General features: G+C 41.1%; 1 pseudogene, besides 4 other annotated features; it reads left to right on the top strand.

Annotated features, from left to right (window-relative positions):
- Window positions 25894-26400: an enhancer, noted in NCBI's record as "H3K4me1 hESC enhancer chr8:49112067-49112573 (GRCh37/hg19 assembly coordinates)". NCBI's record gives its function as "activates a minimal SCP1, AML or CMV promoter by ChIP-STARR-seq in naive H9 embryonic stem cells {active_cell/tissue: H9 hESC(naive)}" and the evidence as "EXISTENCE:reporter gene assay evidence [ECO:0000049][PMID:30033119]".
- Window positions 26401-26908: an enhancer, noted in NCBI's record as "H3K4me1 hESC enhancer chr8:49111559-49112066 (GRCh37/hg19 assembly coordinates)". NCBI's record gives its function as "activates a minimal SCP1, AML or CMV promoter by ChIP-STARR-seq in naive H9 embryonic stem cells {active_cell/tissue: H9 hESC(naive)}" and the evidence as "EXISTENCE:reporter gene assay evidence [ECO:0000049][PMID:30033119]".
- LOC100287157 (cell division cycle associated 8 pseudogene) lies at window positions 31313-33948 on the top strand (annotated as a pseudogene).
- Window positions 46065-46564: an enhancer, noted in NCBI's record as "H3K4me1 hESC enhancer chr8:49091903-49092402 (GRCh37/hg19 assembly coordinates)". NCBI's record gives its function as "activates a minimal SCP1, AML or CMV promoter by ChIP-STARR-seq in primed H9 embryonic stem cells {active_cell/tissue: H9 hESC(primed)}" and the evidence as "EXISTENCE:reporter gene assay evidence [ECO:0000049][PMID:30033119]".
- Window positions 46565-47066: an enhancer, noted in NCBI's record as "H3K4me1 hESC enhancer chr8:49091401-49091902 (GRCh37/hg19 assembly coordinates)". NCBI's record gives its function as "activates a minimal SCP1, AML or CMV promoter by ChIP-STARR-seq in primed H9 embryonic stem cells {active_cell/tissue: H9 hESC(primed)}" and the evidence as "EXISTENCE:reporter gene assay evidence [ECO:0000049][PMID:30033119]".

The raw sequence follows: 72089 nt of genomic DNA, 5'->3' as shown, positions 1-72089 counted from the left end.
TACTTCCCTGAACTGTAAAACTTCCCACACATTGCATACACAAAAAGGATAAGAGATATGATGGTCATGGACAGGAAAGGAGGAAGTTATTATAGGAAAGTTGGAGATCTTGTTGCCAACACCCCATCGGGGCAGTTGGAGGCTGGGGTCAGTCTAGAAACCTTTGGATAACACCAGAAGGTAGCCCTAGCCAGAAATCCTCAGTTGCCCCAGGACTTCTTCCAGCCCCATGTGATGGCTAAGCCCTCTGTGAAAGGTCTAAAATGGAGGCTGAGAGCCCCAGAATGAAAGGACAGAGTTGGAGTCTGCTACTCTACTCACCATTTTGATGAATGTTGTACCTTGGTATCCCAGCCAAGCTTCCATTATGAAGCAGCTACACTGTCTGGAGTATATTCCCTGGGGTTTATTGTTATGCACTGAGAAAGAATTCAGGACACAGACACATGTGGGTAAGTTAAGGAGTGGAAAGTTTAATAGACAGAAGAAAGGAGAGAGGAGGGCAGCTCCTTGCAAAAGGGAGACAGGCATCTGAAAAATGGGGAAGGTGGTGGACTGTAGCAGATTTTATAGGTAGGCTGGAGAAGACAGTGTCTGGTTTACATAGGGCTCACAGATTGGTTTGATTAGGTATGATATCTACATAGTGTGTGGGGAAGGCTGGCCACCCACCCTAATCTTATGCAAATGGGCTTTCCAGTTGATTGGTACCACCTTCTCTGCTCCTTTACAGTACACAGGCCTTACAGAGAAGGGAAGACTGAGCTGTCATTTTGAAAATGTCTAGTCCTTAGTTCCTGCCAGCATTCACCCATGCAAGCTCCCAGCTTGCAGGCTGCTCTTTGTTGGAAAATGATTTGGGGCTGTTTTTCATTAAAAAGAAAAACCTTAATGAGGACTCCCATGCCCTTGCTATCTGCCTAGGTAATTCCTTCTTAACTCCTATATCAGTATCACCCTAATACCAAAACAAGGAAAAGACATAAAAAAAAGAAAACTACAGACTAACATCACTGATTAATATAGATGCAAAAATCATCAACAAAATGATAGCTAACCAAATCCAACAGCATATCAAAAATATAATCCACCATGATCAAGTGGGTTTCATACCAGGAATGCAGGGATGGTTCAACACACCCAAGTCAATAAATGTGACATACCACATAAACAGAATTAAAAACAAAAATCACATGACCATCTCAATAGATGTAGAAAAAGCATTTGACAAAATCCAGCATCCCTTTATGATTAAAATCCTCAGCAAAATCAGCATAGAAGGAACATACCTTAAGGTAATAAAAGCCATCTATGTCAAACTCATAGCCAACATTATACCAAATGGAGAAAAGTTAAAAGCATTCCCCCTGAGAACTGGAAGAAAACAAGGATGCCCACTTTCACCACTTCTATTCAACACAGTACTGGAAGTCCTAGCCAGAGCAATCAGACAAGAGAAAGAAATAAAGGGCATCCAAACTGGTAAAGAGAAAGTCAAACAGTCACTGTTCACCAATGATATGATCATATACCTAGAAAACCCTAAAGACTCATCCAAGAAACTCCTACATCTGATAAATGAAATCAGTAAAGTTTCAGGATACAAAATCAGTGTACACAAATCAGTAGCCTTGTTATACACCAACAATGACCAAGCAGAAAATCAAATCAAGAACTCAACCCCTTTTACAATAGCTGCAAAAAAAAATAATAAGAATAAGAATATACCTAACCAAGGAGGTGAAAGACCTCTACAAGAAGAACTACAAAACACTGCTGAAAGAAATCATAGATGACACAAACAAATGAAAACACATCCCATGCTCATGATGGGTAGAATCAATAATGTGAAAATGACCATACTGCCAAAAGCAATATAAAAATTCTACGCAACTGCTATCAAAACACCATCACTATTCTTCACAGAACTAGAGAAAACAATCCTAAAATTCATACGGAACTAAAATAGATCCCACATAGCCAAAGCAAGACTAAGCAAAAAGAACAAATCTGGAGGCATCACATTACCTGACTTCAAACTATACAAGGCTATAGTCACCAAAACAGCATGGTACTGGTATAAAAATAGGCACACAGACTAATGGAACAGAACAGAAAATGCAGAAATAAACCCAGGTACTTACAGCCAATGGATTTTTGACAAAGCAAACAAAAACATAAAGTGGGGAAAGGATGCCCTATTCAACAAATGGTGCTGGGATCATTGGCTAGCCACATGTAGAAGAATAAAACTGGATCCTGATTTCTCACCTTACACAAAAATCAACTCCAGATGGATAAAGGACTTAAGTCTAAGACCTGAAACTTTCAACAAGATAACATTGGAAAAACTCTTCTGGACTGGCTTAGGGAAATACTTTATGACTAAGAACCCAAAAGTAAATGCAACAAAAACAAAAATAAATAAATGAGACCTAATCAAACTAAAAAGCTTCTGCACAGCAAAAGAAATAGTCAGCAGAGTGAACAGGCAACCCACAGGATAGGAGAAAATTTTTGCAAACTATGCATCTGACAAAGGACTAATATCCAGAATCTACAAGGAAATCAAACAAATCAGCAAAAGAAAAACAAATAATCCCATCAAAAAGTGGGCCAAGGACATGAATAGACAATTCTCAAAAGAATATACAAATGGCCAATAAACATATGAAACACTTGTTCAACCTCACTAATTATCAGGGAAATGCAAATCAAAACCACAATGCACTATCACCTTACTCCAACAAGAATAGCCATAATTTAAAAATCAAAAAAATAATAGATGTTGGCAGGGATGTGGTGAAAAGGGAACACTTTTACACGGCAGGTGGGAATGTAAACTAGTACAACCACTATGGAAAACAGTATAAAGATTCCTTAAAGAACTAAAAGTAGTAGAACTACCATTTGATCCAACAATCCCACTACTGGGTATCTACCCAGAGGAAGAGAAGTCATTACACAAAACAGATACATACACAAGCATGTTTATAGCAGCACAATTTGCTATTGCAAAAATATGGAACCAGACCAAATGCCTGTCAACCAACGAGTGGATAAAGAAATTGTGATTTTATATATATACATACACACACACACACACACACACACACACACACACACACACACCATGGAATACTACTCAGGCATAAAAAGAAATGAAATAATGGCATTCACAGTGACCTGGATGGAATGGAGACTATTATTCTAAGTGAAGTAACTCAGGAATGGAAAACCAAACATCATATGCTCTCACTCATAAGTGGGAGCTAAGCTATGAGTATCCATAAGAATCATACAATGGACTCTGGGGACTTAGGGGAAAGTGTAGGATGGGGATAAGAGATAAAAGACTACACCTCAGGTACAGTGTACACTGCTTGGGAGATGGGTACACCAAAATCTCAGAAATCACCACTAAAGAACTTATCTATGTAACCAAACACCACCTGTTCCCCAAAAACTATTGAAATAAAATATAATTTTAAAAGAACATATGTTGTAGAAATGTGAGGAATATAGAACATATCAAAAATGACCAAGACAAAGTAAAACAAACAAAAAAAAGTCTGGTACCTCCCTCCCCTCCCTCATGCCTCCTCTCCCCTCAACATCATCTGCACATGCTAGCTCCCCTTCCCCTTCCACCATGAGTGGAAGCTTCCTGAGGCCCTTACAGAAGCAGATGATGGTGCCGTGCTTCCTGTGCAGCCTGCAGAACCATGAGCCAAATAAATCTCTTTTCTTTACAAATTTCTCAGCCACAAGTATTCCTTTATAGCAACACAAATGGACTGAGACAGGCACCAAGCCACAGATCCATGAATCTCAGTGAACTCCAAGCAGGATAAAGAACAAAACATCTATATCTAGGCATATCATACTCAAACTGCAAAAAATTAAAGGTAGATAATCTTGAAAGAAGCCAAAGGAAAATATACCCTTCTATACAGAAGCAAGAATAAGAGTTATATTGGATTTCTATTCAAAAACCATGCAAGCAAGAAGAGAGTGGAGTGAAATATTTAGCATTGAAAGAAAAAAAAACACCAACCTAAAATTTTGTATTCAGGAAAATTATACTTCAAAACTGAAGGAGAAATAAAGCTTTCTCCAACAAGAATTGAAGGAATTTGTCACCAGTAGAAATGCCATTCAAGAAATGTTGAAAGAAATTCTTCAGAAAGAAAAAAAGTGCTGTATGTCAGACACCTGCATCTATGTAAAGAAAGGGAAAGTATCATGAAAGGATCAAATAAACATTATTTTTAAAAAACAAAGTTGTTATGAACATTTGTATAGAAGTCTTTGTATGAACATATGCTTTTATTTTTCTTGGGTAAATTTCTAGGAGTGGAATGGCTAGGTGTATCTTTAACTTTTTAAGAAACTGCCGAACTTTCTTCAAAATGGTTATGCCATTTTACATCCAACCAGCAGTGTATCAGGAATCCAGTTGCTCCATCTCATCACCAACCCTTGGTTTAGTCATTTTCATGTTAGTCATTCAAGTAGGTAAGTAGTGGCATCTCACTGTAGTTTTAATTTCTATTTCCCTAATGACTAATGATGTTAAGCATCTTTTCATGTCCTTGTTATCCATATGCCTTCTCCAGAGAAGTGTCTGTTCATGTTTTGCCTATTTTTACTGGGTTGTTTGTTTTCTTATAAGATTCTGTCCCAGTCTGTGCCTTATCATTTCATTCTCCTAATAGTGTCTTTCAGAAGGCAACATTCTTAATTTCAATGAAGTTAAATTTAATAATTTTGTTTTATTTTATGAACCACGCTTTTGGTGTTGTGTATTTCTGTATATCCTCACCTGATCCAAGGTCAGATAGGAATAGCAAATTGTTTCAGGACCATTTGTTGGGAGAAAAAAACGTATGCTGTGTCCACTAAATTGCCTCTGTGCCTTTCTCAAAAATCAGTTGGCCATCTATATATATGGCTTTTTCTGGATTCTTTGTCGTGTTTCATCAAACAATATGTCTATCTTGACGCCAGTACCACTCTGTTTTGATTACTGTAGCTTTATAAGTTTTAGGTCAGATGGTATAAGTCCTCCAATGTTCTTTTTTAAAGACATTTTAGCTATTCTAAGTGCTTTGCATTTCCTTATGGCTTTTAGAATCAGTATATCAATTTCTTTTTTAAAAAAATGGAGATGGGGGTCTCACTATGTTGCCCAGGCTGGTCTTGAACTCCTGGGCTCAAACGATCCTCCTGCCTTGGCCTCCCAAAGTGCTAGGATGACAGATGTGAGCCACCATGCCTGGTAATGTGTCCATTTCTACAAAAAAAAAAAAGAAGTTTGCAGGAATTTTGACAGGGGTTGCATTTGAATCTACAGGTCAATTTCGGGAGAAGTGACATCTTAACAATTTCGAGTCTTCCAATTCATGTTTCTCTTATTTATGTACTCCTTAATTTTTCTCAGCAATACTTTGTAGTTTTCAGTAATATTCTTATACAACTTTTCTCATGCTAATATCTAAATATTTTCTATTTTATGCTATTTTAAGTGGCATTTTAATAACCATTTTTGCTAACTTTTATACAACTGGATTTCTGTATATTGATCTTGTATCCTGCAGTTATTAAACTCACTCTTTAACATTTTTTGTCAATTTCCTAAGCTTTTCTATGTAGATGACCATGTTGTCTGTGAATAAAGAGTTTTTCTTCCTTCCCTATCCAATGATGGCTTTTTTTTTCTTGTCTGACTGTACTGGTTCCAGTTCAATGTTGAATAGAAATGGTAAAGTGAAAATCCTTACCTTATTCTTTATTTTAGGGGACAAGTATTCACTTTCAGAATTAAGTGAAATAAGTGTGGTGCTAGCTGTTAGTTTTTTGCAGACCTTAATCTAGTTAAGGAAGTTTCCTTCTATTCCAGTTTACTAAGAGTTTTTTTCCCTGCATCCACTGAGATTAAAATACACGTGGGTTTTTTTCACTGTTGATATGATGAACTGATATTGATTAATTTTCCAACATTAACACAAACTTGCAGTTCAAGAAAAAACTGCTCTTTTTATTGTCATTTTAATTTATTACTGGATTCAATTTGTTAACATGTTCTTAAGGATTTTTGCATCTATGTTCATGAGAAATATTGGCATAATGTTTTCTTGTAATATTTTTCTCTAGTTTTAGTATCAGAGCCATTCTGAATAATACAAAGTAGTACATAGAGTAGTACATAGAATGAGTTAGAAATTTTCTGAAGGATTTTTATGAAATTAATATGGTTTTTTTTTGTGTGTGTGACAGAGTCTCACTCTGTCACCCAGGCTGCAGTGAAGTGGTGTGATCTCAGCTCACTGCAACCTCTGCCTCCTGGGTTCAAGTGATTCTCCTACCTCAGCCTCCTGAGTAGCTGGGATTACAGGCACGCACCATCACACCTGGCTAATTTTTGTATTTTTAGTAGAAACAGGGTTTTACCATGTTGGCCAGGCTGGTCTCAAACTCCTGACCTCAGGTGATCCACCCACCTCAGCCTCCCAAAGTGCTGGGATTACAGGAGTTAGCCCTGGTGCCCAGCAGGTTTCTTCTTTAAATATTTTGAAGGATTCACCATTGTAGCCATCTGGACCTAAAGTTTTCTTTGTAGGAAGTTCTTTATTTAATAGATACAGGACTATTCATGTTATATTTTACATAAAAATTAGCTATTTTTCACTAACTTTTCAAATTCTTTGGCATAATCATCTTCAGAGAATTTGTGTCTGATTTTTGCACTTGTGCTGTATTTATAGTAATAGCCTTTAGTTCATTCCTAATATTATTCACTTAATTTTTCTCTCTTCCTTTTCCTGATCAATCAAGGCAAAAGTTTGTCAATGTTTTAGTCTTCTAAATTATCAGATTATGATTTTGTCAATCACCTATTTTTATTGCTTCATAATGCATTAGTCTATAATTTTGTCCCTATTTCTTTTTCTCTGATTTGAGTTTACAGTGCTGCTCTCTTGTAGCTGCTTCAGCTAAAGACTTAGCTAATTTATCTTTACCTTGATTTTGTCTAATAAATGCACTCAAGGATGTAAATTTTCTTTAAGTACTCCTTTAGTTTTAAAATGTAATGCTTTTGTTGTTGCTGATTTCTAAATATTTTTATAATTTCCATTGTTATTTTCTCTTGAACACATGAATTATTTAGATTTATCACAATTTTCTAAACCTAAAAAGGGTGGCTATATTTTAATTATTAATTTCTAAGTTGACTGCATTCCTATCTAACATCACTGTCAAAATGGTTATATAACCTAAATTCTCTCCTTGATCAAATGCAGTATCTTCCACCCTCTTCTCAGGACCACTATTTTCATCTTGAAATGCAAGCTGTATTTCATATCTCTTTTTATCTAGAAGCAGTTCAATTTGTACTATCATGTCAAGTAAGATGAGCATCATTAAAGCCATTGTGGGTGCTAATATAATAATAGTCTAACACTAAATTCGCTTTCATATTTTGGTCTAGTTTTAGTACTGGAGTAGTTCTGGGTAGTACAGAGTAGTATCTGTAGTGAGCTGGGAGGTATTCCTCCTCTTTAATTTTCTGGAAGTTTGTTTTTTTAATCTACTCTAACTATGTTCACTCACTAAACAGCAGTGAAGAAAATGTCTCCTTTTTGAGTATTGTTGATATTCTTCTCAAAAGCTATTATCCTACTTCCTTATCCTTACTAGCAGTGCCTACCTGCAAGATAGAGGCTGGATATGCTGGATGTCTACTTTCCCAACTTTGCAGTAGGGCGTGGTCCATAGGTCCTGGGGGAACTCGGCTGTGAGAATCTTGGAGTGATTTCCCTGCTAATAAATAATCTAGTGAGGCATGGGAAGAGGTACCACCTCCTTGACCAAACCTTGTTGTAACTACATATGACACCCAAACTGCAGCAGACACACTGCCTCGATAAGAGGCAGACCTAAGGACCAGACCAGAGAGGGCAGAGCAGAAGGGGACCTTTGTGGCAATGTGCACCACAGGCTCCCCTGCAACAGCCTACTTCCAGGCTTCCTGTGTAAGAAAGGCATCCTGTGAATACTCCTCCCCTCCTATGTTTACTAAAGATTACAGTAAACACCTAGGGCAATGCTGGCAAACTATGGTTATAAAACCATGTCTAGAGAACTGTGACAAAATCGTGATCTCAGACCTCAGGATGGGATGCATCTGAAGCTTCAAGGAGAGCGGGAGGAAACCCAGTCTGCAGGGATGCCTTAATTTCAGTAGTTCAACTTTGTTAGTGCTATTCCTCTAGTCCAACACAGACATCAATAGGATGAGCACCATTAAGTTTTATCCTTGTCAGCATGGAGCAGTAAATGCAAAAACTGCCTCCCCTGAATGCTAAGGGGAGGGCATCCTATCAAGGAGAGGGGGCCGAGGAGTGCAGGCCCCCAGTGGTGGCCACCGTGAGATGGCATGAGAGGCACCAGATGGACCTCACAGGAACAGGAGTCTGCCAGATTCCTACTTTTCCAAAACCAGTAAAGGAAATTGACTCCAAAAGAGAACATGGCTGATAAAAAATAGTCCTTCGAGTAAATAAAGTAGCAATGAAGGCTTTCTCCACACCAAACATACTCAGTTGTTTCAACCATTCCTGATACACATCCATTTCTAGACCCTTCATTCCTGGTACCTCTCCCTGAGTGCAGTGTGAGGTGCTTCTCCTCCCTAACTCCTGAATGGACACGGCATAGCCCCTGCTAACACACTGTCCTGCTGCTCAATGTTTACTTGTCTCTCTTGCCCTCCGGTTCTTTCTCATTTGTAGATCACTGATTATCTTTGAGAATGGAGTGAAAGAGAGACCTCTAAAGAAAAAAAAAAAAAAAACAGCTTTCACATACAGCTATAGGAGATAAGCAAACTCCCTGATGTCTATCTGTGGACTCTAAATTAAAAACCATACTCTGGACTGTAGCCTTCTTTTAGGAATTTTTTTTCTTCTTATCCCACCACCTATGACTACAGCTAGGGCAGTTGCATGGTTAGGCAAAATGGGTTAATTCATTAATAAATGAGTTAAATAATGAATTGTGGTGTGGCCAGACCAGTGCATCATAGGTTGAAAATGCAGTCTAAGCCTTGTTTTGACAGTATTATCACATTGTCTCATCCCAAGGCTTTTTTTAATTCTGATAAAATATATATAATAAAATGTACCATTTTAATCATTTTTAAGTATAAAATTCAATGGCACCGAATACATTTACAATGTTATGCAACACCACAACCTGTAGAACTTGTTCAACATCCCAAACTGACTCTCTGTGCCCATTAAGCAATAAATCCCTATCCATCCCCTCCCACCAGCCCTTGGCAACCACCATTTTACTTTCTGTCTCTTAGGATGTTCACTACTCTAAGAACACCATATAAGAGGAGTCATACAGTATTTGTTCTGTGTCTGGCTTATTTCGCTTAGCATAATTTCTTCAAGGTTCATCCATATAATGGCGTGTATTTGAATCTCATACTGAATAGTATTTTACTGTGTGTACACTCCACATTTTGTTTATCCATTCATCTGTTGATGTCCATGTTTGGATTGTTTGTACCTTTCAGATATATTGTGTGAATAATGCTGCTATGAACATGGACGCACAAATATTTCTTTAAATCCCTACTTTCAGTTCTTTTGGGTATACATATCCAGAGGTGGAACTGCTGGACCGTATAGTAATTCTAGATTTAATTCTTTTTAAGAATCACCATACATTGTTTTCCACAGAGGTGGCACATCCCTGCCAACAATGCAGAAATGTGCCAATTTCTCCATATCCTTGCCAATAATTTTCTCGGTTGTCTTTTTCATAGCAATCCTAATGGGTATGAAGTGGTATCTCATGCTTTCAATTTGCATATTTTAATTAGTAATGTTGAGCACCTTTTCATGTACTTATTGGCCATCTGTATATCTTCTTGGGGAAAATATCTATTCAAGTCCTTTGCTCATTTCTGAATTAGGTTTTTTGTTTTTTCTGTCGCTGAGTTTTAGGATTTCTTTATGCATACCAAATATTAATCCCTTACCAGATCAATGATATGCAAATGTTTCTCACATTCTGTATGATGCCTTTTCACTCTGTTGACAGTGTCCTTTGATACACAAAGTTCTTGATTTTGATAAAGTCCAATTTATTTATTTTTTCTTTTGTCAGTAGTAAAACGCTTGTGTCATATCCAAGAAATCATTCCCACATCCTGTGTCATGAAGCTTTTTCTCTATGTTTTCACCTAGGAATTTTATAAGTTTAGGTTTTACATTTAGGTATTTGATCCATTTTTGTAATATAGTATAGAGTAAGAATCAAAATTCATTCATTTGTATGTGGATATTCAGTTTCCGAATGTCATTTATTGAAAAGACTATCCTTTCTCCATTGAATGGTCACTCTTTTCAAAAATCAATTGACCATGTATGCAAAGGTTTATTTCTGGGCACTCTATTCTATTCCATTGGCCTATGTCTGTCTTTATGCTAGAATCAACTGGTTGTTTTTTTGTTTGTTTGTTTTTTGTTTTGGAGATGAAGTCTCATTCTGTCACCCAGGCTGGAGTACAGTCTTGATCTCGACTCATTGTGACCTCCGCCTCCTGGGTTCAAGCGATCCTCCCACCTCAGCATCTCAAGTAGCTGGGATTACAGGCACGTGCCATCACGCCCAGCTAATTTTTGTATTTTTGGTAAAGATAGCATTTTATCATGTTGGCCAGGCTAATCTCAAACTCCTGGCCTCAAGCAATCCACCCAACTTTGCCTCCCAAAGTGCTGGGATTACAGGTGTGAGCCACCGCACCTGGCCAGAACCACTGTTTTGATTACTGAAACTTTACAGCAAGTTTTGAAATCAGGAAGTTAGTGTCCTCCAACTTTGTTCTTTTTCAATACTGTTTCCACTATTTGGGACCCTTAATATTACACATGAATTTTGGGATGAATTTTTACATTTTGGCAAAAAACTCATTGGAACTTTGATAGGAATTGCATTGATTCTGTGGATTGCTTTGAGTAGAACTGACATCTTAACAATATTAAGTCTTCCTATCAATGAACCTGGGATGTCTTTCCATTTTTTATACTTTATTTAATTTCATTCAGCGATGCTTCGTAGTTTTCCATGTACAATTATTTAGCCTCCTGTTTTCTAAATTCCCACTTCAGATTTTTCATTGTCACTATAGAGAAATGCAACTGCTTTTTGCATGTTGAGTTTGTATCCAGCCTCTGAATTCATTTATTAGTTCTAACAGTTTGCTTTGGTTTATCTTTGTTTGTTGTTGTGGGGCCAGGGGGGAGTTGGTGCAGAATTGCTACAATTTTCTAAATATAGGATTGTGTCATCTGCAAACAGAAATAATTTTACTTATTCCTTTCTAATTTGTATGCCTCTTATTTCTTTTTCTTGCCTAATTGCTTCAGCTAGAATTTCCAATATTATGTTGAACACAAGTAACAAAAGCAGGCACCCTTGTCTTATTTCTGATCTTAGGGGAATTGCTTTTAGTCTTTTGAGTATAGTATAGCTATTGAGTATAGTGATAGCTGTGGATTTCTCATATAAGAGCTTTATTATATTGAGGTAGTTTCTATTCCCAGTTTGCTGGGCGTTCTTATCATGAAAAGGTATTGGATTTTCTCAAATACTTTTTCTGCATCAGTTGAGATGATCATGGATTTTCCCTTTATTGTGTTAATGTGGTATATTGCATTGATTTTTATGTGTAGAACCATCCTTGTATTCCAAGAATCAATCTCATTTGGTCATGATGTATAATCCTTTCAATATGTTGCTGAATCCAGTTTGCTAATTTTTTTGAGGATTTTTGTATTGGTATTCATAAAGGATATTGGTCTATGGTTTTCTTGTACTGTCTTTGTCTGGCTTTGGTGTCAATATAGTGCTGGCCTCATAGAATGAGTCAGGAAGTGTTCCCTTCTCTTCATTTTTTTTGGAAGCATTTGATAAATATTGGTGCTAGTTCTTTAAGTGTTTGGTAGAACTCATCAATTAAGATATCTGTATTCATCCATTTGTGCTGCTATAGCAAAATATCTGAAACTGGGTCATTTATACAGAAGATAAATTTATTTCTCACAGTTTTGGAGACTAGGAAGTTCAAATTCAAGGTGCCAGCAAGTCTGGTGTCTGGTGAGGGTCCAGTCTCTGCTTCCAAGATGGTGTTTTGAATGCTGCATCCTCAAGAAGGGAGGAAACTTGTGTATCTTTATATGACAGAAGGCAAAAGGGCCAAAAGAGATTAACTCCCTCCATCAAGGCCCTTTATAATAGCATTAATCTATTCATGAGGGCAGAACCATCATGACTGAAACATATCACAAAAGGCCCCACCTCCCAACACTGTGGCACTGGGAATTAAGTTTCCAATACATGAATTTGGGGGGGGATACATTTATACCATACCAACATCTGATCCTGGACTTTTATTTGTTGGAAGATTTTTGATTACTGATTAAATCTTCTTGCTAATTATAGGTCTACTCAAATTTTCTGTTTATTAGTGATTCAGTCTTAGTAAGCTTTGTGTATCTAGAAATTTGTCTATTTCATTTAGGTTACCAAATTTGTTGTCATACAATTGTTTATAATACTTCTTAATAATCCTTCTTATTTCTGTAAATCAGTTGTAATGTCCTCTCTTTCATTTCTAGTTTTGGTTATTTAAGTCTTCTTTTTTTCTTAGTCAGTATTGCTAAAGGTTTATCAATTTTCTTGATCTTTTTAAGAACTAAATTACTTTGGTTTCATTAATTTTCTCTATTGTTTTTCTATTCTTTGTTTTATTTCTCTCTGCTCTAATCTTTCTTTTTCCCTAGTTATGCTAGTTTTAGACTTAGTTTGTTCTTCTTTTTCTAGTTCCTTAAGGTATAAATGTAAGTTGTTAATTTGATCATTTTTTAAAATTATTTTTTCTTTGTCTTTGAAGGATTGGGTTAATTTGAAAGCCTTGTCTTTGAGCTCTGTAATTCTTTCTTCTGCTTGTTTGATTCTATTGCTGAAACTCTCCAGTGCGTTTTGCATTTCTCTAAGTGTGTCCTTGATTTCCAGAAGTTATGATTGTTTTTATCTATGCTATCCATTTCTCTGAAGATTTTTCCTTTCATATCCTGTATCATGTTTTTTATTTCTTTAAGTTGGAGTTCACCTTTCTCTGGTCCTCCCTGATTAGCCTTAATAATCGGCCTTCTGAATTTGTTTTCTGGTAATTCAGAGATTTCATCTTGGTTCGGATCCACTGCTGGTAAGCTGATGTGACCTTTTGAGGGTACTAAAGAACTTTGTTTTGTCATATTACCAGAATTGTTTTTCTGGTTCCTTCTCATTCTGGTAGACTATGTCAGAGGGAAGATCTGGGACTCAAGGACTGCTGTTCGGATTCTTTTGTCCCACAGGGTGCTCCCATAATGTGTTCTCCCTCTTCCCCTAAGGATAGGGCTTCCTGAGAGCTGGAATGCAGTGATGGTTTTTGCTCTTCTGGGTCTAGCCAGCCAGCAGAGCTACTGGGCTCCAGGCTGGTACTGGGGAGTGTCTGCAAAGAGTCCTGTGATGTGATCTGTGTTCAGATCTCTCAGCTGTGTATACCAGCATCTGCTCCATTGGAGGTAGCAGAGGAGTGAAGCAGACTCTGTCAGAGTTCTTGCTTGTAGTTTTGTTTAGTGTGCTGGTTTTCTCGAATGCTGGTTATGCTAGCAGTAAATCTGTCACATGGACAGACTCACAACCTCTGGTTGGCCAGGATGTTACAGGCATTCTAAACACAGAACATAGAATTGTTCTATGTGCACTTGAGAAAAACGTGTACTTTGCTGTTGTTGGGTGGAATGACCTCTATATGTCTGTTAGGTCTAATTGGTATCTTTAAGTTCTAGGGTATGTATGCACAACATGCAGGTTTGTTACATATGTATACACGTGCCAAGTTGGTGTGGTGCACCCATTAACTGGTCATTTACATTAGGTATATCTCCTAATGCTATCCCTCTCGCCTTCCCCCACCCCACAACAGGCCCCAGTGTGTGATGTTCCCCTTCCTGTGTCCAAGTGTTCTCATTGTTCAATACCCACCTATGAGTGAGAACATGCAGTGTTTGGTTTTTTGTCCTTGCAATAGTTTGCTGAGAATGATGGTTTCCAGCTTCATCCACGTCTCTACAAAGGACATGAACTCATCATTTTTTTTGGCTGCATAGTACTCCATGGTGTATATGTGCTACATTTTCTTAATCCAGTCTATCATTGTTGAACATTTGGGTTGGTTCCAAGTCTTTGCTATCGTGAACAGTGCTGCAATTAACATACATGTGCATGTGTCTTTATAGCAACATGATTTATAATCCTTTGGGTATATACCCAGTAATGGGATGGCTGGGTCAAATGGTATCTCCAGTTCTAGTTCCTGAGGAATCGCCACACTGTCTTCCACAAGGGTTGAACTAGTTTACAGTCCCATCAACAGTGTAAAAGTGTTCCTATTTCTCCACATCCTCTCCAGCACCTGTTGTTTCCTGACATTTTAATGATCACCATTCTAACTGGTGTGAGATGATATCTCATTGTGGTTTTGATTTGCATTTCTGTGATGGCCAGTGATGATGAGCATTTTCTCATGTGTCTGTTGGCTACATAAATGTCTTCTTTTGAGAAGTGTCTGTTCATATCCTTCACCCACTTGTTGATGGGTTTTATTTTCTTGTAAATTTGTTTGAGCTCTTTGTAGATTCTGGATATTAGCCCTTTGTCAGATGAGTAGATTGCAAAAATTTTCTCCCATTCTATAGGTTGCCTGTTCACTCTGATGGTAGTTTCTTTTGCTGTGCAGAAGCTCTTTAGTTTAATTAGACCCCATTTGTCAATTTTGGCTTTTGTTGCCATTGCTTTTGGTGTTTTAGACATGAAGTCCTTCCCCATGCCTATGTCCTGAATGGTATTGCCTAGGTTTTCTTCTAGGGTTTTTATAGTTTTAGGTCTAACATTTAAGTCTATAATCCATCTTGAATTAATTTTTGTATAAGGTGTAAGGAAGGGATCCAGTTTCAGCTTTCTACATATGGCTAGCCAGTTTTCCCAGCACCATTTGTTAAATAGGGAATCCTTTCCCCATTTCTTGTTTTTCTCAGGTTTGTCAAAGATCAGATAGTTGTAGATGTGTGGTATTATTTCTGAGGGCTCTGTTCTGTTCCATTGGTCTATATCTCTGTTTTGGCACCAGTACCTTGCTGTTTTGGTTACTGTGGCCTTGTAGTATAGTTTGAAGTCAGGTAGCGTGATGTCTCCAGCTTTGTTCTTTTGGCTTAGGATTGACTTGGCAATGCTCTGATCTTACTTATTTCTTGCCTTCTGCTAGATTTTGAATGTGTTTGCTCTTGCTTCTCTAGTTCTTTTATTTGTGGTGTTAGGGTGTCAATTTTAGATCTTTTCTGCTTTCTCTTGTGGGCATTTAGTGCTATAAATTTCCCTCTACACACGGCTTTGAATGTGTCCCACAGATTCTGGTATGTTGTGTCTTTGTTCTCGTTGGTTTCAAAGAACATCTTTATTTTTTTTGTTCCATATGAACTTCAAAGTAGTTTTTTCCAATTCTGTGAAGAAAGTCATTGGTAGCTTGGTAGGGATGGCATTGAATCTATAAATTACTTTGGGCAGTACGGCCATTTTCACAATATTGATTCTTCCTATCCATGAGCATGGAATGTTTTTCCATTCGTTTGTATCCTCTTTTGTTTTGTTGAGCAGTGGTTTGTAGTTCTCCTTGAAGAGGTCCTTCACATCCTTTGTAGATTGGATTCCTAGGTATTTTATTTTCTTTGAAGCAATTATGAATGGGAGTTCACTCATGATTTGGCTCTCTGTTTGTCTGTTATTGGTGTATAAGAATGCTTGTGATTTTTGCACATTGATTTTGTATCCTGAGACTTTGCTGAATTTGCTTATCAGCTTAAGGAGACTTTGGACGGAGACAATGGGGTCTTCTAGATATACAATCATGTCATCTGCAAACAGGGACAATTTGACTTCCTCTTTTCCTAATTGAGTGCCCTTTATTTCTTTCTCCTGCCTGATTGCCCTGGCCAGAAATTCCAACACTGTGTTGAATAGGAGTGGTGAGAGAGGGCATCCCTGTCTTGTGCTAGTTTTCAAAGGGAATGCTTCCAGTTTTTGCCCATTCAGTATGATATTGGCTGTGGGTTTGTCATAAATAGTTCTTATTGTTTTGAGATACGTCCCATCAATACCTAATTTATTGAGAGTTTTTAGCATGAAGTGCTTTTGAATTTTTTCAAAGGCCTTTTCTGCATCTATTGAGATAATCATGTGGTTTTTGTCTTTGGGTCTGTTTATATGCTGGATTACGTTGATTGGTTTGCATATGTTGAACCAGCCTTGCATCCCTGGGATGAAGCCCACTTGATCATGGTGGATAAGCTTTTTGATGTGCTGCTGGATTCAGTTTGCCAGTATTTTATTGAGGATTTTTGCATCAATGTTCATTAGGGATATTGGTCTAAAATTCTCTTTTTTGGTTGTGTCTCTGCCAGGCTTTGGTATCAGGATGATGCTGGCCTCATAAAATGAGTTAGGGAGGATTCCCTCTTTTTCTATTGATTGGAATAGTTTCAGAAGGAATGGTACCAGCTCCTCCTTGTACGTGTGGTAGAATTTGGCTGTGAATCCATCTGGTCCTGGACTTTTTTTGGTTGGTAAGCTATTAATGATTGGCCTCAATTTCAGAGCCTGTTATTGGTCTATTCAGAGATTCAACTTCTTCCTGGTTTAGTCTTGGGAGGGTGTATGTGTGGAGGAATTTATCCATTTCTTCTAGATTTTCTAGTTTATTTGCGTAGAGGTGTTTATAGTATTCTCTGATGGTAGTTTGTATTTCTGTGGGATCGGTGGTGATACCCACTTTATCATTTTTTATTGCATCTATTTTATTCTTCTCTGTTTTCTTCTTTATTAGTCTTGCTAGCAGTCTATCAATTTTGTTGATCTTTTCAAAAAACCAGCTCCTGGATTCATTGATTTTTTGAAGGGCTTTTTTGTGTCTCTGTGTCTCTATCTCCTTCAGTTCTGCTCTGATCTTAGTTATTTCTTGCCTTCTGCTAGCTTTTGAATGTGTTTGCTCTTGCTTCTCTAGTTTTTTTAATTGTGATGTTAGGGTGTCAATTTTAGATCTTTCCTGCTTTCTCTTGTGGACATTTAGTGCTATAAATTTCCCTCTACACACTGCTTTAAATGTGTCCCAGAGATTCTGGTATGTTGTGTCTTTGTTCTCGTTGTTTTCAAAGAACATCTTTATTTCTGCCTTCATTTTGTTATTTACCCGGTAGTCATTCAGGAGCAGGTTGTTCAGTTTCCATGTAGTTGAGTGGTTTTGAGTGAGTTTCTTAATCCTGAGTTCTAGTTTGATTGCACTATGATCTGAGAGACAGTTTCTTATAATTTCTATTCTTTTACATTTGCTGAGGAGTGCTTTACTTCCAGCTAGGTGGTCAATTTTGGAATAGGTGTGGTGTGGTGCTGAGAAGAATGTATATTCTGTTGACGTGGGGTGGAGAGTTCTGTAGATGTCTATTACGTCTGCTTGGTCCAGAGCTGAGTTCAATTCCTGGATATCCTTTTTAACTTTCTGTCTCGTTGATCTGTCTAATGTTGACAGTAGGGTGTTAAAGTCTCCCATTATTATTGTGTGGGAGTCTAAGTCTCTTTGTAGGTCTCTAAGGACTTCCTTTATGAATCTGGGTGCTCCTGTGTTGGGTGCATATATATTTAAGATAGTTAGCTCAGTCTAATTGGTTTATTGTCCTGTTCAAGTCTATGTCCTTATTTGCCTTATGTCTTTTGGTTCCGTTTACAATTAAAAGTAGAGTATGAAAGTCTGCAATCATTATTGTAAATCTGTTTAGTATTCCCTTCAGTTTTGCTCTGTAGGGCTCTGATGTTTGCATAAAAATGTTCCTAATTTTATATCTTCTTGATAATTGAGTCTCTTATCAATACTAATGTCCTTCTTTGTCCCTCGTAACAGTTTTTTACTTAGAGTTTATTTGATCTCCTATTAGTATAACTACCCAGCTTCTTGTTGCTTTCAATTTACATGGAATATCTTTTTCCAATCTTTCACTTTCAACCGTTTGTGTCTTTAGATCTAAAATGAGTCTCATGTATGTAACATGTGATTGGATCATGTTTCTAAATCTAGTCTGCTGATTTCTGCCTTTTGATTAGAGACTTTAATGCATTTAAAGTAATTATTTTTAAAAAAGCAGGCTAATTCTGCCATTTTCCTGTTTGTTTTCTCCATGTCTTATACCATATTTTGGCTCTCATTTCCTTCATTACTGCTTTCTTTTGTGTTTAGTTGGTTGTTTGTTTGTTTTGTTGTTGTTGTTGTTTTTGGAGTGACACATTTTGATTACCATCTCACTGCCTTTTGTGTATATACTATAGATAATTTCTTTGTGGTTACTATGCAGATTACATTAATAATATGACAATCACATCTGAATTGACATCAACTTAACTTCAATCACGTATGCAATCTCTACTTCCATACAGTTCTATCTCCCACTTGATGTTATTGATGTCACTAATTACATCTTTATACGTTGTGTGCCAAAAAACACAGATTGTTAACTATTTTTATGTATTTATCTTTTAAATCCTATAGACAATAAGAGGTGGAGCTACAAATGAAAATTCTAATAATACTGGCTTTTATATATTCTTATGCATTTACCTTTAATGGAAACCTTTATATCTTTATATGACTATTAGTTACTGTCTAACATCTTTTCATTGCAACCTGGGAGATTTCCTTTAGCATTTTGGGCTCGGCGGTGGGGGGCAAGTCTGGTAGTAATAAACTTCTTTTGTTTAACTTCCCATTTCTGTTAATAAATTTCCCATTTCTGGGAATGTCTTAATTTCACTTTCAACTCTTGAAGGACAGTTTTGTGAGATATAGAATCCTTGCCTGACAGTTCTATTTTTGGCACTTTAATATACCATTCCACTGCCTTCTGGATGCCAGTATTTCTGCTAAGAAACAGGCTGATAATCTTACTAAGGATACCTTACACCTAATAAGTTGCTTTTCTTTTACAGCTTTCAAGATTCTCTCTTTGTCTTCAGCTTTTGACAGTTTGGTTATAAGGGGTTCACACGTGGGTCTCTGAGTTATTCTACTTGGATTTTGTTGTGCTTCTTTTATTTTTATACTCATGGCTTTCCTTTTCAGCCATTATTTCTTCAAATAATTTTTCTGCACCATTATCACGTCTCCTTCTTGAATTCCCATAATGCATATGTTGCTTGGCTTTATGGTTTCCCACAAATCTCTTCAGTTCTCTTTGCTTTTCTTTATTATTTTTTCTGTTTCTCAGACTCAATAATTTTAACTGTCTTGTCTTCAAGTTTACTGATTCTTTCTTCCACCTGATCAAATCTCCTACTGAACCCTTCTGGTAAACTTTTCATTTTAGTTATTGTACTTTTCACCTCCAGTATTTCTGCTTGGTCCTTTTTATAATTTCGATCTCTTTGTTGATATTCTCATTTTGTTGACATTTCATATTCTTGATTTCCCTTAGTTCTTTGTCTATGTTTTCCTTTAGGTCTCTCTTTTTTTTTTTTTTTTTGGAAATGGAGTCTTGCTCTGTAGCTAGACTGGAGTGAAGCGGCACCATCTCAGCTCACTGCAACCTCCCCCTGGTTTAAGTGATTCTCCTGCCTCAGCCTCCCGAGCAGCTGGGACTACAGGCATGTACCACCACGCCCAGCTAATTTTTGTATTTTTAATAGAAACGGGGTTTCATCATGTTGGCCAGGATGGTCTCAATCTCCTGACCTCATGATCCACCCACCTCGGCCTCCCAGAGTGCTGGGATTATAGGCGTGAGCCACTGCACCCAGCCTCCTTTAGGTCTTTGAGTATGTTTAGGACAGTTGTTTTAAAGTCTTTGTCTAGTAAGTCAAATGTTTTAGATTCCTCAGGGGCAGTTTCTGTCCACTTATTTTGATCCTTTGATGTGCCATATTTTCCTGTTTCTTTGCATGCTTTGTGATTTTTTTTTTCTGAAAATTGGGTTTTTAAGTATTGTAGTGTGGATTATAGTGTGAAATCTTTGAAAATCAGATTGTCCTCCTTCTCTAGGGGTTGTTCATTTGTTGGTTGGTTGGTTTATTGTTGAAGGCTATAATCATCCAGTAGTTTTGAGACTTGCCTAAACTATTTTTGCAAAGACTAGTCTTTTTCACATGTGATCACTGACGTTTGTCCTTCTAGCTTGTGTTCAGCTAATGTTTTCGCAGAGATTTCCCTGAATACTAAGATTTCTCCCCACCTTTGCAGGTTGGCTCTGTGCTGGGGAGCCTTCAACACTTATTTAGGTTTTCTCTCAGCCTAGGAATCAGCCCAAAGTGAAAGCTTAATGTCTTCTCAGGTCTTTTCTGAGCATGTGCCTTGCCTGCATGTGTGTGGCTTGCTAAACTCCCCCATATACAGGGTTGCTTTTGAATGCCTTAATTTCCAGTCTTGCCCCAGCTTCTCCCCCAGGCTTTAAATTGCCTGCTATATGTCTGCCTCCATAATCTCTTGCCCCAGGAATCTGTGGCTCAGTAGTTGCCTTACAGTGGTTATGAGCAGTGTCCATAGCTTTTCCCACCTGACTTCTGAGTTAGGAAAAACAGAGATGAATGCTTCATGCTAGTCCTTCAGGTATTTCCCCAGGTGGTTTGGAACAGCCACAAGCAATAATTTACCAATAAAGTCTGCTCTGCTTCCTCCAGTTTAAAGGACAAAACGGAACTGGGCTGCTGCTGTTTCAAGAACAAGACTGCTACCACACCAGGGAAAGAGTGAGGCAAGAATGAGAAAAACATCACAAAACTCTCTGACCATTTTGAAGATGGCCTTTTCTTGACTGGGCATCTGTTTGGTTGATGTAAACCTTTGACTCTTTCCCAAAGCTCTGACAAAGCTAGTTGCGGCAGTTTTGGCTTTTAATGGTTTCTGTAGGGGAATGAGCAGTTGGAGCTTCCTAGTCTATCACTTTGCTAACATCACCCTACCCCTAGTTCTTTTATGTTATTTCACTGTTTTTATTAGCAATTTTGGATCTTCTTCTAATGTAGTGGTCTTTTGAACCTAAGTGCAGAAATCTACAAATTAACTCATATTAATTAGTCTATTGGATTTTCCTCACTGTAGCTTTCGGATGATCTCATCCAACATGTTCTATATCTCCACAAGCTTCCTATCAGCTACATCCAGTAAGCAAACCTTCCACTGTTCTCTAATTCTCTAAGTTTTAAAAGAATAGCATAATCAAGTGTTATGTCAGTCTTCTGTCCTGTCTTCTTAATGTTCTTAATAATATCTATTCCATAATCAAAACTCTGCATCACAGCTATTTTTGTTTTTAATGAATCATAAACTAAGGCTCCCAGCTATGAAGCCTCCTCAGAGGGCACAGCCAACAGATGTCTAGCAGACTTCCAGATGCCAGAATCACTAAGAGTCAAAGAAGATCATTATTGATGGCTTTTAAGTATCACAGGTTCATTCATTCCTCCAAATTTAAATACAAGAAAGAATGTGTCTCCCACTTGAACTTTTTTAAGTAAACTTTTACTTGTGGTGGTAAAAACCAGGGAATGGCTTATCAGAAAGAGCAAAGGCTTTGAAATCAAGCAGTATTCAAATATTGATGTTAGCACTTACTAATTAGGCAAGTTACTTAATCTATAAAACTCCATTTTCTCATCTGAAAAAAAAATGGAGAAAACAGCCATTTCCTTGCAGGGATACTGTGAAAATTAAATTAGATAACACACACAAAGTCCTAATACCAAATAAAAAGTTCCCTTCACTAGACAAAAAAGGAACATAACCTAAATTATGAAACTTTTTCCCAAAGCTCTTAATTTTAGCAATTTAATTAAAGTATTACATGGATGCCAAGCTGGTAGGTTCATCTGCTTTCCCATTTCCATACTCTGTAACATCATATAAATGTGATGGGACCAAACCAGGCAGGTTTAGGGGATGAATGTCTAGGGTATTTTTGGAAGACAGATGGGGGATCCCACCTGGGGAATATGTGCATGAGAGTACAAGAAGCTTCCAAAGAAAGATGTCTTTGTAAGGGAAGACAGTCAAGGGCCACAGATGTAGCCGAATCCAGAGAGTACAAGTCAAAGCGGAAGGGTTTCTTTGGGCACACCACAATGGCATATGTTGCTCCAGTGATCCTCCACCCAGCTTCCTGGATTGGTGCCTGAATCCTACTGAGAGAGGCATGCAATAAAGAGCAAGTAAAAATAAAACCATGGCACCTGATTCCCTCAGGACATGGAGAGCACAAGTCTGTTTCTTTTATACTCAAGACAGCAATGACATAATTAAGTGAGAGTCAAGGAAAGAAATTCCTGTAGGATCCACAGCTTAGGACCTAGACTAGGCAAGAGGGGTTGCTGCACTAGAGCCCCCCATCGCAAACAACAAGCCAAAAAACTATGCCATCCCAGAAGACACTTCTTTCACCTGAGGTCTGGTACCAGGCATAGCCTGACCCAGCCTTAGGACACAGCAACCCCGTCCCAGGCACCAGAATGCATTCTTGCCCAACATCCTCAACACACAGGTGGCTGTGTCCAAACACCATAAAAGTTTGCGTGTTGTACCACCACTTACCCACAAAGCTGGGGCCAACACTGCTTGTGCATGCAGGGAGGAATTGATAGGAGAATGCATGGATGTGAGAAAGGACCAAAACGCACACACATACTTTGAAAAGTTAATTTACCTTTTCAATCTTTCCTCAGCATAAATGCAACAAATTCTTGCATAACCACATATCAGTTCTCAGCAGCGCTCCATATTGCCAAGACTTCATTTTCTTGCTTTTCTTGATTTGCCGATTCATGGTTCCTGAGGGAGCCACATATCAATGCAATATTCACCACAGTTGCTGAGAAACCACATGGTGACTGAGAAATATTTTGCAACATTAAACAATTTCTATTACTCTTAAATCTATATACGTTGATCTAGACATCAAATGTAGAAAACATAATATCAATTATTTACATTGGCATCTAGATAAATATTAAATGCTAGAACTGTAAATTGTTTTATGTTCATTAAAAAAATAAAAATTATATAAAATATATAGTCATGCACCACATAACATTTTGGTCAACAACAGATTGGTCCCATACGATTATAATAGTATATATTTACTGTTCCTTTTCTATGTTTAGATACACAAACACTTACCATCATGTTACAAATTGCCCACATTACAATTGCCTACGGTATTCAGTACAGTCACATGCTGTGTAGGAGCCTAGGTGTGTAGTAGACTATACCGCCCAGGTCTGTGGAAGTGCACTCTGTGATGTTCACACAATGACGAAATCACCTAACAACACTTTCCTCAGTATATAGCCCCATCATTAAGCAAAACATACCGGTAATTAGTTTTTTTAAAAAACAAATTTAAATTTTCAGCTTTATTTAAATAATTTTCTTTCTTTTTTTTTTTTATTTTTTTTTGAGACAGAGTTTCACTCATTGCCCAGGCTGGAATTCAGTGGCGCAATCTCAGCTCACTGCAGCCTCCACCTCCCAGGTACAAACAATTCTCCTGCCTCAGCCTCCCAAATAGCTGGGATTACAGGCGTGCACCATCACACCCGCCTAATTTTTGTATTTTTAGTAGAGACAGGGTTTTACCATGTTGGCCAGGCTAGTCTCAAACTCCTGACCTCAGGTGATCCACCCGCCTCGACCTCCCAAAGTGCTGGGATTACAGGCGTGAGCCACTGCGCCCAGCCTATTTAAATAATTTTCATTTAAAAGTGAATATTCATTTTTGACATTTGTGTTTTTCATTTTAATTTTAATTTTTAGTATTTTAAAAGATAACTTTTCAAAAATATATGGAAATAATGTTAACTTTAAAATTGTATACTTATTTTAATGTATACTTTTAGAAATATATTTCCATTTTAATCATTTAGATTATTACTGTCAACTGAATACAAATTATGTAAAAATCTTTATTACACCCATATAATTAGTGATGCAGCTGAAATTAATGCAAGAAAAATAAATTTTATCTGATAAATATACCTGAGTTGTGTATATCTTATTTTATTATCCATCCAAGCATCTATAAAATACACATGTGAAATAATAAATTCATCTTTGATATTTTGCTTTCAGTCATATAAAAATCATGGTTTTACATATATTTTTGTCATTATGAAGACATTTATCAAGATAGAAAGATTTATTATGTACATTTCTTAACTGTTTGTTAGTTTGATTTGTAACTTTAACTATCACGCAGGTGGTACGTGGGCCACGCGTGTTAGGGGAGGCCTGGATGAAGGTCCCAGAGACTCCCAAGCCTAGCACATTGGGGTTCACACAGCTCTGGCAGCCTGGGGAGAAATCACCCAAAAAGCCAGAGCAGAAAACCAGGAAATGACAGACATCAGGTGGTTCAGAGAGTCAGTCCCCAAGGACACGTGAGACAGCCTCTAGAGACTCCCAGAAACAGCTGGGAGACATTTAAGGACAAACTAGAATTCCTAAATTATGTGTGGAGATATACGCTGAGCAATATTGAGCTTCTCTCTTTGTGGCCTTGTTCCTACCCAAAGACCATGCAGTCTGAAAAAAAAACTTGGATTGCATAAAGAAACAGAAAAGTCCCCCATCTGAAACTTCCAAAATAATATGCTTTGCAAACATTTAAACATATCTTAATTCTGCTGTAATAAGCAACTTAGTTTTTAGATAACCACAAACTGAAACCCACTAGAAAACCAACTTAGCTGAGCTACACAAACTACAAGAAAAGAAGCTGTAAGAATAAACCATGAAAAGCAAGAGATGACTAAAGTTCTTGGGATCTTTGCAGCAAAAGTAACCAAATATATGGTATCTATGTGAGTGAATTACCTGTAAATCTTCTCCATCTACAGGTAATCAGTCATTTCAAATACAAAGAAAACCCAGAATGAACTCCTGGGAATTATTTATGTAAGACCCAATAGCTGCTAGGGGTCATAAAATGACAGTTTACAGGGAGCCCAAATAAAACTCAATACCATCCAAAGCAAGACATCCTGTGGGTAGCGGGTAGGCAAACATTCCCACCGCGAGAACTCTGGCTTCAATGGCTGCTACAAGACAAGGGCAAGCCCAGAGCTGAAGGCAAGCACAGGACCCCCCTGTGCCCATGCAGCTCACGATTTTTAAGAGCCCACAGCATCTGGAGGGTGAGCAAACACCCGTATCATTAATCACAGAACAGGCAGCCCCTCTTTGTGCCATGCGCATGCCTATTAGTCTGAACTGTTTGGGAAGCCAGTGCTCTAGATGACCTAGACTGACCTTGGAATGTTCTGTTCAGGACAAAATGTCACCTAGGAATCGACTCTTTGTGAATAAGACCTAACTGAGCTGAAAGTGCTCTAAAACGATCAATAGGCAAGCCCGATAATACACACAGCATGGCTTTCTCAGTTATCTGATTCCTACAGAGATGAATCCCCATGAACATTCCCTGCTGGGCCTTTTCTGCTCATGTGTGTTCATTCCGCCTAGGGTCTAAGAAACATGGGTAACTGCAAATTATTAGGGGATTGTAATTCTATGGGAAATAATTTTGTCTAACATTGGAGGATTAGTGCTCCCAGTGAATTCGGGAAGTTGCTTCTTTAGTAATAATCTCTGACTTCAGAACTCAGAGTGATTTTGAAATGATATCTTTGAAGCTAAGCAACCATAGAAACCACTCATGGAGCGTTTTCATAGGGAAGTAGCTCAAATCTTAAGGTTAAAAGGATGTCAAATTTATATGCAAAACTATGTAACCAGAAAGAAGGGAGAGAGGGAGGAGGGAGGAGAGGAGGGGACAGTGCTAGGGACTTGAGGAGGAAGGATTATGATGTACAATGTGGGATAAAGCAAATTTTTCACAAGAATAAAAATTCCATTAAAATGGCATATAAAGTTACAGATGACAGAATCTGGCAGGTTTGGGGGGTTTTTAAAGGCATTCTGAATAATAAAGACTTGAAAAGGATGAAGACACAGGGCTAAAGTAAATTAAAATGGAGTCCAGGCCTGAACAATCCCTGAACAAAGTCAATCAGTTCTCATGAGTGACCCCAACCTGGCTTCGTTTGCAAACATAAGCAAAACTTAACTTGAGCTGTTTCTTGTAAATGGATGTCCCCACTCCCGCCTGCCTGCGTGGCTGCTCCCAAGTCAGCGGGAACACGAGGGAGCTGCAGGAGGTGCATTTCCCAGGGAGCAAAGCTATGACTGCGACAACCCTGGCGGCCCTTCGCTGCAGCCGAGGCTGACCGGGCCCCCAGACATTCGCTGGCAGGCAGCCAGTCACAGCCCCACGCCATGTTTTCAGCGACTGGATTTCTGTCTAATAAAAACAGAATTGGCGCCAAACCAATTGGTTAAACGTTACAGAGATTGTCCAGCATTTTGTTTAAAGTTTCCTAGTCTGTTTTCTTAAAGAAGTATGCACTTTAGCCATTGACTTGGGTCTACCTTTTATGACTTTTTCGTATATTATATTTTTAATCACTGCATTGCTAAGTGGGAATTATTCTCTTTGCAGGGTGAATGCGGGGTTGAGATAATTTCTCGAAGCTGGCTGTGAAAATTCCCGTGCTATGCAACTGAAGAGGAATTATTACTTTACCTGGAATCCTTGACACTCTCAGCCCTCAGTTTGAACTCTATTTTAAAGTTGCATATTTATGTGCCATTTACAGTAAATGCTCCAGGTTTGATCACCCAATATTCCAAATTTTGAACACCTACTGCATGCCCTCTCAGCCCACAGGAATTTCAAATGCCTTCTGTCTTTTGGTGCTGCCTTAATTAAAAAGAAAGGAAAAGAAAACTGGCCTAGTTTTGAGGTAAACATAAATATACAAGGCATTTCTTAAAGGGATTAAAGGATGAGGATTAGTGAAGAAAAGTTTTTCCCTTATATGTTCTGGTACTGGAAAGCAGAGAGAAGTCTGGGAATCAGAGAAGCGCACTGAGGATCAAGACCCCCCAAGCCCCACACAGGGCTGCCCTCCTTCTCATCTGCAGAGCAAGGACCCCTGAGGAAGGTCACTGCTGGGACCCCCCTGCTTGCTGCCCAGCTCAGAGACTCTTCTGTTTGCCTGAAATCCCACACAGGGGTAATCACAGGATTCTAGAATTTCTCAACCCAACTCCTTGGCCTCCAAGGCAGGGAATCTGAGGGCAGCAAGTGGAGAAGGTGCCCTGGGGCAGAGCTGGGTGGGCGTGCTCCCCTTTGGTGCTCTGCTCCCACACAGTCTCCTCTCTGCCTTGTATTCTTCTGCCCCTAGGTGAGTTCATTTTCTATGACAAGTGAGAGAAGTCTCTCTGAGATGGAGGAGGGAGACTGATGATGAATTGACAGTCTTGATATACTGGCTTAGCTCGTCGCCCTGGGCACACTTTAAAGGCCCCTGCTTTCTACACTGCACACACAGGTGTTCAACCCCAGGCCAGGGAGGCCCGGGTTTGGGATGCCTTCCTCGGGAGTGTGGCTGTCTCTTGCCCATTCTATTAGTTGACCTTGGTTTTATTCCCTACAAAGGGCTGGTCAAGGTTCTTTGTCACGAGACATTTTCAAGGTCCCTCACAACATCGTCCTTCAAACAGTTTTCTAAAAGATCCAAAACCCTACCGCTGAGAACTGCAACTTCCTAGAAAACTCCTAACATCCTGCTAAACTTTCAAGGTAATTGCTAGCAGATTATAGTCTCTAGCCATCTTCAAGTAATTTCACACACACAGCCCTCAAACATACCCAGGTGTACAACTACTTTTGCATTCCCATGCAATAGGACAGTCCCGGCAAAAGTGACAAAACTGAGTTCTCTGGCTGCAGCCTCAGCTGCTCTGTGGGAATTCCCTCACTCAACCGTATCTCTAACGGAATTGTAAGAGACTCCGGGGGTGTTGTACATGGATTCCAAGAGCCAGTGGATTTGACTAAGGAGCCGCAGCTTACTTACTTAGGTTTTCAGCTTGTCTCATTGTGTTGCAATCACCTGCTGCTGATGTCAGAAGGGGTCCCTGTGCCAGGGTTTCAATATTTATGCACGTGACATGTCTGTCCCCTCCCGCGGCCATCTACGCTGCTTCCCTTCCCATGTCCCAGCACAGCCCACGGCTCTGCACAGGCCTTGCTCTCTCTGCTTTGCACATTTGCCTGGGCAATGTCCTCCCTCACCACCTCTTCCAGCGGCTCTCCACCCAGTCTTCAATGTTCATCTCAAGTAAAAACTCTTCCATAAAGCTTTCTTGATTCCCTTACCAGATTGTATTTTTCCCTCTTATAAATCTCAGAAATGCTTTCTCTATCCTCTTAGGTATAATCGTAGTCTGCACTGTATTGCAATATTTATGTATTTGTCTCTAGAGACTATGAACTCTTTGAGGGCAGAGACTGTATGTTACTCACCTCTGAATCCCAAAATGCCTCTAACTCAACATCTTTATACAGAGAAAGCAATCATTAAGTGTCATTGATTGATTAACAAGTAATCTTTAATTGCCCTTCATCTCTGAACAACTGAAAAATTTGCAGACCATACGGTAGGCCTTTTCAAAATGTCCAGTTGCATTTTTTAGGGTTTTATGGTTGTCAATTGCAGTTAAAAGGGTTGTCAATCATTAGGATTTCTAGAAAACTATCAACCATAATAACATAAACAGTCTTTTTCCTTATGTGCAGGAGATACGTTCGAAGACCCCCAGTAGATGCCTGAGACGGGAGATAGTACCAAATCCAAAGTCCCATGCCTCTTATGTTTTTTCTTTCTTTTCTTTTCTTCTTCTTTTTTTTTTAATCAAAGCCCACTGCAGCATTAAACTCCCAGGCTCAAGCAATCCTCCCACCTCAGCCTACCGAGTAGCTGGGACTACAAGTGCGTGCCACCATGCCCAGCTTATTTTTATAATTTTTGTATCGATGGGGTCTCGCCATGTTGTCCAGGCTGGTCTTTACCTCCTGAGCTCAAGTGGTCCTCCCACCACGGCCTCCCAAAGTGCTGGGATTACAGGCATGAGCCACTGTGCCTGGTTCTTTTTTCTTATATATACATATATATATACATACATACATATGATAAAGTTTGAGGTGCAACACTAAATCTAACACAGTATTTTTCCTTCTTCACAATTTCACAGATAGAAGATTAGTTCTGTGAACCGTGAACATTTGAGACAGGTCTCAGTTAATTTAGAAAGTTTATTTTGCCAAGGTTGAGGACGCACGCTTGTGACACAGCCTCAGGAGGTCCTGAGGACATGTGCTTAAGGTGGTCAGAGCACAGCTTGGTTTTATACATTTTAGGGAGACATGAGACATCAATCGATATATGTAAAATGAACACCAGTTTGGTCCAGAAAGGTGGGACAACTGGAAGCAACTCAAAGCTGGGAGGGGGCTTCCAGGTCACAGGTAGGTGAGAGACAAATGGTTGCATTCTTTTGAGTTTCTGATTACTCTTTCCAAAGGAGGCAATCAGATATGCATCTATCTCAGTGAGCAGGAGGATGACTGAATAGAATGGAAGGCAGGTTTACACTAAGCAGTTCCCAGCTTGAATTTTCCCTTTAGCTTAGTGATTTTGGGGGCCCAAGATATTTTCCTTTCACAGTTCTTACCATAGATCTTAGCAATCTCAGCATTCAATTTTTTTTTCTTTTCTTATTAAGTGGAGAACTTTCACCTTTCCACTTAAAGGAAGCATTTGGCAGCTTTTTTTTTCTTTTGGCATATCTGAATTGCCAGCATCAACACTATTGCACTTTGGGGCTGTTACTAAGTAAAATAAGGGTGGCACCTATAATCCCAGCACTTTGGGAGGCCGAGGTGGGTAGATCACTTGAGGCCAGGAGTTCAAGACCAGCCTGGCCAACCTGGTGAAACCTCGTCTCTACTAAAAGTACGAAAATTAGCCAGGCGTGGTGGCACACACCTGTAGTCCCAGCTACTCAGGAGGCTGAGGCACGAGAATAGCTTGAGCCCGGGAGGCAGAGGATGCAGTGAGCCAAGATCGCACCACTGCACTCCAGCCTGAGCAACAGAGCAACATCCTGTCTCAAAAAAAAAATAAAAATAAATAAATAAATAAATAAATAAGGGTGGCTTGAACACAATCACTGTGATACCATGATAGTTGATCTGACAACCAAGTGGCTATTAAGTGACCAAGGTATATAGCGTGGATTCGCAGGACAAATGGAGCAGCCACGTTCCAGGGTAGACAGAATGGGGATGATGCAAGAGTTCATCACACTACCCATAAATTGTTTATTCATCACACTACCTATAAATTGTTTATTTCTGGAATTTTCCATTTAATATTTTTGGACCACAGTTGGCTGCAGGTAACTGATAACTCAGAAAACATAACTGTGGATGAGGGGGCACTACTGTATTCTAATCTTACTCTCTCCACTCATATTTATTTATTAGGAAATCCATGGAAATTCAAACAAATGAATGAATTTGGTGTGGTGGCTCATGCCTGTAATCCCAGCACTTTGGGAGGCCAAAGCAGGAGGATCCCTTGAGCCCAGGAGGTTGAGGCTGCAGTGAGCTATTTATGATTGGGCCACTGCACTCCAACCTGAGTGGCATAGTGAGATCTGTCTCTAAAAATAAATAAATAAATAAATAAATAAATAAATAAATAAACAAACAAAGAATCCATAAGGCAAAAACCCTGTGCCCTAAACAACTTTACCCTCCAGAGAGCTGGGCTTGCATGAGGGTTCTGCCCCTGCTACTGATTCCTAGTCCCAGAAAAATTTCTGTAATGTGGAACAAGTGGTTTTAATATGAACTTTTTACTAGAAACAGATTATTATTTCTGTTACAATTGCTGGCCTCTCTTCAAAAATACCATTTTCATCACTATAACAGCATCATCCTGTCAGCCATTAAATAAAGGCTCTCTGGGAGAGCCTTCCCTATGCAATGCTCTGGGCCACACTGAGACTATCAGAGGTCTGCAATGGAAAGAATATGATAGCCCTTGTAACACATCACTATGGTGTGAAGGTGTCCACCAGAATTAACAGCGAATGTGACAGCACTGAGTAAAGAATAATTATTTTTGTATCCTTTGGTGCTGGTCAAAGGATATAGGAGGAATACATTTTGAGACTGTAGTCAACTCCTTCAAGTCCTTTCTTAATGACTTCAGCCATGGAGGACGGCACAATTTAAGCTAACTCAGTGAGACAGGAAGAACTCTTCACAGAGAGCGAGAACCTGCACAACCATGGCGTCCTCAGCTCCCCACAGTGCTGCAGGAGATGCCCTGGCTCAACTACTTTGTCCTTGGAAGAAACAAACAGTGCCTGGACCAAGAGGTGGTGGCAGCTGACCTGGATGGCACAGAAATACACACACTCACAGCCAGAGCTTTGCAGACAGCCCTGAAACCTGCCACAGCACAGAAAGCAATACAAGTGGATGAAACCACGGTGGAAGAAGAGAAAATATACAGAAGAATCTTCAAACTGCAAGAGTCGAAAGGGATCCTCCATGGAAGAAGAGAACCCAGTTTATACTAGGAAAAGGAAAGGCAAGATGTCAAAGCCGTTGTGGCACTGTGGCCCCAGTGGAGGCTGGCTGGAGCTGCCTATGGTGAAGTCAACACTGGGCCTGACACCCAGGCTTGGCTTGACGGTTCTTCAAGCCCCCTGGCCTGTGCACCAGCAGCCACAGCATGGATTCCTGCGATCTCAGTGCATGGCAGCCCTCTCTCCAGCAGCAGAGAGCTCTCCCTGGCTGAGGCCCATCAGAGCAAGGCTGCTGTTATGGGCCAGTGACTTGCCAGGGGCCACACTGCAAAACTAGATCCAGGGTCTTGGAAAGCACAAAGAAGCTCTCCAGTGGTCTTGCCCAAATCTGCAGCAGCCTACAGACCCACCTACGAGAAGCCAGCCTTCACAGATGGGCCTTCAGTGGGCTATCTGGGACCAGAAGAGACCTCTTCACTTCAGGCTCCTTGATGGTTTGAGTGTGAAGTTCCAGAATTAGAAGCAATGTTCCTCTGGGGAATTCAGGAGGGGGAGATACACTGTCCCTGTATCACTTAGATACAGTTGTGCTGTCCATGCCTCCCTGTCCAGGTGACCCTGGCCACTCCCTGCTGCCTCCATGCACTGAAGCTTCCTGTCACCCTTCCAGCTGAATTATCTTGCTCTCAGGGCAGCTGCCTTCTGCCTCCTGTAACTCAGTCTCTTGTTTGCCCAACCCTACCTGCAATGGGGGTGATGTGGAAGAATGCCATGTTCTCAGGAAAACTGCCGTTCACCCTCCTCAGAGGACCCCCAGCATCCGGCATTTCTACTCTGTGTATGCCTGAGGCTGGGAGGTTAGGCTCAGAGAAGTGAGAGTTCTGGGCTCTGAAAGGGCACATCCAGAAAGTGGGGGGCAATGGACACATAGGCCCAGGCAGCAGAGCAAGACAAGTCCAGTGTCTACAGTAGCAAAACAGGCGTCTGCCCTCCAATCCCAGCTCCTGCTCCTCCTCCTCCTCCTCCTTCTTCTCTTCCTCCTCCTCCTTCCTCTCTTCCTCCTCCTTTTCCTCCTCCTCCTTCTCCTCCCTGTCCTCCTCCTCCTCCCTCTCCTCCTCCTCCCTCTCCTCCTCCTCACTCTCCTCCTCCTCCCTCTCCTCCTCCTCCCTCTCCTCCTCCTTCTTCTCCTCCTCTCCTCCTACTTCTCCTCCTCTCCTCCTCCTCTTTCCTCTCCTCCTCTCCTCCTCCCCTTTCCTCACCTCCTCCTCCTCCCCTTTCCTCACCTCCTCCTCCTCCTCCCTCTCCTCATCCTCCTTCTCCTCCTCCTCCCCTTTCCTCACCTCCTCCTCCTCCCTCTCCTCATCCTCCTTCTCCTCCTCCTCCCTCTCCTCATCCTCCTTCTCCTCCTCCTCCTCTCCTCCTCCTTCTTCTCCTCCTCTCCTCCTCCTCCTTCCTCTCCTCCTCTCCTCCTCTTCCTTCCTCTCCTCCTCTCCTCCTCCTCCTTCCTCTCCTCCTCCACCTCCTCCTTCCTCTCCTCCTCCTCCTCTTCCTCCTTATCTTCCCTCTCCTGCTAGGAAGAGCATTAAATAGAACTTGAGATCTTCCCCCTGCTGTACCCAGCAGTTCTTTTCTAACTGCCTGTGGAACAGTGTTTTGTGTTCGCCCTATTTACCAAAGACCAAAAATTGGTTTGGAGGCAGCTTCTACCTTCTCTTCTACCTTTCTAGTTAGTGGTAATTTGGATAAGGGAATTGTAGGGCTTAGATTAGTCTAGGGTTTTCAGTGACAGGCACAGAGTAATCATCTCTATGCCATCGTGGTCCAGCGGTCCCTGCTAGGTCTGTACACTCTGCAGAGAGCACTCCTCTCTTCCAGGATTCATGGGGGTGACTCATCTGGTGGCCTCCTTCCACATGTTTAGCCTGTACACAGGGCGTGGGTTAGTTCCGCGCAGTTGGCAGTGAGACCATCATGCTCCAGCCAGCCTCTCTGCCCCAGAGAATCATGGGCTGTTCTCCAAGAAACTGGAAACTAGAGTGCTCACTCCCAGGCCTGAAGCACACAGTTTTCTCATGAATGCCTCTCTGTTGTGTTTTGTATGATTTTGCCGCATGACATTTGTAGTAATTCAGGCCTGTTCAAGTTGAATTCTTTGCAAGTTGCCTTATTCTCCCTTTCCTGAGATTTTGTACATATTGTTTTCCTGAGTAATGGTATTTCTAAGTTAATTTCTTCTAATCAGAGCTACCAAAATGTACGTGCTTTCAGTAAACTCCTATTTGGTTTTGTTTTTTGATAAATTTTTTAAAAAGAGGTGATTAAGTCATGAGAGTGAAGTCCTCATGAATAGAATTAGTGCTCTTATAAAAAAGGCTTGGGAGGCTGGGCGCAGTGGCTCACGTCTGTAATCCCAGCACTTTGGGAGGCCAAGGTCGGCGGATCACTTGAGGCCAGGAGTTCAAAATCAGCCTGGCCAACGTGGTGAAACCCCGTCTCTACTAAAAATACAAATATTAGTCAGGCATGGTGGTGCGTGGCTGTAGTCCCAGCTACTCAGGAGGCTGAGGCAGGAGAATTGCTTGAACGTGGGAGGCAGAGGTTGCAGTGAGCCGAGATCATACCACATCACTCCAACCTGAGCGACACAGCAAGACTCTGTCTCGAAAAAAAAATACAATATTATTCAGTGATTTTTTTTTTTTTTGAGACAGTCTCATTCTGCCACCTAGGCTGGAGTACAGTGGCACTGCACGATCTCGGCTCATTGCCACCTCTGCCTCCCAGATTCAAATGATCCTCCTGCCTCAGCCTCCCAAGTAGCTGGGATTACAGGTGTGTGCCACTATGCCCAGCTAATTTTTGTGTGTTTTCAGTGGAGACAGGGTTTCACCATGTTGGCCAGGCTGGTCTTGAACTCCTGGCCTCAAGTGATCCGCCCACCTCCGGCTCCCAAAGTGTTGGGGTCACAGGCACAAGCCATTGTGCCTGGCCAGGTGATTTTTAAAAATGAAGTACTGATGCATACCACACTGTGGATGACCCTCAAACACACCGTGCTCCATTAAAGAAGCCAGCCACAAAAGATGTCATAGTATATGATTCTATCTATATGAAATGCCCATTCATAGGCAATTCCACAGAGACAGAAAGTAGACCTACTAATCACCTGCATTATAGTTGAGCTGCTTCCTCCTCTGTGAAACCTTTCCTGACAGAAGCAGGCAGCCTGGCAGGGTCTGGTGGCATCAAATTGTCATTATTGACTAGAAAATAAGTTTCATAAAGGCAAGAATAAGAATTGCCTATTTTGTTCTCTGCTGTACCCTCAACACACCTAGAACAGTGCTTGGTATATAACAGGCAACAGCAAATATGTATTGCATGATTGAAGGACTAAAACTGTTTGCATGCCTCTGCCTTCCCCATCAATAGGCAGTGTCTTTAGGGAAAGAGAAGATTTCGTTCCATTCATATTCACGGCCCAGTACCCAAAGAAATAGCATGCCTGGCACAGAGTACTCAAGTACACAGCCAATAAATATTGGCTGAATGAATGAATGAAAAGGAAATAGGGCTAAAACTAGTTTTGACCCACTACCCTGGAAGAGCGTAGTTCTTCTCCGATCCAGATATTCAGCACTTGCTCCTTGCAGACATCTTCAGACCCAGGCAAGCCTCCTTGAGCTTCTGAGCCCCTGCTTCTGAGAGTGGCTCTTGGACTTTCCTTTCACTCACATGTGGTCTGTCTCAGACATGTTTCCATGTTGAAACGTCACCTAGTATCTCAACAGACCTGAACAATACTACAGATCATGTCATTAGCATATACACTCAGATCCAGTCATACAGATGATAAACGGAAAACAAACCAAGACCAGTTGAAGACCTGGGTGAAGTGGTAGGTCCCAGGGCCCAAACTAGGAGGAATCACTGCATTCATCATGCTTCCAGAGAGCCAGTGCGGGTCCTCAGCCAGAGAGAAGCAAACCTATGTAGCCTTTTATAAAGAGTGCTCAAAAAGTTAGACCCCTGCATAACCTCCCAGCACCTTTCAGGAATTCGTGGAAGAGATGGCCAGCTGATAGGCATTCATTTAAAAGACATAGTTCCTTCCAAAATGTACCATGAGAAAAATAATTTTTAACCCAGTTCAAACGTATATTACCCACTCTAACTAAAAGGCATGTATTAATTTTAATTAAAATAGTATTGAGTGTAACATGTGTTTCGTTGTTCTATTAATGCAAATCTAACAGGACATCCAGACTTTAGCAAGAGACTGCACTTCCATCAGCAAGGAGGTTGATGAATTTCATCAACAGTAAGAAGGAAATAGCAAGAACTTCATCATTATTGCATTGCCTTTTTATAGGGCTACCTCTAAAACTCAAAAACAAACACACTTGCACACACGCCCATATTATGAGCCCTCTATATATACTACAGCCAAAATTCTTGGCTCCCCAAGAGAGCTTTACATGGAATGTAATAAAGAAATACCCAGGAAACTCTATAAGACTTTTGACAAGGCTAATATTGGACAGGAACAAAACAAGACTACTGGCACCATCTCCTCTCAGCTCTTAAGTAAACTTGTCCCATTAAAAAGTAGCCTATGGAAGACTTTTGTCTCCAATGCATATGGTAGCTTATAAGAAGTAGAAGGGCTGCCAAGTTGTAGATGTGTTCAAGCACTCTTTACCCTCATTAAATAGCATTGCCTGGCAACCAAAGACTCCAACTGAACTTTACATGGGAGGATGGTGTTTATGGTGGTGTGAAGTATCGCTTAGAGCCACAGAGCACCCCAGCACCCTGCAGTAGAGCCCACTGTGTGCTGAGCGTCATTTCAGGCAGGACAAACAAGCCAAGCTGAGCTGCTCTAAGGACCCACTATTAAATCAGGAATAGTCCACACCCTGGGGAAGAGTTGAGCCACACTTGGCCACAGAACACAGACACCAAGCTCCATAGGTTAAGGGGAAATGGGGGAAGGGACAGAGCCACAGAGATGCACAGCATTGCATGGTCAGGAGCCAGTCCAGAGGGCCAGGGGTTTCCTGTGCCAAGACATGGTGCTGGGACTCCAAAGGGAAAGAAAAGCAATGCATTCCTGGGACATCCCCCTAGGGTTGCAGTTGAGAAGATTTCACCATGCCTTAGACCTAAGTAGATTTAGTCATTGGAAACTGGTCTTGCTGTATCTAAAATGTGCTTTCAAACCATGTATGGCAGGAGAAATCTGGTAATGTACCTTTATTTCTTGTAATCAAAAATGCCAATCCCTGATCTCTTCACATTCTTCCCGCAGTATTTCATGTCTGATTCCTAAGCCCACTTAGGTCTCATTTAAAGCAATGTTTCCAAAGAGTTTAACTACATGTTGATCTTTTTTATTTTTTCTTTGCAGATAACTATGTGACTTCTTGGTTGTTTTTAAGACTACTGCGCCACTCATTCCTACATTATTGACCTTGTTATCTTCTTTCTTGTTTAAAATATGTATATTACTATGCGTATGGAAGCATTTTCCCCCAGAAAGACAAGGAAAAGAGTGGGAGTAAAATAACTGGACTCTCACATTTCCTGTTGCTACTCAAAATGTGTGCATAGGTCACTTGAACTGGGAAATGGGAAAATCTGCTCACAAGTCCATAAAAAAAAGGGGGCTATAAATTTAGTTCTAGGACCTAAATTCCTTCTTTAAAGGAGTAGCTCATTCTATTATCATCATCTACAATTAACCCAACAGCACAGGTCATTCTATTTCCATTGCCACTAACCCTGCCTGCCACTTTTTTATGCCTCCAGGGCACTGGCCTGGCCACCTCCCAGCCCTGTTGGCAAAATGCCAGAGATTAGGAGCCAGGAAAGAAAAGTTCTGAGTGCAAAGGCCAAGGCTCTGGGTGATGGAATCAGAAAATTACAAGGCTTACAGCTTAAATGGGCTTCTCTTGTGGAAAAATGTGAAACATACAGCTAAAAATTTAACAACAATATAAAACTTTCCATGTTTTTCTTTTTTTTTCTTTTCTTTTTGAGGCAGAGTCTCACTCTTGCCCAGGCTGGAGTGCAGTGATGCCCTCTCGGCTCACTGCAACCTCTGCCCCCCAGATTCAAGCACTTCTCCTGCCTCAGCCTCCTGAGTAGCTGGGATTACAGGCACCTGCCACCACACCCGGCTAATTTTTGTATCTTTAGTAGAGATGGGGTTTCAGGTGATCTGTCCACCTCGGCCTCCCAAAGTGCCGGGATTATAGGCATGAGCCACCGAGCCTGGCCACCTTCTATGTTTCACAATGGTTAGAACGAGTCCAGAGACAGTGAGAGCAACAACATTCACAGAAACTTAGGTTGAGTTGATGTCCCTGACTACAGTGATGCAAAGAGATAGGAAAGGAAAGGAAAGTTGTGATTTATTTCAAAGACTAAAGCAACAGATTCACCTGTTGAAGGATGAAAGACTGGAATGAATAGCACAATTTCTAGGTTTTGACCAGGAATTCCTGGATAATCAACAGTATCACTGACAATAATAGGGAAATGGGAAGGAGAACTCTTGTGTGAGGTCTAGCATAGAGGAACATGTGCTGGACTGAGTTTTGAAGACTTCATCTTAGTCATCTTAGTAGCCACTTTCACTATGTGGCCTTGGGCAGGTCAATTAATTAAGCTGAATTCATTTCTCTCATCTGTGAAATCCAAAGTTTGAACTAAATGATATTCAAGGATGAGCTATGAAGTTCATGTGCTGTCATTCCACCTTCCTATACCTTTAGAGGACAATGCTCGTTAATCATGGTCTATTTCCACTAAGTCTGGACATGGCCTTAGAATTCTTTTCAACCAGCATTACAGGAAGCCAAGGCCCATCTATTGGAGTTTCCATGAAAGATAAATTCTATGCAACATGAGAAATCTCTAAGTTCCTTCCTTTTGATTTTGATAAAGAGGATGTGCTCAATTCCATCCTTTAAGTTTTATTGGTAAGTGGAAATTCTATTCAGAAAAATTTAAAACCCAAGAATGAAAACAGAGTAGGCCTCCATTTCTGGTCTCATGAGTAGCTAGGCATGCTGGGGAAACTTCCTAGCCACAACTAGTCCACAGAAACAGATATGACACTCTTTGAGGTGTTTCTACTCTTCCAAAATGTAGGAGAGTTCTTTAGGGACAACTCCAAAAAACAACAACAAACAACAAATAAGAGCTAGAGCTTGTTGTGGGGGAGAGTGGAAAGGGTAGGGCTGGAGTAGGCAAGAGTTAAGGATTTGGCAGGTAGAATTGTCAGGGCAAGAACACCAGGAAGCATGGGCAGAACAGCAGAAAGCCAGAGGGTAGAGTCAATGTGGGAATTAAGCAACATGGACCCACAGTGGAGGTTGGCTACCCTGAGTCCTTGGTTATATGGCTAGACAGTTGTAGGAATGTTGACCTACAGAAGATCATTGAGGAGGAAGCCAAGTTTGAGATATCCATTCTAACACAAAACCTTCAGGAAAGGCTGAAGTAGACCCTAAGTAGGGATGCCCCCAAGCTATTCATAGAAGAATAAATTCTCCTGGGAAGAAAGCTTCCCCCAGGTCAGGCGTGTTGCTTCCCTGGCAACCCACTGGTGTGTTTGGTGTGTTGCCAAACACACCAGAAGTTTAGCTATTCAGCAAGAGATACAACATACTAAAGAACTTTATATGAAATGTTTAAGGAAATGAAGGATGAAATTACAAAAATGAGTATATAAAAATAAACAATTAATAATGAACAGACAGAATTTTTAAATACTAACCTCCAAGAATAAAATGTATAATTATTGGATTCAAAATCTCAAATAATTGGGCTAAATTTTACAGAGATTAGATACAGTTGACAAGAGAATTAGTGAACTGGAAGGCATATTCAAAGAATTTAGAATATAGCAAAGAGAGAAAAAAATGAAAAATATGAAGAGCTGAAGACATATAGAAGGTGAGAAGATATAATACCTACTAAGTGACATCCAAAAGAGGAAATTGAGAGAATTTTGAAGATACAATGTCTGGCTGCAGATTTTCCAGAAATTATATTAACTATGAATCCATGGACCCAACAATCACTACATATCCTGAGAAAACTTGATAAAGAGATCACTCACAGTGAAACTAGAGAGCACCAAAATTGAGAACATCATGAATATACAGAGCAAGAAGGGCTATATCACTTGGAAGGGCAGCTGAAATAAACAAAGGCAAACTTTTCAACAATAATGGAGACCAGAAGATAAGTGGAATAACTACAACATGTTAAAAGAAAATAATAGTTGACCAAGAATTATGTATAAAGCCAAAAGTGAGAAAAAATAGGAAAAACAGGACTGGGAATGGTGGCTAACACCTGTACTCCCAACACTTTGGGAGGCCAAGGCAGGAGGATCACTTGAGCCCAGGAATTTGAGACCAGCCTGGACAATGCAGTGAAATCCCATCTCACTTGAGCTCAGCCAAAAGGCCAAGAAGTGATCTGAAATCCTATCTATACAGCAAAATTTTTAAATTAGCCAGGTGTGGTGACATGTGCCTACAGTCCTAGCTACTCAGGAGGCTGAGGCAAGAGAATTACTGAGCCCAGGAGTTTGAAGTTACAGTGAGCTATGATCATATCACTGCACTCCAGCCTGGGTGACAGAGCAAAACCCTGCCACTAGAAAATAATTTTTAATTTTTTAAAAAATAGGAAAAACAGAATGAACCCAAAGGAGTTAAAAGAAAGGAGCAGAAAGCAACAAAATAAAAAACAAAGTTAAAATAGAGAGAATCAACAAATCCATAAGTTTGTTTAAAAAAATTACAAATATATTGACTTTAAGAAAAAAGACACAAATATATAACATAAATGCAGATAATTACAGTTTGAGCAAATATTTAAAACATAAACGTAATTTTTTTCTACTGCTGGTGAACAAATTAAGATAAACATAATTCTAACAATAACTATACCAATAAATTTTAAAATAATAAAATGGAGAAATTTCTGGAAGAATATAACCTAGTGTTATGTTTCCCCATAAATTTCAGCCGATTTTAATTACTGCATGTAATCATATAATTCCTGGGAACTGATGTTGTGCAACTTCCAAAGATAAATCATAGAAGGCAGTGAAGTTTCTATTTTGTCCACTGGGACACTTGCTTTTGGAAACCTGAACTACATATATATGTATATATATAATTATACTTTAAGTTCTAGGGTACACGTGCACAACGTGCAGGTTTGTTACATATGTATACATGTGCCATGTTGGTGTGATGCACCCATTAACTCATCATTTACATTAGGTATATCTCCTAATGCTATCCCTCTGCTCTCCCCCAACCCCACAACAGGTCCCAGTGTGTGATGTTCCCCTTCCTGTGTCCAAGTGTTCTCATTGTTCAATTCCCACCTATGAGTGAGAACATGCGGTGTTTGGTTTTTTGTCCTTGCAATAGTTTGCTGAGAATGATGGTTTCCAGCTTCATCCACGTCTCTACAAAGGACATGAACTCATCATTTTTTATGGCTGCATAGTATTCCATGGTGTATATGTGCTACATTTTCTTAATACAGTCTATCATTGTTGAACATTTGGGTTGGTTCCAAGTCTTTGCTGTTGTGAGTAGTGCCGCAATAAACATACGTGTGCATGTGTCTTTATAGCAGCATGATTTATAATCCTCTGGGTATATACCCAATAATGGGATGGCTGGGTCAAATGGTATTTCTAGTTCTAGATCCTTGAGGAATCACCACAACTGTCTTCCACAAGGGTTGAACTAGTTTACAGTCCCAACAACAGTGTAAAAGTGTTCCTATTTCTCTACATCCTCTCCAGCACCTGTTGTTTCCTGACTTTTTAATGATCACTATTTTGACTGGTGTGAGATGATATCTCATTGTGGTTTTGATTTGCATTTCTCTGATGGCCAGTGATGATGAGCATTTTTTCATGTGTCTGCTGGCTACATAAATGTCTTCTTTTGAGAAGCGTCTGTTCATATCCTTTGCCCACTTTTTGATGGGGTTGTTTATTTTTTTCTTGTAAATTTATTTGAGTTCTTTGTAGATTCTGGATATTAGCCCTTTGTCAGTGAGTAGATTGCAAAAATTTTGTCCCATTCTGTAGGTTGCCTCTTCACTCTGATGGTAGTTTCTTTTGCTGTGCAGAAGTTCTTTAGTTTAATTAGATCCCATTTGTCAATTTTGGCTTTTGTTGCCATTGCTTTTGGTGTTTTAGACATGAAGTCCTTGCCCATGACTATGTCCTGAATGAATGGTATTGCCTAGGTTTTCTTCTAGGGTTTTTATGGTTTTAGGTCTAATATTTAAGTCTTTAATCCATCTTGAATTAATTTTTGTATAATGTATAAGGAAGGGATCCAGTTTCAGCTTTCTACATGTGGCTAGCCAGTTTTCCCAGAACCATTTGTTAAATAGGGAATCCTTTCCCCATTTCTTGTTTTTCTCAGGTTGGTCAAAGATCAGATAGTTGTAGATGTGTGGTATTATTTCTGAGGGCTCTGTTCTGTTCCATTGGTCTATATCTCTGTTTTGGTACCAGTACCATGTTGTTTTGGTTACTGTAGCCTTGTAGTATAGTTTGAGGTCAGGTAGCGTGGTGCTTCCAGTATTGTTCTTTTGGCTTAGGATTGACTTGGCAATGCGGGTTCTTTTTTGGTTCCATATGAACTTTAAAGTAGTTTTTTCCAATTCTGTGAAGAAAGTCATTGGTAGCTTGTTGGGGATGGTATTGAATCTATAAATTACCTTGAGCAGTATGGCCATTTTCACCATATTGATTTTTCCTATGCATGAGCATGGAATGTTCTTCCATTTGTTTGTGTCCTCTTTTATTTAGTTGAGCAGTGGTTTGTAGTTCTCCTTGAAGAGGTCCTTCACATCCCTTGTAAGTTGGATTCCTAGATATTTGAAGCAATTGTGAATGGGAGTTCACTCATGATTTGGCTCTCTGTCTGTTATTGGTGTATAAGAATGCTTGTGATTTTTGCACATTGATTTTGTATCCTCAACCTGCTTCTGAATGACTACTGGGTACATAATGAAATGAAGGCAGAAATAAAGATGTTCTTTGAAACCAATGAGAACAAAGACACAACATACCAGAATCTCTGGGACACATTCAAAGCAATGTGTAGAGGGAAATTTATAGCACTAAATGCCCACAAGAGAAAGCAGGAAAGATCTAAAATTGACACCCTAACAGCACAATTAAAAGAACTAGAGAAGCAAGAGCAAACACATTCAAAAGCTAGCAGAAGGCAAGAAATAACTAAGATCAGAGCAGAATTGAAGGAGATAGAGACATAAAAAACCCTTCAAAAAATCAAAGAATCCAAAATTGATAGACAGCTAGCAAGACTAATAAAGAAGAGAGAAGAATCAAATAGATGCAATAAAAAATGACAAAGGGGATATCACCACCGATCCCACAGAAATACAAACTACCATCAGAGTATACTATAAACACTTCTACACAAATAAACTAGAAATCTAGAAGAAATGGATAAATTCCTCCACACATACACCCTCCCAAGACTAAACCAGGAAGAAGTTGAATCTCTGAATAGACCGATAACAGGTTCTGAAATTGAGGCAATCATTAATAGCTTACCAACCAAAAAAAGTCCAGGACCAGATGGATTCACAGCCGAATTCTACCACACGTACAAGGAGGAGCTGGTACCATTCCTTCTGAAACTATTCCAATCAATAGAAAAAAAGGGAATCCTCCCTAACTCATTTTATGAGGCCAGCATCATCCTGATACCAAAGCCTGGCAGAGACACAACCAAAAAAGAGAATTTTAGACCAATATCCCTAATGAACATTGATGCAAAAATCCTCAATAAAATACTGGCAAACTGAATCCAGCAGCACATCAAAAAGCTTATCCACCATGATCAAGTGGGCTTCACCCCTGGGATGCAAAGCAGGTTCAACATATGCAAATCAATCAATGTAATCCAGCATATAAACAGAACCAAAGACAAAAACCACATGATTATCTCAATAGATGCAGAAAAGGCCTTTGACAAAATTCAAAAGCCCTTCATGCTAAAAACTCTCAATAAATTAGGTATTGATGGGATGTATCTCAAAATAATAAGAACTATTTATGACAAACCCACAGCCAATATCATACTGAATGGGCAAAAACTGGAAGCATTCCCTTTGAAAACTGGCACAAGACAGGGATGCCCTCTCTCACCACTCCTATTCAACACAGTGTTGGAAGTTCTGGCCAGGGCAATCAGGCAGGAGAAAGAAATAAAGGTATTCAATTAGGAAAAGAGGAAGTCAAATTGTCCCTGTTTGCAGATGACATGATTGTATATCTAGAAAACCCCATCGTCTCAGCCCAAAATCTCCTTAAGCTGGTAATGAAACACTTTTTAAGAAGTCTACTGTAAGCCACCATGCTCTATAGAAGCCAAGGCTGAAATCTCAGCTGACAGCCGGTGTCAATCCTCAGGTAAGTGCGTAAAGATGCCTTTGGATGACTCCAACCTCTGGCTATGGAGTCTGTCAAGAGAAAGCTCCAGACATCATGAAACAGAAACAAGCTATTTCCATGGTGACTTGACAGGATTCTGATCTACAGAATCAAAAATATAATAAAAATGACGATTGAAAGCTACTAAGTTTGAGGGTAATTTATTATGTAGAAAATGAAACACTTGCCAAAGCTGACTTAAGATAAAATAGAAATCCTGAACAGTCTTATGACTATCAATGAAATTATTTCATAGATCATGGTTTTAGTGTTGCATTTAAAAGGTCATTGCCAAACCTAAGGTCATCTAAATTTTCTCCTGTGTTCCTTGGCCATACCACATCTACTTGATTACTATAGCTTTATAGTAAATTTTGAAATGGAGTAGCATCGGTCCTCTGACTCTGCTCTTTTTCAATATTGTGTTAACTATCCTAGGTCTTTTACCTTTTTATATAAACTTTAGAGTGACTTTCTTGATGTCCATAAAATAACTTGTTAGTTGAGGCATGTTTCTGGCTTGCCTAGAGTCCAGCTCTCATCTGCCTCATGCCCCTGGAGAGGAGCCTTCAGTCCCGGTATGAGTTTCTCTAAGGCATCTGATTACGTCTAACTCTCTAATCAAAGGGAACGAGAAATAATGTTCACCTTATTCTGTAAACCTAACAAGATAGAATGGCTATTCTGTTTCAGAGGTGAGAAACCTATGAAATAACATATTTCTATCAAAACATCATAAACACTTATGTCACGTAAAATCCTGAGAAAGGAATAAATACCTAAAGGCTTTGGGTAAACATCTTTTACCTTTTGCATTTCCATTCTCAACTACAGACTACATTGAAAGCCTAAGCAATAACACAGGAGGGAGGCAGAATAATGGTCCCCAAAGATGGCCAGCACCCTGATTCCCAGAACCCGTGAATATGTGACGTCACATGGCCATAGGGAATGGAGGTGGCAGATGGAATTAAGGGTGCTAATCAGCTGGCCTTAAGAAGGGAGATTATATTGTATTATCAGGAGGTCCAATGTGATCACAGATCCTTAAATGTGGAAAAGGAGACCAGAAGAGCCCATCTAGGTGATGTGATGTGAGGAGGAACTGTCACTGCAGGCTCAGGTAGAGGAAGGGGCCATGAGTCAAAGAATTCGGACAACCACTTGAAGCTGGAAGAACCGTGGGCTTTCCCCTCAAACCTGCAGAGAGGAACACAGTCTGGGCTACATCTCCATTTTAGCCAAGTAAGACCCATGTTGGACTTCTGGTGCATAGAAATGCAAGCTAACAAACTTGTGCTGCTTTAAGCCACTAGGTCTGTGGTAATTTGTTACAATAGCAACAGGAAACTGATATGCCATGATCATTAAATCTATAAAGTAAAGCATATTCTGAGAAATATTAAAAAATAATTTTTCAAATCTTACTTGATATTTCAGACTATTAGTAAAACTGTTTTTGATAGCATGAATTTCAAGAATATAGTGGTTGTTATTCTTAATTTATCCCCTTCTCCTTCTCCTCACTCTCCCCCACTTTAGTTTCCATGTTATTGTGAATTGTAACTTAAGGTTGAGTTGAAAGACCACAAAATGGAAAGCTGTTATAAGTGGTTCCCTCAAATTTCCTGGACCTTGGGAAGCAGAGCCATGTGACTGCTTTTCTGGTTTGACCTAGCTAATTCTCTGTTCATTGGTAGCCTTGGAATCCTTTATTATGAACATACAACATAATAACCACTTTCTATTTTTAAAAAATGGTTAGTAGTTTCTTTGGATCAAAGCAAAACACAAACTATTCCACATTAAAACTTCTCTTTTAATGAAAAAGGTTTTTTCAAGCCCAGTTAAGAAAAAAATAGTTTTCTTAGTCCTCTCCATCTTTGCAGTGAGTTGTTTTTCAGTTTCACTTTGGCTAAGGACCCAAATGTATGTAAGTCAAATGTAAATAAAATAAGTCAAGGCTAAAAAGATCTCATTAAACACATGTCACCAAAAGCAATTAGCAGATTTATTAATTTTTTTGCATAGTTTTTTATTCCTAGCATTAATCGTGCATGTAACTAAAGTCTTCTTGATTACATCCTTGAAAAATGTGTGTCTATTTCTCAAGTCTCACATGGCAAAGACCCAAACTGCCAGCTCTGGTTAAGGCCTTTACTTAAAAGTATAGTATAAAAGAGAAAAGTTAATTTGCCTGCTTAGTCAAAATAAGAGATGCCAAGGCCTTCCTGAAAAAAAAAAAATGTATATTTTTCGATGGCCAAGAAATGAACAATGGGTCAATAATCCCTTCCCAAGTACAGAGTGCGGTGCAGTGTGGGCCTGCAGTCTTGTGACAGTGTCTCCCGAGCTGCACTGCAGGGTGGCAGGTCCTCCAGGGGAGTCCCAGGACCGTTGGCAACCTGGTCCACTGCCCCTCCCACGGGCGGCACCTGGAGGTGAACACTTGCCGAGGGAGGATGAATGCCGGAGTGAGTCTGAACCGGGAGCCTACCCAGCCACTGCACGCAGAGCCCAGGGGGAGCCACAGGAAGATCCTTCACACCTTCCAGCCCTAAAAGCTTGCAGGAACGATGAGGTTAGAACTCAGACATGTCCAAGGCAGAGGCAGGCGAAAGAATTCAAGTAGAAGTGTTCACTAGGCTCTTGTACAATAGGCACTGTGATATCAATATGGAAATTGATGTTTACCAATGAGAATGAAGCTGTGGCAAAACAGCCCTCCACAAGGAGAAGAAGGTGGGGTCTGGCTTGGCTAGGGGAGCTCAGTCCCACCTACAAGGAGGCTGTCGGAAGGAGCAAAGGCAGAGCAACAGGGAGGGCAGGACACAGGGCGAGGGTAGTTCTGGGAGAACAGCACACTTTGCTGTGGTAGTCTCAGGAATTCACCCTGGTTTTCAGGCTTTGGAGGGTCCTAACCAGAAGTTGAAGCCTAATTATAGTCTCTTCCTTGAGGTTTCTGAGATAGCACAAGACTTGCATTTGCAAAATAAGACTATAGATGTCATAAATTACAAGCAGGAAAGTTGAAAGTGCCCACTGCCTCTCCTTTCATCCAAACTTGTCTTGTTCAGACGAATTTTTTGCTTTCAGATGAAAGATTCTACATTCATAGAAGTCAGTCTCATATAGTGCCAGGGGATCACTTTGTATAGAAAAAAGGAACAGAAAGATTAATAACCCAAAGGTGTTGTGCTGAACAGAGGTAATGCAGAGACATGAGAAGGTTTGGGATGGGACCAGGAGCACCACAGTGTTTTTCAAAATTGCTTCTCCCACATTCTTTCAAAAGGTTATTCTTCTCCTGAGTGCCTGTTTGGTAATTTTGAACTCTAGCTATTTTCTTTCTTATTGACTGTTTATCTGTCCCAGACTTCCACTATATTACAACGCTTCAGTTTCCTGCATTTGGGTTCAGCTTTATTACATGACAAATATTTAGACATTTTATTAACAACCTCAGTAAACATGACCTATCAAAGGGACATGGCAACAACTCAAACATTAAATCACACACACACACACACACACACATACACACACATGGAAGTGACTGAGAATTCAGTTCAATTCCTCATATATATTACAGGTCTTGGGTAATCTCAGTGGAACCTGCTAGGAGAAAATCTTTGCCTTTAGGCATTTTCTATTTTCATTTTCAACAGCAGAGAAAGAGGAAAAGAAAGAAAACCGAGTTTTATATGTAATAAATGTCCAACAATGCTTATTTATCCAACAATGCTTATTTATACAATTTAAATATGAAATCAGCCCTCCTCACAGACACCCCGTAAGAACACCAAGATTGAGAAGCTAAATCCAGGCCTCATACATAGTAAGAGCGAGTGCTTCTGCCTGCCCTACTCCTAACGGCTTCTACTAGAAGGCTCTGGCCACCTGGCAATGGCGTTTCAGAGCCAGGGCTTTGGGCAAGGCATACCTGGAGTTGGCTTCACCAGCTGTCCGCTGTGCAGACCTGGGCTGACCCCATCATCTCTGCCCTTTCCACTGCTTCAGTCCTCCTTACTAGAAAATGGGGCTTGAAATGTCTTCCTCATGGGATTCAATTAGACTATACACATGCATGTCAACATACACATATATGGTAGTTAGCACACTGCCCACAACATAGTCAGTGCCTGCGGAAGGTTAGCCCGTCCCAGCTCTGGTGGTAGCAAGAGTCATAACTCTCTGAAATACCTTCTCAGCAATAGTTAAACACTCCGCGTGTGAGGAGCAGACGGGTGTGCTTCGGTCACTACGCCTGGCCTTCGAATCTCTGCCCCTCCCGGGAGCCCAAGCTCAGCAGCATGGAAGGCTCTGAGCATTCCTCCTCTGAGAACTGCAGCCCTCATGCAAACACAGAGGCCAGAACACTCGTGCAGCCCCGACAGAGTTCTATGGTCACACCAGCCCAGGGTCAGAGGCGAGCCTGGGTCCCGGCTTTCTGCAAAGACTGGGTATTCTCCTGTCACCCCAACCCCGACTCCCCAGTCCCCAGGCCCCCCTCCAGAAGGCACATATCACTGTGTCCCTCACTACTGGGCCTCAGAGGTCTCCCTAGCACAGCAGGACCTGGCTCTGTGGGGCTCCAGTTCCTCCGCATTTGGTGAGAATCTCTCAGAAGTTTTCCTTCTTGTGTCCCTGGGGCTGGACGTAGGAAAACACAGAGCCACCCCGCAGGGGCGATTCCAGGATCATGACTTACTCTCACACAGCCCCAAACCCCAGACAGGATGAATGTGACAGATGCTGCAGGTGGGCACAGATGGAGAAAAGGAGTTCCTTTCAGTCACGGAAGAAGCCAGCAGTAGCATTAAAACTCCAAAGGACTAGCTTCCTTGTCTTCTGCATACAATGCCTTCAAGAAATAAATATGCCAGCCTGGCCTCAAGGATGTCTAATACCCCAAAATTTTAAAACTAAATAATGTATAATCACACTGAATTATATGTGCTGGGTGCTATCCTTAGAGCCTTACAAACATTTTCTTTTTCACAGCAATCCTAGGAGGCAGGGGTTACGATTATTACCTTTTACAGAAGAGAAAACAAAGGCTCAGAGTAGCTGCCCCAAGTCACACAGCCGGGAAGCCACAGAGTTAGAATTCAAAGCCAGGAGCATCGGATGCTCAAACCCATGTTCTCACTCTACCAGAATGTGGCATGACACCCTCTTCCCTGAAGTTTGCATGGAGAGATTGACAAGGCTGCAGATTTCACGGGTAAAAACAACATTACACGGCAGGAAGGGTAAGGAAGGGAAGACAGCACACACCGGCGAATTCCCGCAGCCCATTCACACTTGCAAACTCACCCAGCACCCAACTACATCAAAATGGGGCTGCTTACTCCTTGGTTCTGATCACAGTTTTGTCCTGGAAATTTTCTGGTACAGACTGAAATAAAAGCCACTCCAGGACATGAAGAGAGAGGACGTCCCTGTGATCTTCTTCCAGCACCAGGGCGTCCAGGGGTGACCTGTGCTGGCCACACTGGGTGAAACCAGGGAGACCTGGCCTGTGACCTAACATAGCAAGAATCTGAAATTGGGTAAATGCATGAGGACAGGCCAAAGGTCAATGCCCACTTCCACTCAGCCATAACAAAAGCAAAGTTTTGAGTTGTTTAAAAATATACACACACCTACTTTGCTAACTCTACAGCCAACTAGAACTAAATCCATCTACATTCAAAACATAGCAAAACTTTTCAAAAACTTATCAAACTACTGCTTTATACAGACAGCATGCAGCCATGGAAGGGCGGGAGCCCTACGGCTGGGCAGGCCAAGTCTGAGTCCCGGCACTGCTGCTGACCAAAGCTGCGACACCCCAGGCAGGTGACTTGCCCCTCAGCCTGTGGGACCTCATGGTCCAACAAGGAGAGAATACTGGTACCTGCCAATTAAATCAGATTAAAGGAGATAGCATGTCTAGAACACAAGGCTTGGGACATATGCCCCTTTTCCTCCACTCAACCAGATCTGAAATCAGATTGATCATTTCTTTGGCTCAAGTTCCCATATCCAAGGTCAACCCGAAGCCACATAATCTCGCATCGGAAAGCTTATCTCAGGCTCTGACCCAGCGGGCTCAGCCCTGCCCCCGCCTAATTGCTCACAGTGTGGTAATGCCTCCTGGTTTCATGTGCTTGACTAAATCTACTCAGCCTATAACTACGTCCTTCATTATAATTTAAGAACCTAGCATTTAATAAGCAATGACACCAGCCAAACTGTTATTAAGAGTGAATCACTAGAAACCTTTGTTTTCCACTATTTGGGTTCAGATGGGAATGGTCCAGCATTAAGATGCTCAGCACACAAGGCTTTAGCCCAGAAGGAATTTTTTTCCTCTGAAAATTGAGGGCAAACTATTTGGCTGTTTCAAAAGCTAAAAATAAATATAGCTTACTGGTTGCAAACACTGTTTGTGGCAGTACAGCTCCAAGACCATTTCAGTTTGGAAGCAAGTTATATTTGGCAAGCAATTAGGCCCCAAAACGTTCTAATTGCTTCATCTATTTTCAATAACAAAATAAAAAATAGACAAAGTATTTTGATTAAAAAATTAACAACTCATAGGAAATTCTCATACGTTTTCATAAGGATATTAGTAACCTAGGTGGGGCCTAAAAGATGATCTTTTCGGCCACAGAAAATTACCCAACCAACCACAGTATTTTACCAAACATTTCAGAAATCAACTGCATTTACCCAAATGAGTGCTCAAGTCAGGATAAAAAGGAGGCTATGATCCTACACAGGGCCCTCTATTCAAAGCTGCACGAAACCACCGGACAAATGGTTTCTGTCTACTGGAAGCTTACCAGTGAAGAACCAAGAGATTTAGAACATGGATTAAACAAATATAAATTAAATAGTAAAGCAATGGAGTAATTTAAATGTGTTTTGATAACACATCATTCTAAGCTGGGATATAACGTTTGCTTAACCCCAGAGTCAGCAAGACCCTGTCCCCACGGCCTCGACCATCCCACGTGTTCTAAATCATCAAGTCGGCGGCTGCCAACCCCTTCTCCACTACACCCAGCCTCAGTGACCCCAAACCACTCTTCACCTTCCCAGTCCATCAGGCCCCTATGTCTTCTGACACACTTCTCAGCAGCTCACCACTACCTTCGAGAGCACTGGCCTCCAGTAGGACTCACCTCAGTCATGCAGAAACAGGCTTGCTCATGCTCTGCACACTGTCTGCACTGTTCCACACTCCCTTCCACCCGAGGAGCAGCCCCACCCACACTTCCGTCTACGGCCTAGCTCCTTCCTGGGGCCACCCTTGTGCTTACGGGACACCTGACACTGAATTGTGTTTAGTATACAACCAGTGTTGCCAAAGCATTGTGCTTACACCAGTGGCCACAAAGGGCCATGCAGCCATAGCTGGGGTGACAGGGCCTGGGCGTTATCAGAGCCCCTTCTGGTGGTGGAATCCAGGAACTCAAGCCTTGAGGCCCCAGTCCCCAAGAAACATAGGATCATTTCCACTGACACCACACCACAGGACACCACACCACACACACACCGCACACATCGCACTGCACCACACACACCACACACCACCATACCACATCACACACACCACCCAGACCACATCACACACACACAACACACATACATCACACACCACACACATATCACATCACACACACACCACACCATACCACATCACACACACACCACACACATACCACACCACACACACTACACTACATCACACACACACAGACACACAGACACACACACACACACCACTTGGGCCACATTCAGCCCAAGGCAATTCTCACCATATGTCTTCACATCTTCCCTGTTCCTTAAAACAAAAAGATAATTCGTGTGAAAGGTCAAAAAAATTCCAAAATAGTTCCAGAGGCCAATGTCCTGATTTACATACAATTCATGGTGAAAGTGGATTTCTCCTTCACATCAAAAAGTGATTGTTTGAATGAAAATTTGCCTAATTAATTCAATCATTAATCTTATTCAATAAGCTACTGTCAAAAGCTTGATGCAAAGGGCTTTTAGTATGAGTAAAGGCAGGTGGATGGCCCCCACTGTAAGTACTAAGCCCCCTTATTCATTGCCCATGGGCTACCCAAAACACTTTCAAGACTTGGTGGAGGACGAGAGGAGCCCTAGCAACTCCAACACCATGTGCTTGCCTTATGCAAGTGAATACTGGCTATGCTATGGTATGGTCTGCCTATTTATCCTCCAACAAAACTCATATGCTGAAACCCTAAACCCCAGTGTGATGGTATTTGGAGCGGGTCTTTGGGAGGTGAGGAGGTCGTGAGGGTGGAGTCCTCATGATGGCATTCGTGCCTTACAAGAAGCGACGCAGAGCTTGTTGTCTCTGCTCCCCGCTGTGTGCGGATAGACACGTCTGGAATCTGCCATCTGGAGGGGCCTTCACCAGATTTTTTTACAGCAGCCCAAAATGCGTAAGATAAGCTCTGTCACCCCAGCGTCCCTGGACTGACTTCATACACACACACACACACACACACACACACACACACACACACACTTCTGTGACTGCTTGACGTGGGGGCATTGCAGGTGGGAGCAGAAAGGCCACTCGTTCCCCTGGGCTGTTGTGTGGCCCTCCCCGACAAAGAAGAGGGATGAGTCCAGCCCCGCGGACCTTGCACACAATCCCCTTACCCAACAAGCATTTACGGTGGAGAAGACAAGGCGCTCCATGAGGGTGCTTCTGGAGGGTGGACAGGAGGAAGAGGGTGGCGCAGCCGGACCCTCACAGAAACCCCCATGGGGAGGCAGCTCCAGGAGCAATCAGTTGCTAGTTGGGGCCAGAGCCTGAAACAGCCACTCTGATTTAAATGCACCCAGTGAGGCATCTAATGAGTGAGCTGGGACCAGAACGGGGCTTCAGGAATTGGGTGTCCCCTCCCCAACTATGGTCCTCCAGGTAACTTCTAGGAGAGAGGACGTTGTGCCAGGCCGTGGCCCCCACCACTAAGGAAGGAGCGAGGATTATGGAGCTTAATGGGGTCAGGGGTGGAAAAGGGCAGCCCAAGGTGAAGAAGCAGGTAGACATTTTGTGAGGGGGCCACAAAGAGAAGAGAAAGGATTTTACCAACCTATTCACAGTCACGAGTGTTTCCAAATGGAAGGTGCCCTGAAATGCCAAGACAAAAGTTCTGAATTCTTTGTGAGTCTTACCCGGCGATATAGGAAAAGTCTTTGCAGTTTGTGAGCTAGGGGACAAACTTTTAACTGTGTTTGTGTGTTATCATATCCAAGACCTTTTGTTTCTTCTCAAAAAGTAATATTCTCTTGAGCAGCGCGCTGTTGACTTTGGATGGGAGTAAATGGAAGCCTGTCTCCTCGCAGAACTCAGGCAGCAGAGTTCTGCCCTGACACCTAGCGGATTCCGGGCTTACTGCAGCGCCGGCTTAGCAGTTCTCCGAGGCTTTCTCATTTCTTCTGATTTTTGTCGTACAGCTGCTCAGAACTCATTTGCTCCTCCCTAACAGCCTCAAGCTCCTTTAGAAAAGAGTGAAATAAACAATATGCACAATGTCTACTGTTTCTATATAGTCCTATTTTGCACCCAATTCTTGTTTCGCAGACCCTTCCTTCGCCCCCTCCTTGAATAGCAGCCACATGGGAGCCCAAGAGAGAGGGCCTCTGTCAGCCAGTCCTGGGGCCACGCTGAAGATGCTGCCAGATGTGGGCCTGACTCTAAAAGAGAACCAAGCCCTGTGTTTGACATTACAGGTAAAAAACAGAGGCAAATAACTATCAGAATATGGAGGCCAGAGTTCGTATAAGAAGAGAATTCCAAATGAAAGAGAAACAAGCCAAGCATGGTGGCTCATGCCTATAATCCCAGCACTTTGGGATGCTGAGGCGGGCGGATCACTTGAGGTCAGGAGTTCCAAACCAGCCAGGCCAATATAGTGAAACACATCTCTATTAAAAATACAAAAGCTAGCAGGATAAGGTGGCAGGTACCTGTAATCCCAGCTACTTGGAAGGCTGAAGCAGGAGGATCATTTGAACCCAGTAGGCGGAGGTTGCAATGAGCCAAGATCACACCATTGCACGACAGAGAGAGACTCTGTCTCAAAAAAAAAAAAAAAAGAAAGAAACAATAAACATGTAGGTCAATAACCTTCACATATAAAGCCTCATATAAATAAACCAAAAAAATCCTTGGAACTCTATTTTTTTTTAGTTCCCTGCTGCCCAGACTAGAGTGCAGTGGCAGTGGCACAGTCATAGCTCACTGCAGCCTTGTACTTCTGGGCTCAAGCGATCCTTTTGTATCAGTCTCCCAGGTAGCTGAGACCACAAACAGATGCCCGGCTAATTTTTTTATATTTTTTTTTTGTAGAGATGGGGGGTCTCACTGTGTTTCTCCGAATGGTCTCGAACTCCTGGGCCTAAAGCAGTCCTCCCACCTTGGCCTCCCAAAGTGTTTGGATTACAGGTGTGAGCCACCGCACCAGGACAAACTCAATTTTTCTAAGGTGGACAAAGCACAGCAGCTGACAATTAGCAAAAGGGTAAACACAAAGTATTAGTGAACATTTGGAAAATGTTTCAATTAATGAAATAGTTAAAATAAGAGGGTACTATATTTTATGCATCCAATTTGCAAAAAGTATTTTTAACTCAAGTCCCCAACTCGAATGCTGTCCGGGAAGCAGGAAACAGAAGCAGCAGCAGGAGGATGTGCTGGGAGGCTGCTGGAGAGAGGAGGCATCAGGACCAACTACAGGGATGCACCAAAAGCCTTTAAAATATGTGAATCCCTCACCCGAGGAGTCTCACTTTTGGGAATGCATTCTAAAAAAGTAATCTAGGTCGGGCATGGTGGCTCATGCCTGTAATTCCAGCACTTTGGGAGGCCAAAGTAGGTGGATCATCTGAGGTCAGCAGTTCGAGACCAGCCTGGCCAACATGGTGAAACCTGTCTCTACTAAAAATACAAAAATTAGCCGGGCATTGTGGCATACACCTGTAATCCCAACTACTCAGGAGGCTGAGGCAGAAGAATCGCTTGAACCCGAGAGGCGAAGGTTGCAGTGAACCGAGATCGCACCACTGCACCCCAACCCGGGAGATAGAGCGAGACTCCATCTCAAAAAAAAAAGAAAAAGAAGTAATCTAAAATGTGGAAAGAGCAGCCAGCCAACATCATACTGAATAGGCAAAAGATGGAAGCATTCCCCTTGAAAACTGGCACAAGACAAGGATGCCCCCTCTCACCAATCCTATTCAACATAGTATGGAAGTCCTGGCCAGGGCAATCAGGCAAGGGGAAGAAAGAAAGAAAAGGCATCCAAATATCCAAATAAGATGAGAGGAAGTCATCATTGTTTTCAGACGACAAGATCCTATATCTAGAAAACCCCATCATCTCAGCCCAAAAGCTTCTTGTGCTGATAAGCAACTTCAGCAAAATCTCAGCATATAAAATCAATATGCAAAAATCTCTAGCATTCCTATACACCATTAACAGGCAAGCAGAGAACCAAATCATGAATGAACTCCCATTCATAATTGCTACAAAAAGAATAGAATACCTAGGAATACAACTTATGAGGGATGTGAAGGACCTCTTCAAGGAGAACTACAAACCACTGCTCAGAGAAATCAGAGAGGACACAAACAAATAGAGAAACATTCCATGCTCATGGATAGGAAGAATCAGAATCATGAAAATGGCCATACTGACCAAAGTAATGTATAGATTTGATGCTATTCCCATTAAACTACCATTGACATTTTTCACAGAATTATGAAAAACTGTTTTAAAATTCATATGGAACCAAAAAAGAGCCCAAATAGCCAAGTCAATCCTAAGCAAAAAGAACAAAGCTGGGTGGTGGCTGGCAAGATGGCCAAATAGGAACAGCTCTGGTCCTATTTGCAGCTCCCAGTGAGATCAATGAAGAAGGCAGGCGATTTCTGCATTTCCAACTGAGGTAGCTGGCTCATCTTATTGGGACCAGTTACACAGTGGGTGCAGCCCACAGAGGGCAGGGTGCGGTGTCACCTAACCCAGGAAGTGCAAAGGGTCAGGGAACTCCCTCCCCTAGCCAAGGGAAACCATGAGGGACTGTGCCTTGAGGAACAGCGCACTCCAGCCCAGATACTACGCTTTTCCCAAGGTCTTTACAACCCGCAGACCAGCAGATTCCCTTGGGTGCCTACACCACCAGGGCCCTGGGTTTCAAGCACAAAACTGGGCAGCTGTTTGGGCAGACACCGAGCTAGCTGCAGGAGTTTTTTTTGTTGCTTTTTTTTTTTTCATACCTCAGTGGCAACTGGAATGCCAGCAAGACAGAACCATTCACTGCCCTGGAAAGGGGGCTGAAGCCAGGGAGCCCAGTGGTCTACCTCAGTGGATCTCACCCCCACAGAGCCCAGCAAGCTAAGATCCACTGGCTTGAAATTCTCACTGCCAGCACAGTAGTCTGAAGTCAACCTGGGATACTCGACCTTGGTGGGGGGAGGGACATCTGCCATTAGTGAGGCTTGAGTGGGTGGATTTCCCCTCACAGTATAAACAAAGCCACCAAGAAGTCCAAAGTGGGCTGAGCCCACTGCAGCTCAGCAAAGCTGCTGTAGCCACACTGCCTCTCTAGATTCCTCCTCTCTGGGCAGGGCATCTCTGAAAGAAAGGCAGCAGTCCCAGGCAGGGGCTTATAGATAACACTCCCATCTCCCTGGGACAGAGCACCTGGGGGAAAGGGCAGCTGTGAAGACAGCCGCAGCTGACTTAAACGTTTCTGCCTGCCAGCTCTGAAGACAGCAGCAGATCTCCCAGCACAGTGCTCAAGCTCTGCTAAGGGACAGACTGTGTCCTCAAGTGGGTCCCTGATCCCTGTGCCTCCTGACTGGGAGACACCTCCCAGCAGGGGTTGACAAACACCTCATAGAGCATAGCTCCAGCTGGCATCTGATGGGTGCCCCTCTGGAATGAAGCTTCCAGAGAAAGGAACAAGCAGCAATCTTTGCTGTTCTGCAGCCTCCGCTGATGATACCCAGGCAAACAGGGTCTGGAGTGGACCTCCAGCAAACTCCAGCAAACCTGCAGCAGAGGGGCCTGACTGTTAGAAGGAAAAACTAACAAATATAAAGGAATAACATCAACATCAGCAAAAAGGAAGTCCACACAGAAACCCAATCCAAAGGTCACCAACATCAAAGACCAAAGATAGATAAATCCACAAAGATGAGGAAAAATCAGCGCAAAATGGCTGAAAATTCCGAAAACCAAAACGATTCTTCTCCTCCAAAGGATCACAACTCCTTGCCAGCAAGGGAACAAAACTGAACGGAAAGTGAGTTTGATGAATTGACAGAAGTAGGCTTCAGAAGGTGGGTAATAACAAACTCCTCCGAGCTAAAGGAGTATGTTCTAACCCAATGCAAGGAAACTAAGAACTTTGGAAAAAAGTTAGAGAAATTGCTAACTAGAATAACCCGTTTAGAGAAGAACATAAATGACCTGATGGAGCTGAAAAACACAGCACGAGAACTTCGTGAAGCATACACAAGTATCTATAGCTGAATTGATCAAGCAGAAGAAAGGATATCAGAGATTGAAAATCAACATAATGAAGTAAGGCATGAAGACAAGATTAGAGAAAAAAGAATGAAAAGGAATGAACAAAGCCTCCAGGAAATATGGGACTAAGTAAGAGACCAAACCTATGTTTGACTGGTGTACCTGAAAGTGATGAGGAGAATGGAACCAAATTGGAAAACACTCTTCAGGATATTATCCAGGAGAATTTCCCCAACCTAGCAAGACAAGCCAACATTCAAATTCAGGAAATACAGAGAACACCACAAAGATACTCCTACAGGAGAGCACCCCCAAGACACATAATCATCAAAATCACCAAGGCTGAAATGAAGGAAAAAATGATAAGGGCAGCCAGAGAGAATGGTCGAATGGTCAGGTTACCCACAAAGGGAAGCCCATCGGACTAACAGTGGCTCTCTCGGCAGAAACCCTACAAGCCAAAAGAGAGTGGGGGCCAATATTCAACATTCTTAAAGAATTTTCAACCCAGGATTTCATATCGAGCCAAACTAAGCTTCATAAGCAAAGGAGAAATAAAATCCTTTACAGACAAGCAAATGCTGAGAGATTTTTGTCACCACCAGGACTGCTTTACAAGAGCTCCTGAAGGAAGCACTAAATATGGAAAGGAAAAACCAGTATCAGCCACTGCAAAAACAAACCAAATTGTAAAGACCACTGACATTATGAATAAACTGCATTAACTAATGGGCAAAATAACCAAATAGCATCATAATGACAGGATCAAATTCACACATAACAATATTAACCTTACATATAAATGGGCTAAATGCCCCAGTTAAAAGACGCAGACTGGCAAGTTGGATCAAGAGTCAAGACCCATCAATGTGCTATATTCAGGAGACCCATCTCACATGCAAAGACACACATAGGCTCAAAATAAAGGGATGGAGGAATATTTACCAAGCAAATGGAAAGCCAAAAAAAGCAGGGGTTGCAATCCTAGTCTCTGATAAAATAGACTTTAAACCAACAAAGATAAAAAAAGACAAAGAAGGGCATTGCATAATGGTAAAGGGATCAATTCAACAAGAAGAGCTAACTATCCTAAATATATATGCACCCAATACAGGAGCACCCAGATCCATAAAGCAAGTTCTTAGAGACCTACAAAGAGATTTAGACTCCTACACAACAATAGTGGGAGATTTTAACACCCAACTGTCAATATTAGACAGATCAATGAGACAGAAAATTAACAAGGATATTCAGGACTTGAACTCAGCTCTGGACCAAGCAGACCTAATAGACATCTACAGAACTTTCCACCACAAATCAACAGAATATACATTCTTCTTAGCACCACATCGCACTTATTCTAAAACTGACCACATAATTGGAAGTAAAACACTCCTCAGCAAATGCAAAAGAACGGAAATCATAACAGTCTCTCAGACCAAAGTGCAATCAAATTAGAACTCAGGATTCAGAAACTCACTCAAAACCATACAACTACATGGAAACTAAACAACCTGCTCCTGAATGACTACTGGGTAAACAACAAAATTAACGCAGAAATAAATAAGTTATTTGAAACCAGTGAGAGCAAAGATACCATACCAGAATCTCTGGGACACACAGCTAAAGCAGTGTTTACAGGGAAATCTATAGCACTAAATGTTCACATCAGAAAGCAGAAAAGATCTAAAATCAACACCTTAACATCACAATTAAAAGAACTAGAGAAGCAAGAGCAAACAAATTCAAAAACTAGCAGAAGACAAGAAATAACTAATATCTGAGCAGAACTGAAGGAGATAGAGACACGTAAAAACCTTCAAAACAATCAATGAATCCAGGAGCTGGTTTTTTTTAAAAGATTAACAAAATAGACCACTAGCCAGACTAATAAAGAAGAAAAGAGAGAAGAATCAAATAGACACAATAAAAAATGATAAAGGGGATATCACCACTGATCCCACAGAAATACAAACTATCATCAGAGAATACTATAAACACCTCTACACAAATAAGAAAATCTAGAAGAAATGGATAAACTCCTGGACACATAAACCCTCCCAAGACTTAACCAGGAAGAAGTTGAATCCCTGAATAGACTAATAATAAGTTCTGGAATTAAGGCAGTAATTAATAGCCTACCAACCAAAAAAAAGCCCAGGACCAGACAGATTCACAGCCGAATTCTACCAGAGGTACAGAGAGGAGCTGGTACCATTCCTTCTGAAACTATTCCAAACAATAGAAAAAGAGAGACTCCTCCCTAACTCATTTTATGAAGCCAGCATCATCCTGATACCAAAACCTGGCAGAAACACAACAAAAAAAGAAAATTTCAGGCCAATATCCCTGATGAACATAGATGCAAAAATCCTGGCAAACCGAATCCAGCAGCACAACAAAAGCTCATCCTACAATCAAGTCGGCTTCATCCCTGGGATGCAAGGATGCTTCAACATATGCAAATCAATAAATGTAATCCATCACATAAACAGAACCAATAACGAAAACCACATGATTATCTCGATAGATGCAGAAAAGGCCTTAGATAAAATTCAACACCCCTTCCTGCTAAAAACTCTCAATAAACTAGGTATTGATGGAACATATCTCAAAATAATAAGACTATTTATGACAAACTTACAGCTAATATCATACTGAATAAGCAAAAGCTAGAAGCATTCTCTTTGAAACTGGCACAAGACAAGGATGCCCTGTATCACCACTCCTATTCAACACAGTATTGGAAGTTCTGGCCAGGGTAATCAGGAAAGAGAAAGAACTAAAGGGTATTCAAATAGGAAGAGAGGAAGTCATATTTTCTCTGTTTGCAGATGACATGATTGTATATTTAGAAAACCCCATCGTCTCAGCCCAGAATCTCCTTAAGCTGATAAGCAACTTCAGCAAAGTCTCAGGATACAAAACCAATGTGCAAAAATCACAAGCATTCCTATACACCAACAATAAACAAACAGAGATCCAAATCATGAGTGAACTCCTATTCACAATTGCTACAAAGAGAATAAAATCCCTAGGAATACAACTTACATGGGATGTGAAGGACCTCTTCAAGGAGAACTACAAGCCACTGCTCAATGAAATGAGAGAGAACACAAACAAATGGAAAAACATTCCATGCTCATGGATAGGAAGAATCAATATTGTGAAAATGACCATACTGCCCAAAGTAATTTATAGATTCAATGCTATCCCCATCAAGCTACCATTGACTTTTGTCACAGAAATAGAAAAAACTACTTTAAATTTCATATGGAGCCAAAAAAGAGCCTGTATAGCCAAGACAATCCTAAGCAAAAAGAACAAAGCTGGCGGCATCATGCTACCTGACTTCAAACTGTCCTACAAGGCTACAGTAACCAAAACAGCACGGTACTAGTATCAAAACGGACATACAGACCAATGGAACAGAACAGAGGCCTTAGAAATAACACCACACATCTACAACCATCTGATCTTTGACAAACCTGACAAAAACAAGAAATGGGGAAAGGATTCCCTATTTAAAAATGGTATTGGGAAAACTGGCTAGCCATATGCAGAAAACTAAAACTGGATCCCTTCCTTACACCTTATACAAAAATTAACTCAAGATGGATTAAAGACTTAAAAGTAAGACCTAAAACCATAAAAACCCTAGAAGAAAACCTAGGCAATACCATTCAGGACATAGGCATGGGCAAAGACTTCAAGACTAAAACACCAAAAGTAATGGCAACAAAAGCCAAAATTGACAAATGGGATCTAACTAAACTAAAGAGCTTCTGCATAGCAAAAGAAACTATCATCAGAGTGAACAGGAAACCTACAGAATGGAAGAAAAATCTTGCAATCTATCCATCTGACAAAGGGCTAATATCCAGAATCTACAAAGAACTTGTACAAATTTACAAGAAAAAACAAACAACCCCATCAAAAAGTGGGGAAAGGGTATGAACAGACACTTCTCAAAAGAAGACATTTACATGGCCAACAAACATATGAAAAAAAGCTCATCATCACTGGTCATTAGGGAAATGCAAATCAAAACCACAATGAGATACCATCTCACACCAGTTAGAATGGCGATCATTAAAAAGTCAGGAAACAACAGATGCTGGGGTGGATATGGAGAAAGAGGAACACTTTTACACTGTTGGGAGTGTAAATTAGTTCCACCATTGTGGAAGACAGTGTGGCGATTCCTCAAGGATCTAGAACCAGAAATACCATTTGACCCAGCAATCCTATTACTGGGTATATACCCAAAGAATTATGAATCATTCTACTATAAAGACACATGCACACGTATGTTTATTGCAGCACTGGTCACAGTAGCAAAGACTTGGAACCAACCCAAATGCCCATCAATGATAAACTAGATAAAGAAAATATGGCACATATACACCATGGAATAGTATACAGCCATTAAAAAGGATGAGTTCATGTCCTTTGCAGGGACATGGATGAAGCTGGAAACCATCATTCTCAGCAAACTAACACAGGAACAGAAAATCAAACACCATATACTCTCACTTGTAAGTGGGAGTTGAATAATGAGAACACATGGACACAGGAAGGGGAACATAACAGACCAGGGCCTGTTAGTGGGTGGAGGGCTAGGGGAGGGACAGCATTAGGAGAAATACTTAAGGTAAATGACGGGTTGATGGGTGCAGCAAACCACCATGGCACGTGTATACCTATGTAACAAACCTGCACATTCTGCACATGTATCCCAGAACTTAAAGTATAATTTAAAAAAAAGAACAAAGCTGGAGGCATCACACTACCCAACTTCAAACTATACTACAAGGCTACAGTAACCAAAACAGCATGGTACTGGTACAAAAACAGACACATAGACCAATGGAATAGAATAAAGAACTCAGAAATAAGACTGCACACCTACAGCCATCTGATCTTTGACAAACCTGACAAAAACAAGCAATGGGGAAAGGATTCCCTGTTTAATAAATGGCACTGGGAGAACTGGCTAGCCATATGCAGAAAATTGAAACTGGACCCCTTCCTTACACCATATACAAAAATTAACTCAAGATGGATTAAAAAGATTTAAATGTACATCCTGAAACTATAAAAACCCTAGAAGAAAATCTAGGCAATACTATTCAGGACATATGCATGGGCAAAGATTTTATGATTAAAATGCCAAAAGCAATTGCAAGGAAAGCAAAAATTGATAAATGGGATCTGATTAAAAAGCTTCTGAACAGCAAGAGGAACTACCATCAGAGTGAACAGAAAACCTAGAGAATGGGAGAAAATTTTTGTAATCTAGCCATCTGACAAAGGCCTAACATCCAGAATCTACAATAAACTTAAACAAATTTACAAGAAAAAAAACAACCCCATTAAAAGTAGGCAAAGGGGCTGGGCACAGTGGCTTACACCTCTAATCCCAGCACTTTGGGAGGCAGAGGCAGGCAGATCACCTGAGGTCAGGAGTTCAAGACCAGCCTGGCCAACATAGTGACACCCTGTCTCTACTAAAAATACAAAAATTAGCCAGAGGTGCTGGCGCATGCCTGTAATATCAGCTACTCGGGAGACTGGGGCTGGAAAATCACTTGAACCCAGCAGGCACAGGTTTCAGTGAGCTGAGATCATGCCATTGCACTCCAGCCTGGGTAACAAGAGCAAAACTCCATCTCAAAAAAAAAAAAAAGTGGGCAAAGAACATAAACAGACATACATGTAGCCAACAAACATATGAAAAAAGCTCAACATCACTGATCATTAGAGAAATGAAAATCAAAACCACAATGAGATAGCTCATGCCAGTCAGAATGGCTATTACTAAAAAATCAAAAGATAACAGTTGCTGGCAAGGTTGTGGAGAAAAAGGAACACTTTTACACTGTTGGTGGGAGTGTAAATTAGTTCAATCATTGTAGAAGACAGTGTGATGATTCCTAGAGGCCTAGAAATACCTAGAAAGCCTAGAGGCTGAAATACCATTTGACCCAGCAACCCCATTACTGGGTATATACCTAAAGGAACATAATTCATTCTATTATAAAGATACATGCACAAGTATGTTCACTGCAGCACTATCCACAATAGCAAAGACATGGAATCACCCCAAATGCCTATCAGTGAGATAGACTGTATAAAGCAAATGCAGTATATATACACTATGGAATACTATGCAGCCATAAAAAGGAACAAAATCATCTCCTTTGCAGGGACATGGATGGAGTTGGAAGCCATTATCCTCAACAAACTAACACACATGGACACATGGGGGTGAACAACACACACTGTTGTTCAACAACACAGGCCCTGTCAAGGGGAGGGAGAGGATCAGGAAGAATAGCTACTGGATGCTGGGCTTAATACCTGGGTGATGGAGTGATCTGTTCAGCAAACCACCATGGCACACATTTACCTATTTAACAAACCTGCATATCCTGCACATGTACCCCTGAACTTAAAATAAAAGTTGAAAAAAAAATTTTTAAATTAAATAAAACATGGGAAGAGGTTGTTATTTATTTAATAAACACATAACTTCTACTGTATCTCAGGCTAAGTGCTCTAAAATATTAATTCATTTGATTTCATCATCACAACATAACTACTATCACTACCTATTTTGCCCAAAAGTGAGGCACAAAGAGTTTAATAGTTTGCCCAAAGTCCCAAAGACTTGAGCAGGATTTGAGGCCAGGCCACCTAAATGGAGATGTGTGCTCTCCCCACCTGGGCTGTCTCCCAGGGCCTTTCTCACTGGGAAGAACCAGAAAGAACTACATGGTTGGCCTTGGACACCTGGTGACATCAATACAGAATCTTCACCGAAAGACTGCTAAGGAATCATTAAAATGTCTGCCCACAAGCATTCTTAAGGCCATGAGAATGTGTTTCAATTAAATGAGTAAAAACGCAAGACACAAAAGCCATGTGTAAATATACCTCAGCTTTGCTTAACTGTTTAAAGAAAACAGAACTAAAAGAAATTATGCCAAGATGTTTACATTCGTTGCTTTGTGGGGATGGGAAAATTAGTGATTTTTTTCCTGCATCTTTACACTTGTTTTTTCTTCTATTGTGTATTTGTTATCTTTGAAATCAGAAATAATTATCCTTACTGTGTGCACAGGCCATATATACAGCTGTGGTAGAGGCATAGTCGTTGATCCATTTGGGCCCATCTCTGTATCCAGGAAGATTGTCTTAACTGGATTACCATATACTCCCCAGCACGTGCAAGTGACTGTGTTCTAACAGTTGTCTTCACTAAAGGGCCATCTTTGCTGCCTGGTTTCCACGCAGCCATCCTGAGGACTTTGCCTGCATGCTGGGCAGCGAGAGCCGGTCGGTGCCTTGGTGAGGAGAGCTACACATGTGCACACACACACAGGCTCGCAGAAGCCTAGGTCCAGCAGCCAGGCGACTGCATCCCTTGGTGCCCTTGGGAGCCTCAGCCAACCTGGCTCACTGGCCAGCTGCCTGGGACCCTGTTTGTTCCCAGTCCTGCCCCTGGAGATCTGTTGTGCCCACCTTAGCCCATGCAGTTGATCCTGGGCTGTGTCTCCTGTTCCCACAGCCTCCACAGGCCAGCACCACACACCTGGATGTCTGCCCTGCACCAGGAGCTCTCTGAAGCATGGGGGACAAGTTCCATGGGCCTCCCCAGACCACTGACCCAGCTATCCTCCATGTTCCCCTCTCCTGCTGTGGCCCCTAGGGCCCAGGGCTGTTCCCTGCCCAACCTCCCCTCCCCACTCACCACCTCCTTCAAAGGGTTCCAGGCTGAACCCCTCGGCTGGCTCCCATGGGGTCCCACCCAGACCAAGATCTTGTCCTACACATCCCATCCCAAGCTCTGTCACTCGGTAGACATGTATGGAGACACTCTAATAGGATGGACGTTGTGCTGGGGTTTGCAAAAAGCCTTTCAGTTTATAATCCAGAAACCCATGGTTTGAAGCCTCGTCCCCAAGGCTAAGGAATAACAGGCTGAGAATTATTGTGGATCTGATCAGAAGACGGGAGTGCAGACAAGTATAAGGTTCTAAGTGTGCAGCACTGGGGGCCAGGCACGGTCACTCACTTGATGTGATGTCAATCCCACAACCAGCTCTGGGGAGAGAACTCCAGGGTCTGCCGGTAAAGCTGTGATGCATAGAGGGAGCACAACTTGAACGTCACAGAAAGGTCAGGATTCAGATCCAGAGCTGCTTTCAAAGCCATGCTCCAAACCACGCCATGGCCTTTCCCTTATCCATGGTCCTGTCGACTTATCAATGAGAAACTACAGACTGAATTTCCTCCAGGGGAGAAAACCATTATCACTTTCCGACCTGCCACACACTCCAAATCAGATCGCAAACAACAGATAAGAACAAAAATGTATAGGTCGGCTGGGTGCAGTGGCTCACGCCTGTAATCCCAGCACTTTGGTAGGCCGAGGCGGACAGATCACGAGGTCAAGAGTTCGAGGCCAGCCTGGTCAACATGGTGAAAACCCATCTCTATTAAAGATACAAAAAATTAGGGGCCAGGCACGGTGGCTCATGCCTGTAATCACAGCACTTTGGGAGGCCGAGGCATGCGGATCACAAGGTCAGGAGTTTGAGACCAGCCTGACCAACGTGGTGAAACCCCATCTCTACTGAAAATACAAAAATTAGCCACGGGCTCTGTAATCCCAGCTACTCAGGAGGCTGAAGTAGGAGAATCTCTTGAACCCGGAAGGCAGAGGTTGCAGTGAGCCGAGATCGTACCATTGCACTCCAGCCTGTGCGACGGAATGAGACTCCATCTCAAAAAAAATAAATAAAATGTACAAGTCACTGAAGAGACTGAATGATTCCAGGTTAGCAAGACTTGATCGTAATCAGGTTCAAACTATCTACAAATTAACAATAGTTCATCCACTCCAAGGGGCTGGACAGTCTCACAGGCCCAAATGGTGGCAGGGTCTCCAGGTGAGGGGCGGGCAGCCAACTAAGCCTGCAGAGAGCCCACAGTTTTCTCTCTCCAAGGTGATCAATTGCTAGGCTTCCAGAGAGAAGCAAATCCTCCATGTGTCATGAAGTGGGCCCAAAAGGAAGGCGACAAGAGCTCAGCGACCACATAGCCTGGGAAATACTGCATATTATAGCCTTCTGTGGAGATTCCACCTGCAGGTAAGAAATGAAGGCTCTGTGAATTCCTGCCACAAAGAAACTTGGGGGACGGGGGTATTGTTTTGTTACTAATAGAAGTAATACAGCCAGCCTGGCCAACATGGTGAAACCCCATATCTACCAAAAATAAAAAATAAAAAATACAGGCCAGGCGTGGTGGCTCACGCCTGTAACCCCAGCACTTTGGGAGGCCAAGGCGGGTGGATCATGAGGTCAAGAGATCGAGACCATCCTGGCTAACATGGTGAAACCCCATCTCTGCAAAAAAATTAGCCAGGCATGGTGGTGGGCCCCTATAGTCCCAATTACTCGGGAGGCTGAGGCAGGAGAATGGCGTGAACCCAGGAGGTGGAGCTTGCAGTGAGCCGAGATTGCGCCACTGCACTCCAGCCTGGGTGACAGAGTGAGACTCTGTCTCAAAAAAAAAAAAAAAAAAAAAAAATTAGCCAGGCATTGTGGCCCACACCTGTACTCCCAGCTACTCAGGAGGCTGAGGCAGGAGGATTGCTTAAACCCGGGAGGTGGAGGCTGCAGTGAGCCAAGATCGCACCACTGCACTCCAGCCTGAACAACAGAGTGAGACTCTGTCTCAACAAAAAAGAGTGTAAGTGGTTTTTATACATTGATTTTGTATCCTGCAACTTTGCTGAATTAATATATTAGTTCTAACAGTTCTTCAGTGTAGTCTTTAGGGTTTCTACATGTAAGATCCTGTCATGTGCAGAGATAATTTTACTTCTTTGTTTCCAATTTGAATATCTTTTATTTTTCTCTTGCCTAACTGCTCTGGCTTGGACTTCCAGTACTGTGTTGAATAAAAGTGGTGAGAGTAGGCATCTTTGCCTTGTCCCAGACATCAGAGGAAAGGCTCTTGGTTTTTCAGTGTTAAGTATGATGATAGCTGTGGACTATTCCTTTATGGCCTTTATTATATTGAGGTAATTTTCTCCTACTTCTACTTTGTTGACAGTTTTTATCAGGAAAGTATGTTGAATTTTGTGAAATGTGATTTTGTCTTTCTTTCCGTTAAAGTAGTATATCACATTAATTGATTTTTGTATGTTGAAACATCCTGGCATCCCCACGGATAAATCCAACTTGTTCATAGGGTATGATCCTTTAATGTGCTGTTGAATTGAGTTTGCTAGCATTTTGTTGAGAGCTTTTGCATCTAAGTTCACTAGAACCTATAGTTTTCTTATAGTGTCTTTGTCTGGCTTTAGTATCGGGATAATCTTCGTAAAAGAGTTTGGAAATATTTCCTCCTCTGCAATTTTTTGGAAGTTTAGGAAGGGTGGAGCTAATTATTCTTTAAATGTTTGGTAGAATTCACCCATGAAGGCCTCAGGTCCTGGGCTTTTCTTTTTGAGAGGTTTCCTACTAGTTATAGGTCCGTTCAGATTTCCTTTTTCTTCATGATTCAGTCTTGTAGGTTGTATGTTTCCAGAAATTTATCCATTTCTTCTAAGTTATCTAATTTGTTGGCATATAATTGTCATAGTAGTCTCTTCTAACCCTTGTTGTTTTGGTGGCATCAGTTGTAACGATTCCTCTTTAATTTCTGATTTTATTTATTTGAGTTTTCTCTCTTTTTTTTCTTGGTCTACCAAGAGGTTTGTTAAGTTTGTTTACCTCTTTTAAAAACCAAGTCTTAGTTTTGCTAATCTTTTCTATTGCTTTTCTAGTCTCTATTTCATTATTTCTGTTCCAGTGTTTATTATTTCCTTCCTTCTGCTAGCTTCAGGCTTATTTTTTTCTTCTTTTTTTTTTAGTTTCTTGAGGTATAAAGTAAGATGTTTGTTTGAGATTTCTTGTTATTTAAAGCAGCCATTTACTGCTATGAAGTTCCCCGTTAGTGCTACTTTTGCTACATGCTGTGTGATTTGGTATGTTGTGTTTTTGTTATTTGTCTCAGGATATTTTCTAATTTCCTTTGCAATTTCTTCTTTGACCCATTGGTTTTTCAGGAATGTATTGCTTAATTTACACATATCTGTGAATGTTCTAGTTTTCTTTCTGCTATTAATTTCTAATTCCATTCCATTGTGGTTAGGAAAGATATTTGGTATTATTTCAGTCTTCTTAACTTTATTAAGATGTGTTTTGTGAACTCACATGAGATTTATATGGAGAATATTTGATGTGCATTTGAGAAGAATGTGTATTCTGCTGCTGTTGAATGGAATGTCCTATATAAACATATGTGTTAGACTCATTTCATCTAAAGTGTTGTTCATGTCCACTGTTTCCTTATTAATTATCAGTCTGGATGTTCCATCCCTTACTGAAAGTAGTACTGAAGTCTCCTACTATTATTGTAGTGCTGTCAATTTCTCTGTTCAGTCCTGTCAATGTTCACTTTATATATTTAGGTGCTGTGACATTGAGTGCATATATATTTATAATTTTTAAATCTTCCTGTTGAATTGACCCTTTTAACATATACTATGACCTTCTTTGTCTCTTGTGAGTGTTTTGACTAAAGTCTATTTTGTCTGATATACGTATAGCCACCCCTGCTCCCTTTTAGTTACCATTGTGTAAAACATCTTTTTCCATCTCTTCACTTTCAGTCTATGTGTGTCCTTAAGGCAAAAGTGAGTCTCTTGTAGACAGAATATAGTTGAATCTTTTTTAAAACTCTGTTCAGCCACTCTATGTCTTTCTATTGGGGAGTTTAATCTATTTACCTTTTTTTTTTTTAATGTTTTGAGATGGAGTCTGTCACCCAGGCTAGAGTGCAGTAGTGTGATCTTGGCTCACTGCAACCTCTGCCTCCGGGTTCAAGGGATCCTCCTGCCTCAGACTTCCAAGTAGTTGGGATTACAGTCATGCACCACCATGCCCAGCTAATTGTTTTGTGTTTTTAGTGGAGACAGGGTTTCACCATGTTGACCAGGCTGGTCTCCAGTGGCACAATCTCAGCTCACTGCAACCTCCGCTTCCCAGGTTCAAGTGATTCTCCTACCTCAGCCTCCCAAGTAGCTGGGATTACAGGCGTGTGCCATGATGCCTGGCTAATTTTGGTATTTTTAGTAAAGACAAGGTTTTGCCATGTTGGCTAGGCTGACCTCAAGTAATCCACCTGCCTCGGCCTCCCAAATTGCTGGGATTACAGGCATGATCCACCATGCCCAGCCTTATTTACTCTTAATTATTGATAGGGAAAGTCTTATCATTGCCAATTTTTGTATGGTTTTCTGTCTGTCTTGTAGTTCTTTTGTCCCTCTTTCCTTTCTGCTATCTTTCTTTGTGTTTCATTAATTTATTGTAGTTTTATTCTTTTCTGTTTTCTTTTGTATATCTTCTACAGGCATTTTCTTTGTGGTTTAATAAAACATCTTACAGTTACAATAATCTATTTTAAGCTGATACAACTTACCTTCAATCACATACAAAAATCCTATAATTTTACTTCACACATGCATATACACACAAACACACACACTTTATGTTATTGATGTCACATTAAAATATTTTATAGTTTAGTTACTTTTAATAATCTTGTCTTTTACCTTTTATACTCAAATTTTAAATGATTTACAGGATAATTTTCAATGACCTTTCTCCAAGTTCACCAGTCCTTTCTTCTGATTGATCTAGTCTGCTATCAAACCCCTCTAGTGAATTCTTCAGTTATCGTTGTATTCTCAGCTCCAAGGTTTCTGTTTGGTACTTTTTAATATGTTCTATCACTTTGTTGAAATTCTCACTTTATTCATACATTTTTCTCCTGACCTCATTGAGCATCTTTATGATGGCTAATTGAATTCTCTGTCAAATAAATCATGTATCACCATTTCATTTGGTCAGCTTCTGGAGATGTATCTTGTTCCTTTGTTTGGGACATATTTCCTGTCTCTTCATTTTCCTAACTCCTTGTGTTTCTGTTTGGGAGGTTTTCGATTACTGACTCAATCTCCCTACTAGTTATAGGTCTGTTTCTGTAATAGAGAAAACAACCATCTGTGCATTACTGAAAACAACCATCTCTCCCAGACTTTGCAGATAGCCTCATACAAGAGAAGATCCTCGCCAATCAGCCTGCCCAGAGATTTCGGTGGCCTCTCAAACCTTCGTGCTAGTCTGAACTTCATCTTTGTTCTCACTGGCACCCAGGCTTCTAGAGCATGCTGGGTCCTAGCAACACTCCAAGGCCAACCAGGCAGAAGCCAATCCCTTGGGCAGCCCCCAGAAAAGTTGGAACATTGGACACATGATCCAACTCCCCTTTTTTCAGGAAGAAGCTGGTTTCTGGGGTTTGGGGGGTTTTCTTCACTCTGTACTGAGGAGAGAGGCTATGGCAACAGCTTGTATACTAGTTCAAATCTCAAATCACCATCTATGTTCTCACCAGCTGCCAGTCATCTAGAGCATGCTGGCTCCCATCAGTGCCTTGAGACAAGCAAGACAGAAACCAGTCCCTTGGGCAGCCCCCAGAGAAGGTGTAATACTTGATGTACAGTCCAAATCTTTCCCTTCCCAGGGAGAGGCTGAGAGCTGGGGATTTTCATTTAAATATATGGTGCTGGGCCAGGGGTTGAGATTTGGTTGAAAGGATGTTTCAAATTTTCCTACTGACTTAGATGTGGCTGGTTTCATGCTTGCCCGAGGTGCAGAAACTTCTGAAAAGTTACTGGATTTCTCACAAGGGAAATTTGTCTGTGTATTGTTGAACTGATGTGTTTGTAGGGGACAGGCAAGTCCAGGGCTTCCTCCTCCACCATCTTGTTGATGCCACCCCTTTGTCAGAAAATCTAACATCTCTAGCGTCTTTGTTTTGCCATGTATTGATGATCTTCATTTATTTGAGAACATCTGGTTCTTGGTATGATCAATGATTTTTTTACTGAAGCCTGAACCATTTTTATATTATAAGATTCTGAATATTATATAAACCTCTATTTTAGCTAGATGTCTCTGAAACCACTCCAGCAGAGGAAGGGAAGTAAAAAGCTACCTCATTAACGTCAGGTAGAGTTAGAAATCCACATCCGTACTCGGCCACTATTAACATCCAGGGTGGGAAGGGGCTCCTCATTACTGCTGGAGGGGGTGGGAGTCCCAACTCATTGTCTCCAATGACACCACAAGGGGATGGACTTATTGCCACTGGGTGACAGTAAAAGTCCTGACTCTTCATTAGGCCCCTTTGTCAAGACCCTGCTGGGAAAGGAA

The sequence above is a fragment of the Homo sapiens genome, chromosome 8 (genome assembly GCF_000001405.40).
Source record: "Homo sapiens chromosome 8, GRCh38.p14 Primary Assembly".
Lineage (NCBI taxonomy): Eukaryota > Metazoa > Chordata > Mammalia > Primates > Hominidae > Homo > Homo sapiens.
This window is presented reverse-complemented; position numbering and strand designations above follow the sequence as displayed.